Source organism: Anomaloglossus baeobatrachus, chromosome 4, assembly GCF_048569485.1.
Source record: "Anomaloglossus baeobatrachus isolate aAnoBae1 chromosome 4, aAnoBae1.hap1, whole genome shotgun sequence".
Taxonomy (NCBI): domain Eukaryota; kingdom Metazoa; phylum Chordata; class Amphibia; order Anura; family Aromobatidae; genus Anomaloglossus; species Anomaloglossus baeobatrachus.
In genome coordinates, this window is record NC_134356.1 from 405,793,599 (window position 1) to 405,865,687 (window position 72,089).

Sequence of the window (72,089 nt, forward strand, 5' to 3'; positions counted from 1 at the left end):
TTCCATTTCATAGCACACCTTAGGGTTTGTGTGTTATCCAGCCCATGTCTACTCACTTGTTATTTAAGACCGTCACTTCTGTCCAGCTGATTGGATGTGCTCTTTAGTGAGATCTAGCGGTTCAGGCAGTTTGTGCATGCGCGCGCTTGCCAACCAGCCGGTTCTACATGTTGCCAACCAGGATCGTTACTTCTGACTTGCGGACCGGAAGTGACGTTCCGCTATGAATCATGTGTTAATTAAGCGGTCTATTTAAACCTGGTTATTGGGCTGTCAAATCACACACATCGCAGACCCGGAAGGGCAGCTTTTTCCTTTCTCCCAGGATTTCCACAAGTTGTACTACAGCCTTTTTGGTTACTGTACAGGATTGTACATCTGCTTTTGTTGCATGATTATACCATTGAGACTAGCTTATTATTTTCATCTTTTTTTCTCATCCCTCTTTTTCTATGTAATCTCTTAGTGAATTAGCATGGCACAATATTTGGTTCCCTGTTTTCTGTTTTTTTCCAGTATTTATTTATATACTATATCTCCTTTCCTTATTCTTAGGAGGACATTGCATCTGCTAGTGAAGTGGCTCAACTGACAGATCATTTATTTTGATTTTTCTTCTTTTTTATGCTTTGACATTTTATATGTCATTTTCATGGTCAATGCATTATTGCTAATTGATGAAATTATTCTGCCTTTCTTTGACACCATGATTGTATTATGCCATTATATATGTCTTTATCTAAATATTTTTTCTGTTATAGTGTTATCTGATGAAGGTCAGAAGACCGAAACGTCATTGATAAAAAGTGACACAAAATTGCATTTTTTTGACAAAATACAAATAAAAAAAAATTTCATTTCATGCTTTTGAGTGCTGGATTTTTTGATATTTTTGATACGGGGTGGGACCCTATCCAAGCACCAGCGTATAAGGAGTGCCACACTTCTATATTTATAGAGTGCTGATTTACAACAGAAAAGTGACAAAATATTACAGAGCTGTACAGGGTTACTGGAGAACATTTCTGATGTAATTTATGCCACTGTTGTCAAAAAATTAGGATTCTTCTGGCTGTGCTCCATGATCGTCACACCTCGCCCCACAAAGCTCCGCCAACTTTTGATGACTAATGGTGATTACCGGGACTTGTGTACATAAAGGAAAAGTCAAATGAAATCAAAACTGAATAAATGTGTAACTTTGATATAATGAAAAGCAATCCTAAAAATACAAATTTTATTGCATTCAAATTCACAACATGGCCCATTTTTCTCCTGCTTACCCTTTTTAAGACTGCCATGGAAAATGCCAGTATTCATGAATCGGGGCTCTAATCTTAACTATCTACGCAGAAATAATTAAATTCTGTACAGCAACTCCATGTTCCGTAACTGTCTCACTAGAGATGAACAGATCAGAGTTCCTGCACAGAGGTTCATGATTTCTGGGCGCACAGTACTGTCTATAAGGCCGTCTGTACAGCAACTCCATTCTAGATGTCTCACTACAGAGATGGCTAAATCAGAGTTGCTTTGCAGAGTTTCAGGATTTCTGCAGACAATAGTCTATAAGGACGTCCTCTGTACAGCAGCTCCATTCTAGATGTCTCACTAGAGATGATTAGATCAGAGTTGCTGCACAGAGGTTCATGATTTCTGAGAGCACAGTAATGTATAGAAGGATGTCCTCCATAGAGTAACTACATTCTAGATGTTTAACTAAAGAAAATAGACAGGAGTTGCTGCACTTATTTATGTTCATGATTTCTGTGCACACAGTACGGTCTATAAGGAAATCACTCAGTGCTCAGAGCACAGCAGCATTTATCTACTGTGCTCTGAACACTAGAGGTGAACAGCAGCGGTCAGCAGCCTGAAGCTGTCCTACTGTCAGGTTACTGCGCTATTCAGGAAGAAGCCTAGGTTGTACGCAGTGATAATCCGCCAAAGTGACTGCTGTCACTGGCAGGGGACAGGTGATTAAGGGAGAATGGCATCTGCAGAGAGGTACACTACTGTGGAGGGCCCACAGGATGGTGACCTATAGTGGAGAACATTTACAGCACCTGGAACAGACAGAAAAGGAAAATGAGAAGAAAAACTGTCTCTCCATAGATTCCATGCTGAAGAGGGTATAGCCCACCAGGCAGCGATAACATTTTTTACTCTCCTAACCCCAAGGCTCCTAGTAGTCGGGTATTTACCCATGGTTCTGTCCCAAAGTCTATTAACATATAAGAAAAAAAGATATTCCCTTTAACATACAGTGTCATATAATAAAACATGAATGTAACCGTAACTTGCAATATTTTATAACTAAGCAATACCAAAACACACGGAAAGTCCCGTGCCATAGTTGAAATATTGAAGAAGCCATATACAGAGATTACGTAGAGGAAAAAGGAAAAATCTGTACAACGACTTAGTTGCAAAAGATGTATAAATTTTATTGATATAATCACAATAGAAATAGTTTAAAATCGCAAAGCTAGAAAGTGAGTGCCAGCAGGTGGCGCCCTTACATCACATAAGCACATAGGAGCACACTATCAAAAAGTCAGCCAAAGAACCCAGCTGGGCTACACCTGTGAGCAAACGCAGATGGCCCAGATAAAAGGCATGTTCTTGAATAAATCTCTTAGTTTTGGGCCGACCTCGATTGAGGAAAGATGAATATCCAACTGTGCATCTGATCTCATTTTTCAAGCATGCACTCGATCCACATCAATTAGAATCAGGCAGTAGGCAGCACGAGTGAACCCTGGTTAAGTGTTCACCCTAACACTAAGGCTACTTACACACATCAGTTTTTTGCCATCAGGTTCAATCCGGAAAAAAACGTGTAAAACGGATCCGGTACCGCATCCGTTTTTTCCCCATAGACTTGCATTGTTACCGGATTGTACCGGATGGCTTTGCGTTGCATCCGTTTTTTTCCGGATGCGGCAAAATTAGTTAAAGCGGCGGCCGGAGGCAACGTAGCTTGCAACGTTTTTTTGTCCGGCAAAAAAAACGCTTCGCGCCGGATCCGGCGCGATACGGCGTGTTTTACAATAGAAGCCTATGGACGCCGGATCCGGCGTAATGCGGTAAAAAACGGATGCGGCCGCCGGATCCGTTTTTCTAAACTGAGCATGCTCCAATGTAATTAACAAAACGGATCCAGCCAAAAAACGGACGAAAAGGATGCAAAAACGGATGCAAACCGTATCCACCGGATCCGTTTTTTAACGGATCCGGCATAACGGATCCGTTAAAAAACGGATCCGGTGGATACGGTTTGCACTTTTTTTTCAGGATCCGTTGGATCAGGAAAAAAAAGGACTGTGCCTGAATACAGAAAACTGATGTGTGAAAGTAGCCTAAAGTAACATGGGCGCGGTCATGGACGCCAGTAAAACTCATCATCGTTTATGCCACTAAAATGGCATAACTTACATTAGAAATGTATGCCAGCCCCCGGCGACAGTGCCTCTTAGTGAATGGGTCAGTGTTCGCCAGCGTGCACTATGCCAGTCTTAATACATAGGATTTGTGATATATACTAAGTGCAAGCAGCAGACGATTCCCTATGCAAGATCCCAACTAGTAGCATCAACAACTGCAGCAAGACCAAAGACATGCATCACCCCTAGTTATATAGCTCTCCAACCTGCAACATCACATCCAGGTGTAAACCCACCCCCCAACAAGCAGCCCTGTGCAAGAAGCTCCAGCAGATTCCCTACAAGTCCAAGGACAGCAGCCCCACGAAAGAAACATGAGCCACTTTGTTGTGCCCTCAAAATACTGCGTCACATCACTCCCACGTAGCGATAGAGATAGATAGATATATATATATATATATATATATATATATAAATAAAACACACAAGATATAATTCCTATTTCCACACATCTCCACTCTGCAGCCCTAGGATCACGTGCACAGGAGCCGCATCACTAGCAGCCGCAGCACAATGTAGCTTCCGGGCGGGTATCGGCCACGTCCCTTCCGGTGACAGCACAGGAGCAGTGCGCAGCACGCTGCTTCCTGGTAACTGCGCTGCTGAGCAGGCCCCGCCTCTTCCGGGACATCACATGCTGCAGCCCTGAGCCCTCAGTCTTCTCAGGATCAGAGCCTCAGCACAGTGCTGCTTCCTGTTAGCCGATCTGCTGATGAGGCCCCGCCCCTTCCAGTGACATCACAGGTACATTCCATGCAGCACAGTCCTCTCAGGACGCGTCACTAGTAGCTGCTTCCTAGTGTGTCCGCTCTGCTGGAGGCCCCGCCCCTTTCGGTGACATCACCGGAGCAGGCCCACTCTGCAGTCCTCTCAGGCACGTCACTGGCAGTCGCTGCACAGTGCTGCTTCCGGGTGTCCGCTCTACTGAGGATGCCCCGCCCCTCCCGGTGACATCACAGGAGCAGCTCCGCTCTAGACGGAACATCGCACACACGGTAGTGCGCAGGCGCAGTGGTGCTTCACATCTGCCACTGGTGTGTAATACACGGTGCTGGTGGACTCTGTGGCTCTCCATGGCTCCAGAGCCATCTCAGTACCTTCACCATGTCACTGGAACAGCAGGAGAAGCAGATCCTGAAAATGATTCAGGAAGGCAAATTTCATCTCTGCCAGGAGGAGCTTCAGAGGAGCAGCAGGTTACTGACTGACCTCCCTAGCAGACACTTTGGCAGATCTGGTGACACAGTATTGCATTATGCAGCGCGCCATGGACATCTCCCTGCAGTCTCCTACCTGCTGGAGGTGGTGGGTATGGATGTGGAGGTGCGGAATAATGATTACAAGACGGCGCTCCACGAAGCGGCCTCCATGGGCCACAGAGACTGTGTGCTGCACCTACTCAGCCAGGGGGCACGGGTGGACTGCCTGAAAAAGGCGGACTGGTAAGACAGGCCCTGGTGCTGGTAAGGCTACTTTCACACTTGCGTTCAGCGGAGTCCGTCACTATGGAGAATAGCGCAGTCCGTTAACGCACTGCGCTATTCTCCATAGACTTGTATGGACAACGCACTGTAACGCAAGTGTCAGCGTTGCATCCGCTGGACGACGCAGCGTCGTTTTTTTGACGCTGCGTCGGGCGGAAGAAACGCAGCGTGTAACTTTTTTTGAGCAGCGCAATCCGCTTTATTTTATTTTATTTTGTCTTTCGGTGGCCGAACGTTCAGCTGAGCGCCCTCCCGCTGACATGTGAGAGCGCGCAGCTGAGCACCCGGCCGCCGGCATGTGAGAGCGCTCAGCTGAGCACCCGGCCGCCGGCATGTGAGAGCGCTCAGCTGAGCACCCGGCCGCCGGCATGTGAGAGCGCTCAGCTGAGCACCCGGCCGCCGGCATGGGAGAGCGCTCAGCTGAGCACCCGGCCGCCGGCATGGGAGAGCGCTCAGCTGAGCACCCGGCCGCCGGCATGTGAGAGCGCTCAGCTGAGCACCCGGCCGCCGGCATGTGAGAGCGCTCAGCTGAGCACCCGGCCGCCGGCATGTGAGAGCGCTCAGCTGAGCACCCGGCCGCCGGCATGTGAGAGCGCTCAGCTGAGCACCCGGCCGCCGGCATGGGAGAGCGCTCAGCTGAGCACCCGGCCGCCGGCATGGGAGAGCGCTCAGCTGAGCACCCGGCCGCCGGCATGTGAGAGCGCTCAGCTGATCGTTCACAATAGTCGGCTGCCGGTAAAACTGTAAAGAAGAAAAAAAATAATAAAAAAAAAGCTTTCCGTTGTTTTGTAAGATCCATAGCATCTGGTGTGCCACTATATGCAACGCATCCGTCACACAACGCAATGCTGCGTAAGCCATCCAACGCAAGTGTGAAAGTAGCCTAACACTGCTTACGGTCCGCTCCATGCAGCGCTGACCAGTGTGACGGCGCCGCCTATTGTAGTGGGATCACACTGTTGGAAGCTGTCAGCGTGCCACACAATGAAGAGGGAATTCTATCCACAAAGGAGAAATATCTGATCTGTGGCGGTTCGTCCTCTAGAATCACTAATGTATTGGTCTCTTACTGCCCAGAAGAGGAACACAATTGCAGGCGAGCACAGGACTATGCCAGGGGTGCACAACCTTGGGGTGGTACGGGATTTGTACTGCGCCTAAGGGCCATACTAAAACTTAAAGGGGTACCCCATCCCAGGTACAGTGTATGGAGAAAACTAGTGCATCATCTTAATTTATTCCAGATGTTTATGCAGTCCCATTACCGCATATAAACTCTTATCTCCTCGCCGTGCAGTCTCCAGTACTGACATTTGTGACAGAATGGCTCATTGTAAGGAGCTCACTGATACCAGCGCAGTCCTGTAGTAGGAGCCATCGGTGTTAAGTTAGTTCATGACATTTCTTCCATCTGACATTTTCCCCTCTCTGCTGTGATATTATAAAGCATTTAGGAACCACAGCAGCTCGGCTGTGAAGTGGAGTGACTGAGTGCTCAGGCCCATAGTGAGTAAAGCCAGCTTTACACCTTACAATTAGGTGTGCGATCTCGTATGCGATGTGACACGCCCAGGTCGCATATGCGATTGAATGAGATTGCATGTAGGTCGTTCATTTGCTGTCACACGAGCGTTAGTAGTCTATGTTAAATTGATCAATTTTGTGTGCGATCCTTTGGATCATGTGTTCTGTGACGTATGCATTGGGCACCTTTTTTTTTTTATTTATTGACTTGCCAAGCGTGTGTAATGTAGAGATGCGTTTTTACTATGTCATCTGCCATTCAGCTCTGCTACATGGCCGCTGACAGCAGACACAGACAGCCATGTAGCAGAGCTGAATGGCAGATGACAGCAGACACAGACAGAGCCGCACTGTCAGAATGAACTCGGGTGAACCTCACCCGACTTCATTGTCATGCTGCGGCTCTGTCTGTGTCGCGTCCCGATTAGCGGTCACCTGTGAAGGACTCACCGGTGACCGCTAATCTCCTGAGTAACTGAATTGAGCAGCCCTCTCTCATACTCACCGATCCCCGGCGCTGCACGGCATTCACACTGCTCCGGCGGCTTTTACTATTTTGAAAAAGCCGGCCGCCCATTAAACAATCTCATATTCCCTGCTTTCCCCGCCCACCGGCGCCTATGATTGGTGTGAGGTAGCACGGTCGGCTGCGCAGCAGAAGACACGGGATCCAGGCATGAAGGTTCACAGCACACGGTTTTAATGTCCAAACAAAAGTCCATAACACAATACATGTGCCTCTCCAGCAGAAAGCTCAGGAAGTTCTGTTCACTCCCTCACACCCGGCACACCTGCCCTTGTTCCTGATTCTATTTAACCCTTCCTTCAGCCTGTAGGGAAACAGCATTAACCCTAGAGTGGATCTACTTTCCATCATGGAGTGAGCACAACCGGGGCGAGACATACCGGCCGTCATAGATAACCCCGGTCACAGTCTCACATACCCCCCCCCTCAGTTCAAGCGTGCGGGGTTGAACTCCAGCCATCAAACACGGGCCGCGGGACAAGGCATCAGCGTTGCCCTGCAACCTACCGGCCAGGTGTTCAACCGTAAACCGGAAGTTCTGCAGAGAAAGGAACCACCGGGTAACCCGGGCATTCCGTTCCTTGGCGGACCTCATCCAGACCAGCGGAGAGTGATCCGTCACCAAGCGAAACTGCCGTCCCAGCAGGTAATAGCGTAGGTACTCCAAGGCCCACTTGATCGCCAGGCACTCCTTCTCCACTACGCTATAATTCCGCTCGGGAGGGGTGAGCTTCCTACTTAAAAAGGTGACGGGATGTTCCTCCCCCTGAACCACCTGAGACAGCACTGCACCCAGGCCGACCTCCGAGGCGTCAGTCTGTACTATGAACTCCCTCCGGAAATCAGGGTGTACCAGAACGGGCTGTCCGCACAGGACCTCCTTCAGGGCCCGGAAGGAGTCCTCGGCCTGCGGAGTCCAGCGCACCATGACGGACTTCTTGCCTTTGAGAAGGTCCGTCAAGGGGGCTGATAGTCCCGCAAAGTCCTTTACAAACCTCCTGTAGTACCCCACGATACCCAGGAAGGCCCTAACCTGCTTTGTGGTCAGGGGTCTAGGCCACTTCTGGATCGCCTCAACCTTGTTAATTTGGGGCTTAATCACTCCTTGGCCTATCACGTAGCCCAAGTAGCGGGCTTCCGTGAGTCCCAATGCACATTTCTTGGGATTGGCTGTCAATCCGGCTGTTCGAAGCGCGTCCACCACCGCTTGTACCTGTTCCAAGTGGGTCTGCCAATCGGAGCTGTAAATAATGATGTCATCCAGGTACGCTGATGCATACGCCTGGTGGGGTTCCAGCACTAAGTCCATCAACCTCTGGAACGTGGCCGGAGCGCCATGTAACCCAAAAGGCAAGACAACATAGTGGAAGAGACCCTCCGGCGTAACAAAAGCGGTTTTCTCCTTGGCGGACTCCGTTAGTGGCACCTGCCAGTACCCTTTGGTCAGGTCGAGCGTGGTAAAATATCGCACCTGTCCCAGCCTATCAATCAGCTCATCCACCCGGGGCATGGGGTAGAGATCGAACTTGGATATTTCGTTCAATCTCCTAAAGTCATTGCAGAACCTTAAGGAGCCATCGGGTTTTGGTATTAGGACAATTGGACTAGCCCATTCACTCCGGGATTTTTCGATGACCCCCAGGCGTAACATTGTCTTTACTTCCTCCGATATGGCTTGTCGTCGAGCCTCCGGTACCCGGTATGACTTCAGGCGTACCTTCAGGTGGGGCTCGGTGACAATATCATGTCGTATCAGACTGGTCCTACCGGGCAGCTCGGAGAAGACATCGGGGTTCTGCTGAACCAACCGTCTGGCCTCTCGCCTCTGTTGCTTGGTGAGGGCTTCTCCAATCCTTACTTCCGGTTCGTCCTCTCCGGAGGTCGCTGGAGCCGGATGTGAACCACCCGAAGAGGAGGGAGGTGGGGAAAAAACAGCCATCAGGCTTTCCCGTTCCTGCCAAGGTTTTAATAGGTTGACATGGTATATTTGTTCAGGTTTCCGCCTACCGGGCTGCAATACTTTATAGTTAACCACCCCTACTCTTTCCTTTATCTCGTAGGGGCCTTGCCACTGAGCCAGGAATTTGCTCTCCGCCGTGGGGATCAATACCAACACCCGATCCCCGGGTTTAAAGGTCCGCACGGTGGCTTGTCTATTGTAGCGGCCGCTTTGCGCGGCCTGAGCCTCCTGTAAATGCTCCTTCACAATTGGCATGACCGCGCTTATGCGGTTCTGCATACCCAAAATGTGTTCAATCACACTTTTATGGGGGGTGGGCTCTTGTTCCCATGTTTCCTTTGCCAGGTCCAACAATCCCCGGGGATGTCGCCCGTATAACAATTCAAAAGGCGAAAACCCCGTGGATGCCTGTGGCACCTCTCGTATGGCAAACATCAAATAGGGAAGCATCATATCCCAGTCTTTCCCGTCTTTTGAAATCACCCGTCTTAGCATGGTTTTCAGGGTTTTATTGAAACGCTCGACTAAACCGTCCGATTGAGGATGATACACAGACGTACGCAACTGCTTGATCTGGAGTAGCCGGCATAGCTCTTTGGTCACTTTAGACATGAATGGGGTCCCCTGATCCGTAAGGATCTCCTTGGGCAACCCCACCCGGCAGAACACAGCAAACAACTCCCGAGCTATAAGCTTTGCTGCAGTATGTCTGAGAGGTATCGCCTCGGGATACCGGGTGGCATAGTCAACGATCACTAGGATGTGTTGGTGCCCTCGAGCGGACTTTACGAGGGGCCCCACCAGATCCATCCCTATCCGTTCAAAAGGGACTTCTATAATGGGTAACGGTACCAACGGACTGCGAAAATGGGTCAGGGGTGCAGTAAGCTGACACTCCGGGCAGGTTTCGCAGAACCGTTTTACCTCCCCAAAGACCCCGGGCCAATAGAACCTTTGCAATATTCGCTCCTGCGTTTTCTTGACCCCTAGGTGGCCACTCATCAGGTGTTTATGAGCCAAGTCGAGGACCCGCCGGCGATGCGGCTGGGGCACCACCAACTGTTCTACCCCTACGCCCCGTATTTCATCTACCCGGTAGAGTAAATCCTGCTTAAGAGCGAAATGGGGGTACCTTACCTGGGCACCGGGCAGCTGTGCCACCCCGTCAACTACTGTCACCCGACTCCGGGCATGTATTAACGTAGGGTCCTGGAGTTGGGCTGTCCCAAACGTATCCGGGGACGCCTCCAACTCCGGGATGGGCTCGACCGTCTCAGCCTCTCCTGCCAATACCTCTAGGGGCGACCTATCGGGTTCACATTCTGTCCCTATCATGGTGACCCCTACGGCAGGTGTCCCGGATTCAGGATTGTAGGGCTCAGGTCCCGGACCGACCAATATCTGAGGGGACTTAGGGGGTCCCCTCCATAAAGTCCAAAAATAGGGCAGATCCCTTCCTAGGATCACGTCATAAGGAAGAGTGTTAAGAAGTCCCACCTCATGTTGCACCTGACCGCAAGGTGCTGTGATGGTGACAATCCCCGTGGGATAGTCGCGGCAGTCCCCATGTATGCAAACCACCCCCACGGTGCGTCCTGTGGCCTTTACTTTAGCTCTCAAGGTGGATCGCACAAGGGTCACTAAGCTTCCGGAATCCAACAATCCTGTAACCGGACATCCATTCACCTGTATTTGGCACAAGTGGGGCTCCGTCTCTGGGGAGACCAGGTCAGCGGTACACACCACCTGAGCATACATTGAACCCCGCCGGGTAACCCCACAATCCATGGGCTCCGTGGTGAGTGGACACTGGGCTTCCATATGTCCCACCCGCTGGCACCGCCAACATCTAATGGGGACGGAAACCCCCTTGACGGGTTGTCGTTTAGGGTACAGAACCTTCCGGACCTCAGGAATGGCGGCCGCGGCCTCAGACTTGACGGTAGGGGACTCCTGTACCGTTGTCAGCGGTGGGTCCTTGGCCCTAGGCTTGGAGGGGCCGGACCGACGGGCGGTACGCAAAGTCTCAGTGTCCCGTATCAAGTCCTGCGTAGCCACATGCCGCTCTACCAGGGACACTAATTGGTCCAGGGTACTCGGGTCACCCTGTCCGACCCACCGTTGAACGGTGACGGGTAAAGTGCGCACAAAACGATCCACTACTACCCTTTCCACCATTTGCGCCGGGCTCAGAGTGTCAGGCTGCAACCACTTTTTTACAAGATGCAACAAGTCATAGGCCTGGGAGCGTACGGGTTTGGCTTCCTCATAGAACCACTGATTTACCCGCTGAGCCCGTACATAGGTATTCACCCCCAACCGAGCCAGTATTTCGGCTTTCAGGGTCACATAGTCAATGGCGTCCTCGGCACAAAGGTCCAGGTACGCTTTTTGGGGTTCCCCCGTCAGATAGGGCGACAACACCTCAGCCCACTGGGGGGTCGGCAGCTTTTCCCGCTCGGCCACCCGCTCAAACACCGCCAGGAACGCTTCCACATCATCACCTGGGGTAATCTTTTGCAACGCTTGTCTCACCGCTTTCCGGACGCTGCCGTCATCACCCGGTCCCGGGGTTGTTGCTGCCAGTCCGGCACGGATCGACTTGGCCAGGAGAACCATCTGTTCTTGGTGCCTTTTTTCCTGCAATTGCAAGGCTTGCTGCTGACGTGCATTGGCCTGCTCCATCTGTTCTTGGTGCCTTTTGTCCTGCACTTGCAAGGATTGCTGCTGACGTGCATTGGCCTGATCCATCTGTTCTTGGAGTTTTTTTTCCTGTACTTGCAAGGATTGGAGCAGGTGTGCATTGGTCTGTTGCTGCTGTGCATTAGCCTGTTGCTGCTGTGCATTAGCCTGAACCAAATGCTTTAGTATGTCCTCCATGGCGTCGCCGGGTTTGGGCTGTAGTATAGCCGCTCGAATCCAGGACATGCGCAGCTGGGTCACCAGGGATGGATGCTACACCTCACCGGCTGTCATGCCCGCCGATTCTCCACCATATGTGAGGTAGCACGGTCGGCTGCGCAGCAGAAGACACGGGATCCAGGCATGAAGGTTCACAGCACACGGTTTTAATGTCCAAACAAAAGTCCATAACACAATACATGTGCCTCTCCAGCAGAAAGCTCAGGAAGTTCTGTTCACTCCCTCACACCCGGCACACCTGCCCTTGTTCCTGATTCTATTTAACTCTTCCTTCAGCCTGTAGGGAAACAGCATTAACCCTAGAGTGGATCTACTTTCCATCATGGAGTGAGCACAACCGGGGCGAGACATACCGGCCGTCATAGATAACCCCGGTCACAGTCTCACATTGGTTACAGTGAGACACGCCCCCACGCTGAGTGACAGGTGTCTCACTGCACCCAATCACAGCAGCCGGTGGGCGTGTCTATACTGTGTAGTAAAATAAATAATTAAAACAAACGGCGTGCGGTCCCCCCCAATTTTAAAACCAGCCAGATAAAGCCATACGGCTGAAGGCTGGTATTCTCAGGATGGGGAGCTCCACGTTATGGGGAGCCCCCCACCCTAACAATATCAGCCAACAGCCGCCCAGAATTGCCGCATACATTATATGCGACAGTTCTGGGACTGTACCCGGCTCTTCCCGATTTGCCCTGGTGCGTTGGCAAATCGGGGTAATAAGGAGTTATTGGCAGCCCATAGCTGCCAATAAGTCCTAGATTAATCATGTCAGGCGTCTATGAGACACCTTCCATGATTAATCTGTAAATTACAGTAAATAAACACACACACCCGAAAAATCCTTTATTAGAAATAAAAAACACAAACACATTCCCTGGTTCACCACTTTAATCAGCCCCAAAAAGCCCTCCATGTCCGGCGTACTCCAGGATGATGCAGCGTCGCTTCCAGCGCTGCTGCATGGAGGTGACCGGAGCTGCAGCAGACACAGCCGCTCCGGTCACCTCCACACAGCAAATGAAGACAGCCGTGCGATCAGCTGAGCTGTCAGTGAGGTTACCCGCTGTCACTGGATCCAGCGGTGGATGCAGCGGTGGCCGCAGGTAACCACAGTGACAGCTCAGCTGATCGCGCTACTCACCGCTGCTCCTCTCACCTCCACGCAGCAACTGAGGTGAGTAGCGCAATCAGCTGAGCTGTCACTGTGGTTACCCGCGGCCACCGCTGCATCCACCGCTGGATCCAGTGACAGCGGGTAACCTCACTGACAGCTCAGCTGATCGCACGGCTGCCTTCATTAGCTGCGTGGAGGTGACCGGAGCGGCTGTGTCTGCTGCAGCTCCGGTCACCTCCATGCAGCAGCGCTGGATGCGACGCTGGACCATCCTGGAGTACGCCAGACATGGAGGGCTTTTTGGGGCTGATTAAATTGGTGAACCAGGGTATATGTGTGTGTTTTTTATTTCTAATAAATGATTTTTCGGGTGTGTGAGTTTATTTACTGTAATTTACAGATTAATCATGGAAGGTGTCTCATAGACGCCTGACATGATTAATCTAGGACTTATTGGCAGCTATGGGCTGCCAATAACTCCTTATTACCCCGATTTGCCAACGCACCAGGGCAAATCGGGAAGAGCCGGGTACAGTCCCAGAACTGTCGCATATAATGTATGCGGCAATTCTGGGCGGCTGCTGACTGATATTGTTAGGCTGGGGGGCTCCCCATAACGTGGAGCTCCCCATCCTGAGAATACCAGCCTTCAGCCGTATGGCTTTATCTGGCTGGTTTTAAAATTGGGGGGGACCGCACGCCGTTTTTTTTAATTATTTAATTATTTATTTCACTGCACAGTATAGACACGCCCACCGGCTGCTGTGATTGGGTGCAGTGTGACACCTGTCACTCAGCGTGGGGGCGTGTCTCACTGTAACCAATCATAGGCGCCGGTGGGCGGGGAAAGCAGGGAATATGAGATTGTTTAATGGGCGGCCGGCTTTTTCAAAACAGTAAAAGCCGCCGGAGCAGTGTGAATGCCGTGCAGAGCCGCGCCGGGGATCGGTGAGTATATGAGAGAGGGGGTAAGAGGGATAGACTGACATGGACAGAGAGAGAGGGACAGAGATAGTGACGGACTGACAGAGATTAGTGAATGACAGACATTGTGAGGCGCTTCAGAACGCAGCTTTTCAGCTGCGCTCTGAAGCAGACCTTTTTTAAGCTGCGGTGCAGAGCGCACACCTGCGCACATAGCATCAGACACCGAAATCGTATGAGGGATGTCACACGTTACAATTGACTAGGTTCATACAACAAAACGTCCAATGTATGAGGAATAAACGACGTGTATGCGATCACCGTATTTTCGTTCAATCTTGATCGCATGTAGGTTTCACACGCAAATACGTCACGAACGATGCAGGATGTGCGTCACTTACAACTTGACCCCAACGACGGATTGAAAGATTTATTGAAGTGTGTAAAGCAGGCTTTAGAGTCCTCAACACTCTGTACTGAAACTGCGGAGTCCAATCCTCTGTCAGTAACATCAGCACAAAACTGTCCTGGGCGCTTCAAGGCGGGGGTCCCCACAGCTGAACTGCGAGATACGAGCCTTATATCACCAAGCACAAAGGCAAGTGTTAAAGTTGTCCGGTCTAAACCCACAGATCTGCAGTCACTGTATGATCTGCAGTCAGACTATGTGACTGCAGACTTGTGGATCCTCACATCACACGTACTGTTTGCTAGGGGGATTTGCCGGTTTCAGAGCCGGGAACGGCGGTAACATGGGTGCAAGTATACAATATCCCTCTCTACATTCCGACCAGATGGGCACAGCTTCACTCAGTGCTGGTGTATTCAGTAAGTCTGCACCCTAGTAGTCGGAATGTGTCTGTGAATATGCATATCATATACTTGAGGTCACGTTACCTTTGTTCCCAACTGACACCGTAGAATCCCCACAGTGCGTGTGATGCGAGGATTCACAAGTCTGCAGTCACAGAATGACACAGAGTGATTACAGACATGTCATTTTTCACCAGACAACCCTTTAACTCCTTCACGACACATGATGTATATTTATGTCATCGCTCGTGTCCCTTGCTTTGAGCAAGACCACCTCTTTCCCTGCACGTGTCGACTGATTTAATCAGCCATCAAGTCCCTTGGATCAGAAATCTGCCCTTGGCTGTTAACCAGTTAAATCACGCTGTGAATCTCTTGACAGCTGGATTTAACAAGCTGGGGAAGACCGCATCATTTTCTGCCCCCCATCAATGCTTCCGTGATATGATCGTGGGGCACCGATGGGTTGAAATGACTGTTTGGGGTCAACTGATGACCCTTGTGTCTGTCATCATGGTCTTCCTGTGAATGCCAGCTGCGAGATGGCATTCACAGGAGAGCAGCATGTCTGCTGTACAGAGCAGGGATGATGTATTGCTATGTATAGCCAATGCAATCACACGATCTCCGCTTCAATTCCCCTAAGAGGCCTTGTAAAAACAGTAAACGAACAAAAGTTTTTAAAAATCTAAAAAAAAACCCCAAAAAGATAAAATTTGGTCGCTGCTTTCAGAAATGTCCTTTCTATCAAAATCTAAAATAAATTAATCCGATCGGTAAACAGCGTAATGGGAAAAATGTAATCACTTCAGGGGTTTTTTTGCCACCGCAACGTTGCAGTTTAATACAATATGAGGCAATCAGAACATCGCATTTACCCAGATATGGAATCAGTAAAAAATGTCAGCTTGTGGCATAAAAAAATAATCCCTAACACAGCTCCAGATCCCGAAAAATAAAAACTTTACAGTTCTCAGAAAGTGGCGTCAAAAACAACTTTTTTTTTTTTTTTTTTTACATATATTTTAATTTTTTTACACTACTTAAATAAAAAAAAATAATACTATACAGGTTTGGTGTCTACAAACTCGTACTGACCTGGGGAATCGAATCATACCACAAGGTCGGTTTTACTAAATAGTGAATACGTTAAATAAAAAATAAACTAACATTGTGAAATTGCAGTTTTTGCAATATCTCCGCACTCTGAATTTTTTTCCCATTTTCCTGTACACTATGTTGAAAATGAGTGGTGTCTTTCAAAAGTACACCTCGTCCTGCAACAAATAAGCCCTCCTATGGCTATATTTACAGAAAAATTAAAGTTATGGTTCTTAGGGGCACGATTTTTATCTTAGTCTATTAGTATTTGCTGCCAAGAGTAAAGGCCCCGTTACACGCTACGATATATCTAACGATATGTCGTCGGGGTCACGTCGTTCGTGACGCACATCCGGCATTGTTTGACATATCGTAGCGTGTGACAGCTACGTGCGACTGTGAACGAGCAAAAATACCTTATCGTTGCTCGTTGACACGTCGCTCATTTTCAAACAATCGATCGTCCTTCTGCGCGCTGGTTGTTCATTGTTCCCGAGGCAGCACACATTGCTATGTGTGACACCCCGGGAACGATGAACTGCGGCCGCCGGCAATGTGGAAGGAAGGAGGTGGGCGGGATGTTTACGCCCCGCTCATCTCCGCCCCTCCGCTTCTACTGGGCGGCCGCTGTGTGACGTCGCTGTGACGCCGAACATCCCTCCCCCTTCAGGAAGTGGATGTTCACCGCCCACAGGGAGGTCGTTCGGGAGGTAAGTACGTGTGACGGGGGTTACCGACTTTGTGCGACACGGGCAACAAATTGCCCATAACACACAAACGATGGGGGCGGGTGCGATCGCATATGGGAACGCACAATAAATCGACGCGTGTAACGGGCCCTTTAGATCAATAGATTGTTTTGTCTTTTTTTTTCTTTCTGGTTTGTCATGTTTTCTTATGTAATGGAAGCACCTCTCAATTTTAGGACCCCCCTGATGATGGCTTGCACAAGGAAAAATGTAGATATCATCAAAGATCTCATAGAGCACAAGGCCGACCCCAAGCTGAAGAATAAGGATGGCTGGAACAGTTTTCATATTGCAGCTAGAGAAGGTGACCCGGCTGTCGTCACCTATCTGCTTGATATCTTTCCTGATACTTGGAATACGGAAAGCAAGATAAAGAGAACACCGCTGCACACAGCAGGTAGCGGCATTTGTAGCATGCAGAATTGTATATTAATGTTTACTACTTAAATATTATAACAGCAGCAAAAAAGCATTCTAAGACTTATCATGTGCATGATCATATTTTCCCATACAACCTCTAAGACTGTAACCTCTAAAGCGGGCTTTACATGCTACAACATATCTAACGATGTGTCGGCGGGGTCACGTCGTTAATGACGCACATCCAGCATCGTAAGTTATATTGTAGCATGTGACAGCTACGTGCGATTGCGATTGACCGTAAAACCGTTCATCGCATACATGTCGTTCATATCATAAAAATTGCATGTCGGGTTGTGCAATGTTCTCGAGGCAGCATACATCGCAGTGTGTGACACCCCGGGAACGATGAACAGATCTTACCTGCGTCCTGCTGGCTATGCGGAAGGAAGGAGGTGGGCGGGATGTTTACGTCCCGCTCATCTATGCCCCTCCGCTTCTGTTGGCCGGCTGCTGCGTGACGCCGAACGTCCCTCCCACTCCAGGAAGTGGATGTTCGCCGCCCACATCGAGGTCGTATGGAAGGTAAGTACGTGTGACAGCTTTTAATCGATTGTGCGACACGGTCAACAAATTGAACATGTCGCACATACGATGGGGGCGGGTCACATCACATACGATATCGTATGCTTAATTGAAAGGTGTCTCATTACTTCTCTAAAATAGTATTATACTGAGCATCCCATGGTGTCTACAGCTCCTAAGCACAGAGACTCATCATACCACCTCTCTACAGTCTACGATAGTGCTGGGCAGTGTCAGACTGGCCCACCAGATGATCCTTCAATGGTTCCTAGATAGAGCTGGGCGGACTCACAAAAAAAACGGGACCGGTGGGGTCCCTGCTCACTTTAAAAAAAAAACAAAACAGATCCGCTCCGGATTCTGGCCCCTATTTAAGTCTATGGGGAAAAGAATCCGGAGATTAAAAACGGTGGTAGAAAGGATAGCGATATGGGAGTGCGCGTGCTGTACTTACCAAGGCTCCGGCATAGCTGTACTCTGCTCCCGGGCCTCGCATTCACTTCCTGCGCTGCTAAGCACAGTCAGACACGTAGTCGTCACACACGTCCCTCACCCTAAATGTTAGCTGACTGCATCGAATCACAGGCGCCAGGATGGCCTGTGGGCGGGGAAAGCAGTGTAACTAAAGGAGCCCATACACTCTAGCATCTACTGTGAGGTTAGAATGTATAGGCTCATTCCAGGTTAGTAGGCGTGACTGGTTTGGTTGGTGTGCATGGTGATGTTTCCTCTTGTCCACCATAATCATGCAAGGGGGGCTTATCACCCCCCTGCACTCCCCGTATTTGGGGGGGCTCAACCCCAGACCCTTGTTTCTATTATAACCACCTCCATGCCCACATGGACTTGGAACAATAAAGTAAATTCTGGCTGGAAACATCGGACGGCATTTTGAACAAGCCCCTATCATGTGATAGGAGAGTGTTGAAATGACGTCGTTCCTGGAGGGAGCCGGTACATTGTAGCATCTACCATCAGTATCATGGTATAAAAATAAATAAAACAATTGTACCAGGGCCCCCCCGGTATTCTGATACACAGCATAGATAAAGCCCACGGCTACAGGCTGCAGGCTGCGCTTATCTTGGCTGGGTATCAAGAGAAGAGGAACCGCATGCGGCTCTTTTTTATTATTTAAATAAATAATTTAAAAAAAAAAAACGGCGTGTGGTCCCCCCAATTTTGATACCCAGCCAAGATAAAGGCAGCTGGGGGCTGGTATTCTCAGGCTGGAGAGAATATCAGCCTCCAGACTCCCGAAATTGCCGCATCCATTAGATGTGACAAGCCCGGAGCTTTACCTGCTCTTCCTGATTGCTCCTTCCTCTGCCATTTCGCCTCTGCGGCTTGGCGCAGCAGGTACAATAGCATTACTAGATTGTGTCTGCTGTGCGGAGCTTCAGACCACACGCTGCAGAGGCTAGAGTAGCATATTTTAAAAACGTGGTGAGGGTTTTTTTTACATTATTATTTTATCAGTCATTATTTGTGTTGTCTTCATAATGTGTATAAGAAGCTGTGGTGGCCTCATACTCTATATATGGAGCTGTGGGACCATCATACCAAATATATGGAGGAGTTGTATGAGCATCATACTGTATAGAGGGGTGCTGTGGGGGCCATCATACTGGATATCGAGTAGCTGTGGGGCCATCGTACTGTATATTGAGGAGCTGTGGGGTCATCATACTGTATATATGGCGCTGTGGGGTCATCATACTGTATATATGGAGCTGTGGGGCCATCATACTCTATATAGAGTGCTGTGGAGGCCGTCATCTATATATATAATTGCCTTATTCTGTCTGTCTGTCTGTCTGTCTGTCTGTCTATCTGTCTGTCTGTCATGCTCCGAAATTGTGTCCTTACGGTGACACAAAGCTGATTGGCCGCTGGGCTCGCCATGGCCCCGCCCCCCCACACGGATTGGCCTCTCGCCCCGGCTCTCTGCAGGCCCCGCCCCCCTCACGCAATCCACGCTCGCTCTTGCCCAACTGACACGGACCCCGACTCCCAGGTGAGTACACACACACACACATCAGATCACACTCACTCTCACACACACCTCACACATCACAACATGCTGGGATATCGCTTGCTTCTACACCGGCTCCGTCAGGATCCCAGCAGCGCCAGACATAACCTTGCGATGCTGGGATCTTAACGGAGGCCGTGAAAGCTGGTAACCATTATACACATCGGGTAACTAAGGTCCCTTAGTTACCCGATGTGTATCATAGTTACCAGTGTACACCGGCTCACACTCACTCTCACACACACCTCACACACACATCACATCGCATCCACACATCAAGGTCCTGCAGCGCCGGAAAATACAGACACATAACAGCACACACACACACACACACAAATCAGATCACACTCACTCACACACACACATCACATCGCATCCACATACTCACAACATCCTGGGATATCGCTTGCTTCTCGGCCTCGATACTGTGCTGTTGTGATCTTCCAGGACCTGCCGGAGGATCACATGGCCAGAAGCATGTGATATCCCCGGATGTTGTGAGTATAAGCGCGTATGTGCGATATCGTCAGTGTCTGTGTGTGTGAGTGGATGCGATCGGGTGTGTGTGAGTGTATGCGATCGGGTGTGTGTGAGTGTATGCGATCGGGTGTGTGTGAGTGGATGCGATCGGGTGTGTGTGAGTGGATGTGATCGGGTGTGTGTGAGTGGATGCGATCGGGTGTGTGTGAGTGGATGCGATCGGGTGTGTGTGAGTGGATGCGATCGGGTGTGTGTGAGTGGATGCGATCGGGTGTGTGTGAGTGGATGCGATCGGGTGTGTGAGTGTCGGCAGAGGAGCACGGCGTGCTGGAGGAGGCTGGGAGCAGAGAGGCTGATCATGGGGAAGGCTGGGAGGAGAGAGGCTGATGGTGGGGGAGGCTGGGAGGGGGAGGCTGGGACGAGGGAGGCTGATGCTGGTGGAGGCTGATGCTTGGGGAGGCTGGGAGCGGAAGGCTGATGCTGAGGGAGGCTGGGAGAGGGAGGCTGGGAGGAAGGAGGCTGGGAGGAGAGAGGCTGATCCTGGGGAAGGCTGGGAAGGGGAGGCTGATGCTGGGGGAGGCTGGAAGGAGAGAGGCTGGAAGGAGAGAGGCTGATGCATGGGGAGGCTGATGCTGGGGGAGGCTGGAAGGAGAGAGGCTAATGCTGGTGGAGGCTGATGCTTGGGGAGGCTGATGCTGGGGGAGACTGGGAGGGGAAGGCTGATGCTGAGGGAGGCTGGGAGGAAGGAGGCTGGGAGGAGAGAGGCTGATCCTGGGGAAGACTGGGAACGGGAGGCTGATGCTGAGGGAGGCTGGAAGGAGAGAGGCTGATGCTGGGGGAGGCTGGAAGGAGAGAGGCTGATGCTGGTGGAGGCTGATGCTTGGGGAGGCTGATGCTGGGGGAGACTGGGAGCGGAAGGCTGATGCTGAGGGAGGCTGGGAGAGGGAGGCTGGGAGGAAGGAGGCTGGGAGGAGAGAGGCTGATCCTGGGGAAGGCTGGGAAGGGGAGGCTGATGCTGGGGGAGGCTGGAAGGAGAGAGGCTGATGCTGGTGGAGGCTGATGCATGGGGAGGCTGATGCTGGGGGAGACTGGGAGCAGAAGGCTGATGCTGAGGGAGGCTGGGAGGAAGGAGGCTGGGAGGAGAGAGGCTGATCCTGGGGAAGGCTGGGAAGGGGAGGCTGATGCTGAGGGAAGCTGGAAGGAGAGAGGCTGATGCTGGGGGGAGGCTGGAAGGAGAGAGGCTGAGGCTGGGAGGAGAGAGGCTGATGCTGGGGAAGGCTGATGCTGAGGGAGGCTGGGAGGGGAAAGCTGATGCTGGGGAAGGCTGGGAGGACGGAGGCTGGGAGGAGAGAGGCTGATCCTGGGGAAGGCTGGGAGAGGGAGGCTGATGCTGGAGGAGGCTGGAAGGAGAGAGGCTGATGCTGGCGGAGGCTGATGCTGGGGAGGCTGGGAGAGGGAGGCTGATGCTGAGGGAGGCTGGGAGGAGGGAGGCTGGGAGAGGTAGGCTGAGAGAAGAGAGGCTGATGCACACACACACACACACACACACACACACACACACACACACACGCGCGCGCGCACTGCACAACACACCACACACACACACACACACTGGGAACCACAAACAACTGCCCTACACAGACACCCACACACACAGACAACGCTGCACACACACAACACCCAACACACAAACACCGCGGCACACACAAATATACGCACATACCGCACAACACACACATTGCTCAAAACATACCTCCCCCCAAAACACACCACACACACATAAACCGCGCAACACACACACAACGCTACAGACACACAGCGCTCCACAAACAACGCAACACACGCAACACACATACAACACCGCTCTCACCCCCCGTCACACCCAGACAACACCCAGAACATGTACAGCGCCTACACAAACACTTGGTAACTACAGACAACAACATCTATATATATATATATATATATATATAACAAAAATCATACATGAACTACACAATACGTAAATTCTAGAATACCCGATGCGTAGAATCGGGCCACCTTCTAGTCTATATATATAATTGCCTTATTCTGTCTGTCTGTCTGTCTTGCTCCAAAATGACGTCATTACAGTGACAACCGTCGCATTGGCCGCTCGGCCTAGCCCTGCCCCCCGCACAGATTGGCCGCTCGGCCCCCGCCCCCCGCACACGTTGGCCGCTCGGCCCCGACCCCACACACGTTGGCTACTCGGCCCCGCCCCCCACACACGTTGGCTACTCGGCCCCGCCCCCGCACACATTGGCCGCTCGGCCCCGCCCCCTGCACACGTTGGCCGCTCGACCTCGCCCCCCCACACATTGGCCACTCGGCCCCGCCACCACACAAATTGGGCACTTATACACCTCCCCCCCAGGACTACTCCACCTATTAGACACCTTTCCCCCAGGACTACTCATCCTATTATACTCCTCTCCCCCCAGGACTACTCCTATTATACTCCTCTCCCCCAGGACTACTCCTCCTATTATACTCCTCACTCCCCAGGACTACTCCTCCTATTATACTCCTCACTCCCCAGGACTACTCCTCCTATTATACTCCTCTCTCCCAGGACTACTCCTCCTATTATACTCCTCACTCCCTAGGACTACTCCTCCTATTATACTCCTCACCACCCAGGACTCTTCCTCCTATTATACTCCTCTCCCCCCAGGACTACTCCTCCTATTATACTCCTCTCACCTCAGGACTACTCCTCCTATTATACTCCTTTCCCCCCCCCCCCCGGACTACTCCTCCTGTTATACTCCTCTCCCCCCAGGACTCCTCCTCCTATTATACTCCTCTCCCCCCAGGACTACTCCTCCTATTATACTCCTCTCACTCCAGGGCTCCTCCTCCTATTATACTCCTCTCCCCCAGGACTACTCCTCCTATTATACTCCTCTCACCTCAGGACTACTCCTCCTATTATACTCCTCTCCCCTCCCCCCCAGGACTCCTCCTCCTATTATACTCCTCTCCCCCCAGGACTACTCCTCCTATTATACTCCTCTCACCTCAGGACTACTCCTCCTATTATGCTCCTCTCTCCCCAGGACTACTCCTCCTATTATACTCCTCACCCCCCAGGACTACTCCTCCTATTATACTCCTCACCCCCCAGGACTACTCCTCCTATTATACTCCTCTCCCCCCAGGACTACTCCTCCTATTATACTCCTCACCCCCCAGGACTACTCCTCCTATTATACTCCTCTCTCCCCAGGACTACTACTCCTATTATACTCCTCTCCCCCCAGGACTACTCCTCCTATTATACTCCTCACCCCCCATGACTACTCCTCCTATTATACTCCTCTCCCCCCCAGGACTACTCCTATTATACTCCTCACCCCCCATGACTACTTCTCCTATTATACTCCTCTCTCCCCAGGACTACTCCTCCTCTTATACTCCTCTCCCCCCAGGACTACTGTACTCCTCCTATTATACTCCTCTCTCCCCAGGACTACTACTCCTATTATACTCCTCTCCCCCCAGGACTACTCCTATTATACTCCTCTCTCCACAGGACTACTCCTCCTATTATACTCCTCTCCTCCTATTATCCTCCTCTCCCCCCAGGACTACTCCCCCTATTATCCTCCTCTCTCCCCAGGACTACTCCTCCTACTATACTCCTCTCTCACCAGGACTATTCCTCCTATTATACTCCTCTCCCCCCAGGACTACTACTCCTATTATACTCCTCTCCCCCCCAGGACTACTCCTCCTATTATACTCCTCTCTCCCCAAGACTACTCCACCTATTATACTCCTCTCTCCCCAGGACTCTTCCTCCTATTATACTCCTCTTCCCCCCCAGGACTACTCCTCCTATTATACTCCTCTCCCTCCAGGACTCCTCCCCCTATTACACTTTTCTCCCCCAGGACTACTCTTCCTATTATACTCCTCTCCCCCCAGGACTACTCTTCCTATTATACTCCTCTCCCCCCAGGACTACTACTCCTATTATACTCCTCTCTCCCCAGGACTACTCCTATTATACTCCTCTCTCCCCAGGACTCCTCCTCCTATTATGCTCCTCTCTCCCCAGGACTACTACTCCTATTATATTTTTCTCTCCCCAGGACTACTCCTCCTATTATACTCCTCTCTCCCCAGGACTACTCCTATTATACTCCTCTCTCCCCAGGACTACTTTTCCTATTATACTCCTCTCTCCCCAGGACTACTCCTCCTATTATAGTCCTCCTATTATACTCCTCTCTGAGGGGTGCGCAGCATGGGGGATGGAGCACAATGGGGGGGCGCAGCATGGGGGGATGAAGCACGATAGGGGTGTGCAGCATGGGGATGGAGCATGATGGGGGTGCGCAGCATGGGAGATGGAGCACAATGGGGGGTGCGCAGTATGGGGGGATGAAGCACTATAGGGGTGTGCAACATGGGGGATGGAGCATGATGGGGGTGCACAGCATGGTGGATGGAGCACGATGGGGGTGCGCAGAATGGGAGATGGAGCAAGAAGGGGTGTGTAGCATGGGGGATGGGGCACGATGGGGGGTGCGCAGCATGGGGGATGGAGCACGATGGGGGGTGCGCAGCATGGGGGATGGAGCACGATGGGGGGTGCGCAGCATGGGGGATGGAGCACAATGGGGGTGCACACCTTCTCCCAAAACACACACACACGCACCGCACAACACACCACACACACACACTGGGAACCACAGACACCCACACACACAGACAACGCCGCACACACACAATACCCAACACATAAAACACCATGCACACACAAACAAATATACACACACACCGCGCAACACACACACTGAACAAAACATACCTCACCCCACACTCAAACCGCGCAACACACAGCACCACACACACACACAACTCTGCAGACACACAGCGCTCCACAAACAACGCAACACACAAACAACACCGCTCTCACACCCAGACAACACCCAGAACATTTACAGTACCTACACAAGCACTTGGCAACTACACACAACATTTATAGATATATATATATATATATACTAGAAGGTGGTCCGATTCTACGCATCGGGTATTCTAGAATTTACGTATTGTGTAGTTAATGTATGATTTTTGTTATATATATAGATGTTGTTGTGTGTAGTTACCAAGTGTTTGTGTAGGGCGCTGTACATGTTCTGGGTGTGGCGGGGGGTGAGAGCGGTGTTGTTTGTGTGTTGCGTTGTGTGTGTTGCGTTGTTTGTGGAGCGCTGTGTATGTGTGTTGCGCGGTTTGTGTGGGTGTGGGGTGTGTGTGTGTGTGTTTTGGTGGGAGGTATGTTTTGTGCAATGTGTGTGTTGTGCGGCATGTGCGTATATTTGTGTGTGCCGCGCTGTTTGTGTGTTGGGTGTCTGTGTAGGGCAGTGTTTGTGGTTCCCAGTGTGTGTGGTGTTGTGCAGTGGGGGGAGGTGTGCACCCCCCATCGTGCTCCATCCCCCATGCTGCGCACTCCCCATCGTGCTCCATCCCCTATGCTGCTCACCCCCCATCGTGCTCCATCCCCCATGCTGCGCACCCCCCATCAAGCTCCATCCCCCATGCTGCAAACCCCCCATCGTGCTCCATCCCCCATGCTGCGCACTCCCCATCGTGCTCCATCCCCCATGCTGCGCACTCCCCATCGTGCTCCATCCCCCATGCTGCGCACCCCCCATCGTGCTCCATCCCCCATGCTGCGCACTCCCCCATCGTGCTCCATCCCCCATGCTGCGCACCCCCCCATGGTGCTCCATCCCCCATGCTGCGCACCCCCCATGGTGCTCCATCCCCCATGCTGCGCACCCCCCATGGTGCTCCATCCCCCATGCTGCGCACTCCCCATCGTGCTCCATCCCCCATGCTGCTGCACACTCCCCATCGTGCTCCATCCCCCATGCTGCGCACTCCCCATCGTGCTCCATCCCCCATGCTGCGCACCCCCCATCGTGCTACATCCCCCCCCCCCATGCTGCGCACCCCCCATCGTGCTACATCCCCCATGCTGCGCACCCCATCGTGCTCCATCCCCCATGCTGCGCACTCCCCATCCTGCTCCATCCCCCATGCTATAATAGTTCTCCTATTATACTCAGAGAGGAGTATAATAGGAGGACTATAATAGGAGGAGTAGTCCTGGGGGGAGAGGAGTATAATGCCGGCTCCCTGCACATGTGTACCGGGAGCCGGTGTACGCTGGTAACTATGATACACATCGGGTAACTAAGGGACCTTAGTTACCCGATGTGTATAATGGTTACCAGCGTTCACCGGCTCCGTCACGATCCCAGCAGCGCAAGGTTATGTCTGGCAATGCGTGCGGAGGGCCGGGCCGAGCGGCCAATCCGTGCGGGGGGGCGGGGCCAGGCCAAGGCGAGCTACCAATCCGTGGGGGGGCGGGGCCAGGCCGAGGCAGCGGCCAATCAGACGCTTGTCACCACAATTTTGGAGCAAGACAGGCAGACAGAATAAGGCAATTAGATATATATATATATATATATATATATATATATATATATATATAAAAAAACAAAAATCATACATTAACTACACAATAAATTCTAGAATACCCGATGCGTTAGAATTGGGCCACCATCTAGTACTGTATATCAGGGAGCTGCATTAGCCATCACAATGTATATAGGGAGCTGTGGGTCATAATAGTCTATATATGGAGCTGTGGGGGGCCATAATACTGTGTATTGGACTGTGGAGGATATTATACTGGATATAGGGAGCTGTAAGGACCTTTTATACTGTATATAAAGAGCAGTGGGAGTCTCAGTTTCTGCAGTATATATGCAACATCTGTGCTTTGTTCCGGTCTCTTCTTTGCTTCCGCTATGGTGGTGCTGTGCCTTTGTTGTGGGTGTTACGTGACAGCATTAGTGCTGTTTTATTCCTGGGACCTTTGATGCCGCTAGATTAGGGAGTTACAGGGTTAATTGTCTGATTTTGGTTACTCCCTTCTGAAAGCCCTGGGCAGTGCCACCTGCTCTTTAAACCCCTGGGTCTGTGACTGCCACTGGCGATCAATTAGTTTTGCTGCCTGACTTGTCCTTGTTGGAGTTGTCTTCCTGATTTCTCCTGTTTTCTGACCTCAGTTTGAATTTAACCATCCTTTTGTTGTATGATTTTGTGCCTGATGTGACCTTTTGGTTTTTACCCAACTTGTCGACCCTTCCTCCCTCTAGTTCGCTCTTTCAGACGGCAGCTCGTCTGTGGAAGCAATCCAGTGGATCCCTTTGTAAGATGAGATACCTGTACAATGGTTAAGGGCAATGGTTGGGGTTCCTCTGGAATTTGTCAGACAGAGTGGCTTGTGCCAAGTGTGTCCGAAGTAGCCTTTTTGAGCCTGTGACCTCTGACAGAAGTGACAATATATGATTAAACTTTTAATGTGTTGTGTGATGTATGCTGATTACAGACATGTGGGCAGTGAGGTCTTAAGCCCGCTTTACACACTACAATATATCTTACAATGTGTCAGCGGGGTCACGTCGTAAGTGACGCACATCCGGCATCGTAAGTTACATTGTAGTGTGTAACAGCTACGTGCGATTGCGAATGAACGGTAAAACGTTCATCGCACGCACATCATTCATCCTCATAAATTGAACGTCAGGTTGTTCATCGTACCCGGGGTAGCACACATGGCAGTGTGTGACACCACGGGAACGATGAACAGATCTTACCTGCGTCCTGCGGCTCCCAGCCAGCAATGCGGAAGGAAGGAGGTGGGTGGGATGTTTACGTCCCGCTCATCTCCGCCCCTCCGCTTCTATTGGCCGGCTGCAGCGTGACGTCGATGTGACGCCGAACGTCCCTCCCACTCCAGGAAGTGGACGTTCACTGCCCACATCAAGGTCGTATGGACGGGTAAGTACGTGTGACGGGGGTTAATCGTTTGTGCAGCACATTCAACAAAATTGAACAAGCCGCACATACGATGGGGGCGGTTACGATCCCATACGATATCGTATGCGAAATCGTAACATGTAAAGCAGGCTTTAGAATAAGTTATTGCCATATGCCTACACCCAGAACTTATTTTTATGAATTTATGGTTGGAACTGTACGAGGGCTAGTTGTTTTGTGGGAGAAGGTGACATTTTTATGGGTACCAATTTAGAGTACAGTACACACAACTTTTTATTTATTTTTATTTTATTTTTTTTAAAGAGGCAAATGACTTGGATGTCCTACCTCTCGAATAGGCCCTCAATATGGGATCGGTGGAGTTCCGACACCCAGCACCCCTGTCTATCAGCAGTAGTAGTCTCTGGCAGCATCTGGATGTAAACATTTATGGACCTACACTGCACAGCTCTCTGTTATGTGTCATTTTGCAATATAATGAAATGGGTTTTCCCCGCCAGTGCTAATCTTACTAAGGCCTGCGACACACATCCGTGCCGCCGGTACGTGTTTGCCATTTTTTGCACGTACCGGCAGCACGGAGACACGTTCAGCAATGCTACCCTATTGTAGCAGGCACACACACGTAAAACCACACGGAACGTGTGTCCGTGTGCGTTTGTACGTGTGTGCGTTTTTCTACCCGCTGACATGTCAGTGTTTTCTCCGGCAGCACGGGTGTCACACGGCCCGCACCCGTACCACACGGGTATAGTGTGGATGCGGTCCCGTGTGACACGCGCCGGAGAAAACACACGTGTCAGAGGAAAAAAACAAACCTTAACTCACCTTCTCCAGCCCTCCTGTCTCTGCCGCTGCTGTCACTTGCTGCCGACCGCCGCTCATTATTCTCATTTAATATTCACTTCACTGCGGCCGGAAGCAGCAGCGGGGAGACGGGAGGGCTGGAGACCAAAGATCAGCACCACAGACAACAGAAAGGACCACGTGAGTATGTAAATAACCTGCAGGGTGGATAAAAATCTTGATTTTTTTAAAAAAATCAAAAAAATCAGATTTTTTTGATTTAAATCAGATTTTTTTGATTTAAATCATTTGATTTAAATCAGATTTTTTAATCAAGTTGTACACAAGCAAAACTTTGTCTTTTTGCAAATCTAATTGTTTTACACAAATAAAAATATTAAAACAGTTGATAATGAAACCTAATAATTTTTATTTGCACTATTAAACACTCAGAATTGAACTACAGCTCTCTTACCTCCGATGTCAGCGCTGCGGGGATCCGTGGCTTCGTTCTGCCCGTCCGCGAGCGCGCCTCCATTCATTTCAATGGAGCGTGCGGCCCGCTGACGTCACGCCGCTGGATCACTGCGAGTAGGCCGCAACCGGAGGACGGGAGGCGGACGGTCAAAACGAAGCCACGGATCTCAGCGCTGCGGGGATCGGAGGTAAGAGCGCTGCGGGGGGGGGGACATGTGCACCTTAAAAAAATAAAGGTGCACATGTCGTTTAGCGTTAATTTTCTGTGAAATATTGCCTTAACATAAATTTAAATTCTATACTCCAGAACTACCAGTGCTAGAAATTTTTCTTTTCATAGACTTTAACCATCCCAGTAAAATGTCTGTTAAAAAAATAGGTTGTAAATTAATTGCCAGACTTACCACTAGTACTAGGCTCCTGGTGCATAAGAAGCTGTGGGGGTTCATGGACATTAGTTGTATCACTATCAACATCTTCATTTCCCTTCTGGTTGCAGTTTTCATAATGTGATTTCAAACGGCAAACAAGTCCTTGGATATCCTTTTGACAGTATTTGCACTTTGCTCTTGCACCTTTCTTTCCAAGATCTGCTGCTGGCATCTCAACAAAATGAACCCAAATAGGGTCTCTCTTACGACCTGCTGCCATGGCTCACACAGATCACTTATGAAGTTTGATTGTTACTACAGCCTGAGCCAAGCACTGCTGATGTTACTACAGCCTGAGCCAAGTACTGCTGACTATCCAACAAGTTTGGGCATGTCAACTGAATGCAGGGAAAAAGAAACTAAACCAAAACTGAAACCAAGCTAGTAGTGTGGAATTAAAGGGGCAGTATGAACAAAATGTGGAGGCTATTAATAGTTTATACAATTAAGACATGCTGCTTTTAAACACCTACCTATTGCCATATAGTAAAACAAAAAAAGATTTTTACTTACTTTGGGGTCCCCCCCTCACCCTGGCGTTAGATCGTTGCCCCTAGTTTCGTCCGTGTAACTATGGGCGCACATGCACACTGCTCTCACTTCTCATTTTAATCGTGATTTATATTAAAAAAAAACCTTTTGATTTAAATCAGTGATTTAAATCATGATTAAAATCATGATTTAAATCGATCCGATTTAAATAGAAAAAAAATCTTTTGATTTAAATCGTGATTTAAATCATGATTTAAATCGGCGTGATTTAAATCAATCCACCCTGATAACCTGTACTCCGTATGTTATCACGGATAGCATGCGGAGAACAAACGTGGCCCGCACATACCAGAGACACGTACTTACCTGCACGCAACACGCAGGGGAAATACGTGTCTCTCGGCACGTGCGTGATTTTCACGTGAGTGTGTCGGAGGCCTAAGGCAGTGTGTCATGCCGAATCCTAAGTGTGTAGTATAGATGCTGTTAGGATTCCGCTGTTCATGCTGATTCCCTAGGTCATCATGATTTGTACACTTGTGGTCTTATGCCAACTAACTTCTCTCCCTGCTTTCTCCCAACGTTTAACATTAATTCGGAGGAGCAGGAAGATTAGCTAGTCGGCAGATGACTTTAAGTTTGGAAATCGTATACGAGTGATGACCGATTGAACTGGCAAGCAGAGCTGATTGCTAACATTGTGTATCTTATGGCTATGCCTTGAGATACAGCGTCTAATGAAAATTAAACAGCCAATGCATAACATTGAAGAGGTTTTTTTGGACTTGGATACATCAAGGGTGGGCCGCGGATTGAAGATCTTGAGTGGGCCCAATGTTCCCCAGCTTAACACTGCTGCTGTGTATGAGGACTATGAGCTAATGATTTATAGGGCAGGGATGGATATAAATAGTAGAAATATACAACCTGGATATTAATATTATAACCCTTTTTTTATCAGCAATGCATGGATGTTTGGACGTGGTGCAGATTCTTCTAGAAAGGTAATATTTTAAATTCTACTTTGTATTGTTTTTTCATGACACGGTAAAGTTCAGATACACCAGCAACCATTTGTTCCATAGGAAAAAGGAAAGGTATATTTAGGTAACATCTATGTATAAAATAGGATTTGGGTAACACCATGCATTTTGTGTTTCATTCATTGAAGGGTAATTCCTTTAATTACCCTTCAACCCCCCACTCCCCCCAACAACTGTAATAGTCTGGTTTATAAAAATATAAAATTAATTAACCTATACAACAAGGAAAAAAAAAATCAAAATACCACAATTTTGTATCCAGGCATAACTCCTCCTTAAAAAATTCAACTAAAAGTGATGAGAATGTCAGGTCTTTGGAAAATTTCAGTACAAATTCGAACAATTTTTTTTTTTTTTACATTTTTTCTAAAAAAAACCAAACCACCCACAAACCTCCCTTTAATTATACTGACATGGCGAAACCTGTTTCCAGAAGAATGAACACCGTAAGAAACCCCCCTCAAAACATTACAGGATTGCATATTTTTCAACATTGCATCCTACGTGGAATTTTTTCTTTCCCGTTTTTTCTTTATATTGCATGATAAAATGGATTTTCTCATTAAACACTAACTTGTCCAGAAAAAACAAGCGCTCAAATGAAAAACAAAAAAGTTATGGCTATTGAAAGAAGGGTAGGGAAACATTTATATGGAAAAAATGGAAAATTGCAGATCCTTAAGGAGTTAAACATGAAATAAGAATCTTTTTTTTTTTTCTAAGGTGCTGCTATGATCCAGATTGTAAGGACACCTGTGGAGTAACTCCGTTCATGGATGCAGTGCAGAATGGACACCTCCACATTGCTGAACTGCTGATACAAAAGAAAAAGGTACGTAGCTAAAAAGTAGTGTGATCATAGTAATAAACTAAAAATGGCAAGAATTTAAAAAAAATATATACCATATTTTTAGTTTTATAAGACGCACCCCAGATTTGGAGAAAAAAAAAGGTTGAAAAAAAAATATATACTTGGTCCATTTTATAATCCGGTGGTGTTTTATCAGGGAGAGGGGGCAGCAGTGGAGCAGGGTTCACAGGAGGCAGGGGCGGTACTGGAGTACTGCAATGCTGCCAGTGGTACAGAGAGGGGCCCTGATACTCACTGCAGACACTGCTCTGACCGGGGCTCTGCTGTGCAGGGCTGGTGATGCGGCTCTACTGTGGGGTCATTCCATGTCAAGTGAACCAATGATTTTTACCTTTTATATTTTTAATTCTTTTGAGATTTTGTTGTTTGGTAATAGTGTGTCAGAGAATGCAAAATGTGAAGAAGAAAAAAAATTCTAGATTTTTTTTTTATTGATTTTCAAAGTTTGGAAAAAGTGTGAATTTCGGTGTTGCCTGCCTTTTCATCTCTCCTCATAACTCAGGCTAGAAAAAAGATAGAGAAACAAAATAAACACCATTCTACTCAGATATGTCACAAGAGTATCTTTGTTAATATTTTACCCATGCGAACGCAAAATTTTAAAAAGAATTTCCGAAAAAAAAAAGTTTAATTTCAAAATTTCAAAAAATGCACATGTTCCTAGCCACATCTGTACCAAATTTCAAGTTGGGAACGCGATGGGATCATATTAAAAAATATACCTATTACAGTGTCAATTGAAAAATCTTGAATTCAGATCATCAAATCATGTGAAGTGTCTACCCACCGCAGAGTCAGGAAGTAAGACAGAGCTTCAGGGCTTTCATGTGGTGTGGACACCATGCCTGGACATGGTCACTTTTGCACAAATCGTTCTGTACACAGGCATCAAGGGAGTTGGTGTGCTACAATATTGGTGAGCGTGTTTAAAGTTTGAGTAAATTTATATTAATAGTTTAATGCTTTTTCTTATTAAGGGCTAATACACACACAAACAGCGTTAATCTGAGTGACCATCGTTCAGAAAAACACCCCCCATTTATTTCAATGGGGTTAAACACTGTTTTTTTTAAACATTCAGAGTGAGGAAATCACTTCTTGCACTACTTTTTGATTGCTGCAATAAACACAGCATTTATCAATATTTATCGGAAAAAAGCTGCCATCCTTTTCACTAGCGATTAATAAAACTAATGCAGATATAGTGAAAATTGGGCAGAAAAATGCTGCCAAAACCGTGTTTATCTGCAGACAGAAAAAGCTGTGTGTGCGCTAGCCCTAATACTCACTTTATAGTAACACAGGTATATCTCAAGTGTACTGTAAATTATTTTTATAAACCATCTTCCTTACTTAATATTATCTGTATTTTTCTCACACAGCAATGGCTGCTACTTTTCAAGGAACAGCATTTTACAATATATGCTGTTGCAATCCTTTTGAAAAAACTGGACATTCAACAAGAAAAAAATCTTAGGCCTGTACAAGATTGGATATTTCATATAAATCCATCAAGCAATGCAGGCATGAAAATTTATGACAGTTGTAGAAAGCAACTTGCAAAAGAGAAAAATACTTTTCAGGCAGAACATTTCAAAGAACCTGTTACTTCCAACACAAAGGATTTTTATAAATCCTGATTTAACAATAGAGTGTTTGAATAAATCACTTTCTAACATCGAAAAATCGCCCATTGCAAAAAAAAAACCCATTGCAAACAAAAAAAGAATCCTTTATCCAGGATATTACCAAAAAAATTAGAAAAAGTCTCAAAAAAAAGATCCTTAATCTTAAAGTAGGTGAAACAGTAGAAGGTGAAGGAAAAAATGTCACTGATTCAGAGATGATTCTGCAGCTTAAAGCTAAATTTAAATCCACCCATAGCAGAAGTGAACAGTTCATGATACTGACTATACTACCGAAGAGTTGGACATGCAAAAGAATAGAAAATGAATTTAATGTTAGCAATAGAATGGCTAGAAAAGCCAAAGCTCTAGTTGAACAAAAAGGTTTCATGTCTTGTCCTGATCCTAAACCGGGAAAAACATTAGATAAACCTATAGTGGGTAAAGTGAAAGATTTTTACAATAGTGATGAAGTAAGCCGAATTATGCATGGCAAGAAAGATTGTGTGTCTGTGAAAGTGAACGGTAAGAAAACTCATGTCCAGAAGAGGCTGGTTTTTACCAATTTGAAAGAAACCTATGAACTTTTTAAAGAAAAAAATTCCACTTCTGACAAAAAAGGGTTTTCAAAATTTGCTGAACTGCGACCGAAGAATTGTGTCCTGGCTGGTGGTAGTGGTACACACTCACTATGCGTATGTATAACACACCAGAACACTAAGCTCATGATTGGAGGGGGTAAGCTGAAAAATATTCAGATTGGCAATTCCAACCTTGGCAATTGCAAAGTATGTCTGTCTCAAATATTGTGTCCAGAAAAGAGTTGGCGTTGTTACCTCAATATTTGCACAAAATATCCTTCAGTATTCGTTCTCAAAGAAAAAATATCAAATAATTTTGAAGAGGCTATGTTAGATAATATAACTTTATAAACAGTGGCTATCTGTTGACAGATGTACATTTGACACTGTTTTTAAAAGTGCAGAAGATTTTGTAGAATGTTTTTGTGAACAGCTGATAGTCCTTAAGAAACATTCATGTATAGCTCGCAAACAGTCTAAGGCTATGTGCACACGCTGCGTTTTTTTGACGCTGCGTTTTTGGCCGCTAAAAACGCACAAAAATGCACCTGCGTCGAAAGAAGGGAATTTTGTTACTTACCGTAAATTCCTTTTCTTCTAGCTCTTATTGGGAGACCCAGACGATTGGGGTATAGCTACTGCCCTCCGGAGGCCACACAAAGCACTACACTAAAAAGTGCAAGGCCCCTCCCCTTCTGGCTATACCCCCCCGTGGTATCACGGGTTCTCCAGTTTTAGTGCCAAAGCAAGAAGGAGGAAGCCAATAACTGGTTTAAACAAATTAACTCCGAATAACGTCGGAGAACTGAAAAACCGTTCAACATGAACAACATGTGTACCCGCAAACAACAAAACAATCCCGAAGGACAACAGGGCGGGTGCTGGGTCTCCCAATAAGAGCTAGAAGAAAAGGAATTTACGGTAAGTAACAAAATTCCCTTCTTCTTCAGCGCTCTATTGGGAGACCCAGACGATTGGGACGTCCAAAAGCTGTCCCTGGGTGGGTAAAGAGATACCTCATGTTAGAGCTGCAAAACAGCCCTCCCCTACGGGGGTGTCACTGCCGCCTGCAGGACTCTTCTACCTAAGCTGGCATCCGCCGAAGCATAGGTATGCACCTGATAATGCTTGGTGAAAGTGTGCAGACTCGACCAGGTAGCTGCCTGGCACACTTGTTGAGCCGAAGCCTGGTGTCGTAATGCCCAGGACGCACCCACGGCTCTGGTTGAGTGGGCTTTTAACCCTGAAGGAACCGGAAGCCCCGCAGAACGGTAGACCTCTAGAATTGGTTCTTTGATCCATCGAGCCAGGGTGGCTTTAGAAGCCTGCAACCCCTTGCGCGGACCAGCGACAAGGACAAAAAATGCAACGGAACGGCGCATGGGCGCCGTGCGGGAAATGTAGATTCTGAGTGCTCTCACCAGATCTAGCAAACGTAAGTCCTTTTCATACCGGTGAACCGGATGAGGACAAAAGGAAGGCAAGGATATATCCTGATTAAGATGAAACGAGGATACGACCTTAGGGAGAAACTCCGGAATGGGGCGCAGCACTACCTTGTCCTGGTGGAACACCAGGAAGGGAGCCTTGGATGACAGAGCTGCCAGCTCCGACACTCGCCGAAGCGATGTGATCGCAACAAGAAACGCCACTTTCTGTGACAGGCGAGAAAAGGAAACTTCCTTCAGAGGCTCGAAAGGCGGCTTCTGGAGAGCAACTAGTACCCTGTTCAGATCCCATGGATCTAACGGCCGCCTGTACGGGGGCACAATATGACAGACCCCCTGCAGGAACGTGCGCACCTTAGGAAGACGTGCTAGACGCTTCTGAAAAAACACGGATAGTGCCGAGACTTGCCCTTTAAGGGAGCTGAGCGACAAGCCCTTTTCCAACCCCGATTGCAGGAAGGAAAGAAAGGTGGGCAATGCAAATGGCCAAGGGGATACTCTCTGTGCAGAGCACCAGGATAAGAAAATCTTCCACGTTCTGTGGTAGATCTTAGCAGACGTTGACTTCCTAGCTTGTCTCATTGTGGCTACGACTCCTTGAGATAATCCTGCGGACGCTAGGATCCAGGACTCAATGGCCACACAGTCAGGTTCAGGGCCGCAGAATTCTGATGGAAAAACGGCCCTTGGGACAGTAAGTCTGGTCGGTCTGGCAGTGACCACGGTCGACCGACCGTGAGATGCCACAGATCCGGATACCACGATCTCCTCGGCCAGTCCGGGGCGACGAGTATGACGCGGCTGCAATCGGATCTGATTTTTGCGCAGTCCTCTGGGCAAGAGTGCCAGAGGTGGAAACACATATGTGAGCCGGAACTGCGACCAATCTTGCACTAAGGCGTCTGCCGCCAGAGCTCTGTGATCGCGCGATCGTGCCAGAAATGCCGGGACCTTGTTGGTGTGCCGAGACGCCATTAGGTCGACGTCCGGCACCCCCCAGCGGCAACAGATTTCCTGAAACACGTCCGGGTGAAGGGACCATTCCCCCGCGTCCATACCCTGGCGACTGAGGAAGTCTGCTTCCCAGTTTTCTACGCCCGGGATGTGAACTGCGGATATGGTGGATGCTGTGTCCTCCACCCACATGAGGATTCGCCGGACTTCCTGGAAGGCTTGCTGACTGCGCGTCCCTTCTTGGTGGTTGATGTATGCCACCGCTGTGGAGATGTCCGACTGGATTCGGATCTGCTCTCTTTCTAGCCACTTCTGGAAAGCTAGTAGGGTAAGATACCCTGCCCCGATTTCCAGAACATTGATCTGAAGGGTGGACTCCTGCTGAGTCCACGTCCCCTGAGCCATGTGGCGGAGACAAACTGCTCCCCACCCTGACAGACTCGTATCTGTCGTGACCACTATGAGGTGGGAATAAGCCACTATTGCAGATAGTCCTCGGCCGTCTGGGAAAGGGAGACTTTCCTGTCCAGGGAGGTTGACTGCCCGTTCCATTGGCGGAGAATGTCCCATTGCAGTTGGCGCAGATGAAAATGCGCAAGGGAACTGCCTCGATGGCTGCCACCATCTTCCTTAGGAAGTGTATGAGACGCCTTAAGGGGTGCGACTGGCCTTGAAGGAGAGACTGCACCTCTGTCTGCAGTGAACGCTGCTTGTTCAGCGGAAGCTTCACTATTGCTGATAGAGTATGAAACTCCATGCCGAGATACGTTAGTGATTGAGTCGGAGACAGATTTGACCTTGCCAAATTGATGATCCACCCGAAAGTCTGGAGAGTCTCCAGCGTAACATTCAGGCTGCGTTGGCATGCCTCGAGGGAGGGTGCTTTGACGAGTAGATCGTCCAAGTACGGGATCACCGGGTGTCCCTGAGAGTGCAAGACTGCTACCACTGCTGCCATGACCTTGGTGAACACCCGTAGGGCTGTCGCCAGACTGAATGGCAGAGCTACGAACTGAAGATGTTCGTCTCCTATCACAAAACGTAGAAAACGTTGGTGTTCCGTAGCAATTGGCACGTGGAGATAGTCATCTTTGATGTCTGTTGAGGCAAGGAAGTCTCCTCGAGACATTGAGGCAATGACGGATCGGAGGGATCCCATCCGGAACCGCCTGGCGTTCGCATGCTCGTTGAGCAGTTTCAGGACCAGAACAGGACGGAAGGAACCGTCCTTTTTTGGAGCCACAAAGAGATTGGAGTACAAACCCTCGCCCTCGTTCCTGAGGGGGGACAGGGATCACCACTCCTTCTGCTCTTAGAGCGTCCACCGCCTGCAGCAGGGCATCTGCTCGGTGGGGGGTGGGGCCGTTCTGAAGAATGGAGTCGGAGGACGAGAACAGAACACTGTCCTGTGCACGTGAGCACAATGTCCGTCACCCACCGGTCTGTGACCTGTGGCAGCTAAACGTCGCCAAAGGCGGGGGAGTCTGCCATCAACCGCGGATGCGGAGAGAGAGAGAGAGAGCTGAGAGTCCTGAGGAGGCCGCCTTGGTAGCGGTTCCTCCGACTGCCTTCCTTGGGCGTGATTGAGCCCGGCCGGAATCTGAGCCCGTCTGAGGTTTTGTAGCCCTTTTGCACGAGGACAATTGGGACCTGCCGGAGCTTGGGAAGGACCGAAACCTCGACTGTACTTTTAGGACAGTATAAACAGGGTAAGTCGCAGTGCAGACATTGCGGGGTTACGGACGCCTCTGCGGTACAGATGTCCCTGTGCACAAGGCCAGCTGCGCAAGAACAGCTGAAAAGGTTAGGTTGCCTATACGGCTGTGGATGCCGGAGCAACCGACACGCCGATAGCTTCCTAGACAGATTTCAACCAGAGTCCATCTGTCTGTGAATGGCATCTGTAAGTGAAGCCCCATCTCCAGTGCAACTATGGCTCTAGACGCAAGCCTGGAGATTGGAGAATCCACCTTTGGACCCTGGGTCCAGCGCTGACCACGTCAGGGGAAAAGGGATAACGTGTATCCTAAAAAACGTTTGGAGAAGACGCTTATCTGGTAAGCGTGGTGTTCCTGGACTGCTTCTCTGAAGTCAGCGTGGCCAGAAAAATACTCAATATCTGTGTGAGATACTGAAAAAAGAACTTCTCCTGTTCGTCTCCTATCTCCACTGGGGGAGCTGAGGGAGAAAGATCCAACCTTCCATTGATGGACGGTATAGGATCATTCCGTATGGCGTTACCACCCGGTGTATCCGGATTGAGAGCGATGTCAGGATCAAAGCCCTGAAGAGCTGCCTTTTGGTCAAGTAGATTGCCCATGGCCTGTCTGGACTGCAAGTCTCTATATTATGACTACTCCGTCCCTGTCCATGGACAGGGTTGACAGGTGGTTTCTTTGGCCACGACTAGTAGAGACCCCGGCAGACGAAGTGCTAGAGACCCCGGCAGACGACGTGCTACAGGGGAGCAGGCACACAATGGGACGGTGTCATGAACAGCATCCCATGTAGTAAAAACAGCACTGAAAATCTGTGTTGCTTTTTTGCCGCTGCCGACTAGCTATCTAAAAGTATATAGCCAAGATTGGTGACCGTACAGTGTAATGTATAGCATACAGGCATAAAGTACAAATGACCACTGCAGCACAAGCAATACAAGCAGCATAGAAGCCTGTGCCCTGGCACCCCTGCTCTTCTGCTGCTGTATACTAGTCATCTAGGGGAATATAGCCCAGAAGAGTGACCCTACAGTGCAATGTATAGCATACAAGCACAAGTACAAAAGAACACTGCAGCACATGCAATACAAGCAGCATAGAAGCCTGTGCCCTGGCACCCCAGCTCTTCTGCTGCTGTAGACTGGTCATCCAGGGGAATATAGCCCAGAAGAGTGACCATACAGTGCAATGTATAGCATACAAGCACAAGTACAAATGCACACTGCAGCCCATGCAATACAAGCAGCATAGAAAAAAACCTGTGCCCCAGCACCCTTGGTTTTCTGCTGCTGTAGTCTAGCCATTCCAGGAGAATATAGCTAAGACTAGCGACTGTACAGTGCAATGTATAGCATATAAGCATAAACACAAATGAACACCTCAGTCGTGCAATACAAGCAGCCTAGAAAGCCTGTGCCTTAGCACACCTGCTTTCCTGCTGCTGATGTGTCGCTCCCCAAGCTGGCATATAGCGACCTATGCAGTTAAAAACAACACATGTACACACTGCATATATATTGTGGTCAGCACTATGTGTGCCGCTTACCGCCCGCCTATAAGCGGGTGTATGGTCGCCACCGTCCTGCCTGGTTGCCGAAAGTCCGAGCTCGGACTGCAGTAATGGCTGCCGGCTTCTTCCCCAGCTCGTGTGAGGAGGGGCGGGCCGTGGGCGTGCCCCAAGGCAGAGCGGGAATCCGGCGTCCGACAGTGTGCAGTGAGAGGGCTGGAGCATGTAAATAAGGCTCCAGCCCTCGGTGCTGCTGATTGCTCAGCGCCTGTCCCCTTCCCTGAGTGACAGGGAGGGGGCGGGAACGAAGCGGCACTAGGCCGCAGAAGCCGGGGACTGGATTTATAAGCGCCGCCGCCGTAAAAGCGCGGTCGGCGCCCAGTCCCCGGCGAACTACAAGTCCCAGCCGCGCCGCCGCTCCCGGAGCGTCCGGCGCGGTAGTTCCCAAAACACAAAGTCACTCAGCAAAGCTGCAGTGACTGTAACCCATTACTGTCCCCGGCGCACTAGCACACCCAGCAAGTCTGGAGTGTGCTGTGTCCGTGTGACCGAGGACACAGAGTACCTGTAATGGTGCAGGGCCATGTCCCTGAACGGTACTCCAGCTCCGTATCCAGCAGGTTCAAATGGGTCTGTGGATGGAGCCCGGCGTCAGAGCTTTGAGGCCGGTAGGATCCCACTTCCTCAGAGCCCCCCAGGGGGATGTGGAAGGAAAGCAGCATGTGGGCTCCAGCCTCCGTACCAGCAATAGGTACCTCAACCTTACAACACCATCAACGGGTGAGAAGGGAGCATGCTGGGGGCCCTATATGGGCCCTCTTTTCTTCCATCCGAAATAGTCAGCAGCTACTGCTGACTAAAATCTGTGGAGCTATGCGTGGATGTCTGACCTCCTTCGCACAAAGCTTGAAAACTGGAGAACCCGTGATACCACGGGGGGGTATAGCCAGAAGGGGAGGGGCCTTGCACTTTTTAGTGTAGTGCTTTGTGTGGCCTCCGGAGGGCAGTAGCTATACCCCAATCGTCTGGGTCTCCCAATAGAGCGCTGAAGAAAAACGCATAAACAAACGCATGCGTTTTTACCGCGATTTGGTGCGTTTTTGGCTGCGTTTTGCAGCGTTTTTGATCTCTGCGTTTTGCTGCGTTTTTCCAATGCATTGCATGGGCGGAAAGCGCAGAAAAACGCAGGAAAGAATTGACATGTCCATTTTTTTTCAAACTCAAAAATGCAGCTTAAAAAAAGTTGTGTGCGGACAGCAAAAATGAAAACTCATAGATTTTGCTGGGGAAGCAAAGTCCTGCAGTTTTGAGGCCAAAAACGCACCCGAAAAACGCGCAAAAACGCCGCGAAAAACGCACTGTGCGCACACAGCCTTACTACTACAATCACCTCAAAGAAAGCATCAAACAGAATGAGGCAGTAATAAGCTTAGCCTTTTCAGAGAACTATTTCTTTGTTGCTTAGGATGAAGCACAGTCATTTCACTGGAACAATGAACAAGCAACTGAGCACCCTTTTGCGATCTATTACAATGAGAAAGGGAGAAATAAAGTACAAAAGTATAGTTATGATATCTGAGTGCTTACTTCATGATTCAATAGCTGTTCATTTGTTCCAAAAAAAATTGATTTCAGTGATAAAAACGGACATCCTACCAAGTTTGTGCAAGGTCTACTACTTCTTGGCTCTTCTGCACAGTATAAAAACAGGAAAAACTTTATAAACGTATGCCACCACAAGAAAGATTTTGGTATGGAAGCTGAATGGCACTTTTTTTGCCACTGCTCATGGCAAAGGTGTATGTGATGGTTTAGGAGGCACCGTGAAACGCCTTGCAGCTCGAGCTAGCCTCCAGAGGCCATATTCAGATCAAATCTTAACACCTATGCAAGTTTTCAAATGGAGTGCGAAAAATATTCTTAGCATCCAGTTCATGTATTGTACAAACCAGGACTATAAAAAGGAGGAGAGTTTGTTAAAACATCGGTTACAAGAAGCAGAATCCATCAAAAGGACTCAGGAATACCACACTTTCATTCCATGTAGTGAAACAGAAATAAAAACAAGGATTTTTTCATTCAGCAATGACCGTGAAGTCCATGAAGTGGTAGAAGGCGGCACAAGATTGACAATGGATGACATAACTGGTTATGTGACCTGTGAATATAATCGGCGCTGGTAGATAGCTAATGTACTGTCCAAAGATTGTGAAAATGAAGTAGAATTGACGTTTTTGCATCCTTCTGGTCCAGCGCCATCCTTTGTGTATCCAAGAAAGCCAGACATTTTAAAAGTTAACAAAAATCAGATATTAACTCAGGTGGAGCCAAGCACCATGACAGGCCATACATACTCTGACACAAAAGGAAATGGCCATTGCTAGTTACCGCTTATGGACAAGATCACATTTCACCCACTAAAAGGGACAAATTGTTGATAAAAGGCTAGTTTAAAAACGTAATTGTTGGATTAGTTCATGTTTTATAGAATGAGGATGTAACTACTGTACTATTCTTCTTAAACAATTCATAAATGACATGTTTAGTGATATAATAATAAAAAAATTGTTACATGTATAAATAGATGTTAAAAATATTGGTTCTTTTAATCTTGTTGTTAACATATAAGGTACAGTAAGGGTACCTTCACACTTTAGCGATGCAGCAGCGATCCGACCAGCGATCTGACCTGGTCAGGATCGCTGCTGCATCGCTACATGGTCGCTGGTGAGCTATCAAACAGGCAGATCTCACCAGCGACCAGTGACCAGCCCCCAGCCAGCAGCGACGTGCAAGCGACGCTGCGCTTGCACGGAGCCGGCGTCTGGAAGCTGCGGACACTGGTAACTAAGGTAAACATCGGGTATGGTTACCCGATGTTTACCTTAGTTACCAGCTCACACCACTTAACTTAGCGTGTGCAGGGAGCAGGAGCCGGCACTGGCAGCGTGAGAGCTTCGGAGGCTGGTAACGAAGGTAAATATCGGGTAACCACCTTGGTTACCCGATGTTTACCTTAGTTACAGCTTACCGCAGGCAGTCAGACGCCGGCTCCTGCTCCCTGCACATTCAGGATTGTTGCTCTCTCGCTGTCACACACAGCGATGTGCGCTTATCAGCGGGAGAGCAACAATAAAAAAACGAACCAGGGCTGTGTGTAACGAGCAGCGATCTCACATCAGGGGCCAGATCGCTGCTCAGTGTCACACACAGCGAGATCGCTAATGAGGTCACAAAAAACGTGACTCAGCAGCGATCTCAGTAGCAATCTCGCTATGTGTGAAGTACCCCTAATTAGGATGAGACTGTTAGAAAATCCCCCTTAAAGATATCACCACCTTTTTTCTTTTGGTTTGTTCAATGCATTCAAGTTGAAAATGTTGACCAAGTTGTGTTATGATAATTAAGATGTATTTATTCTGGCACTTACGGTATTTGTTTTTTTGTGTTTCTTTATTGTTGCATTTAAATGTTCTATTCCGTAAGTTGTAATTTGGAAAGAAAAAGGAAGAAACTCACAGAAACATAAAATCAGAGGATTCAAGGCTTAAAAAAAAAAATAAAATTTGATAGGTCCCAAGTTGAATCCCTGCACAAATATAACCAAGAACACAAATAACACACATGCAATTTTTCACAATTTTAAAACATACGTTTTTTCACATTTGCGCATCAAAATTTTTTAATTTGATTTCTCCAAAACAAAAAAAGCATAGTCTTGTGACATATCTAATGAAAGCAGGTACCATTCTGAGAAAAATTATGCCTCTCCCACCTCTTTATCTTACTTCTAGCCCGAGATATGATAAAAAATGTAAAGCCATACCAGGCCAAAATTTGCGCTTTTTCAAAACTTTAAAAGTTTGTAAAAAATTAATTAATGAAGAAAAAAATTCAAAACTTTTAATTTGTAATTAACTAAAGTTGTACTTAAAAAAAAAAAAATCAAAAAAAATCTAAAGAAGTCAGGTAAATAAAGTATTCATATTTCTTTATCGTTCCTTTGGGAGACCCAGACCTTGGGTGTATAGCTTCTGCCTCCGGAGGACACACAAAGTACTACACCTAAAAGGTGTAGCTCCTCCCTCTGAGCCTATACACCCCCTGGTGAACCAGTCACAACCAGTTTTTCGCTTTGTGTTCAGGAGGCATACATCCACACATGCGTTCTCATATGATTTTTTCCTTTTTTTTCCTTTTTTTGGAAGAAGATTGAAGAAATGCGGGTCCACGTCTGGACTCCCGGCATGTCCCTTCTCACCCCACTGTGTCGGTGGTGTTGTAAGGTTGATTTCCAAGGCTGGAGCCTTACATGCCGTGCTCCTTCACCATCCCTCCTAGGCTCTGGATTGAAGTGGGAGCCAGCACGGTCTCCATGCCTGGCAGGAGACCGGTCTCCGGCCACAGCCCCTTGAGGACCCTGCTGGACCGGAGCACTCACCCCCGGGGACCTGGCCCTGCGTCTCAGCAGGTAAGTACCTTGAGACGTTCATATGTTGGGGGTCCCTGTCATTTATTGTGGGGGGAGAGTGTGTTTACTGTGTGTTTTTTAGCATTTCCGGTCGGTCCTCTGGCTTTTTGCTCGAGAACCGCGCCGATGGTGCATGCGCGTCGGCCTCGCTGCTTAAATTTAGGCCCCGGCTTCGCCGGAGGCCTAGTTTCTGTTACCTGCCTCGCATGTCACTCATGCTGAGGGACAGGCATGGCCCCTCCCGGTGGCCGTCCTGCACAGGGGAGGGACCCTCCTCACTGCTTGTGTGCGACTCCCCCCCCCCCTGCAGGCCTCTATGGCCCTCCAGATTCCGCCCTTCCTACAGGGACGCCCTAGGTTCCGCCCCCTCTCTTCGCTCCGGCGGCCATTTTTTTGGGCATGTTTCACTCTGTTCTGGCCCGTTTTGCACTCTGCATCCCTGCTGAGGTGCTGTGCATTGGGGGTCCGGCCTTCGGGATCTGGAGGGCACACAACACCGCTTCCAGCGGTCTGGTAAGCCACAGCCGGTCTCCGGTTGTGGACCTCTGCTATATTCTCCCTGGGATTCATTCCCTTTATAGAAGCTGTTTCCCCCCACTCAGGCAGCATGTCTCACACAAGGAGCAAGGCTCCAAAGCTTTATGCTGTATGTGCTGCATGTAAGCTTCCGCTGCCTGAAGCGAGCACCTATCCACATTGTGAGGTGCAACGGCCTGGGGTCTCGGCCCCAGTGGTCTCTCAGGCTGCTCCTGCAAATGTGGCTGAACCCCCGGCCTGGGTAGAGTCCTTTTTCTAGGTCTATCTCCCAGTCATTTGCTGAGTCCATGGGACTTCTGTCCAGGACTTTGATGAATATGCATCAGCCACCTTCACAGGGTGCCTCTAATGCTCTTGGTAAGGGGCCTTTAGGACTGGAGCTCACAGAGGATTCATCATCAGGGCACAGACCCCGTCCGTCTAAGAGGCTCCGCACGGTTCCCTCTCCCTCCTCATCCCGTGGCTCTGATTCAAGGGCTGAGGACTCGCAGGATGAGGAGGATGCCTATACAGGGGGCTCGGAGGCTAACTCCATGTGCCCCATTGCTCCTTCCGAGGGTGACTCAGAATTTAGTGACTTGATTGCTTCCATTAATTCTGTATTGGATCTCAATCCGCCAGTATCAGAGGAGCAACCCTCTCTGGCAGAAAAGCACCAGTTTACCTCGCCTAAGAGAGTAAAGAGTGTGTTCTTTAACCACTCCAGTTTTCAGGCCGCTGTGACCAAACCCAGGGCCTGTCCTGACAAACGCTTCCCAAAGCGTGGTTCTGATGACCGTTTTCCCTTTCCACCTGAGGTGGTCAAGGAGTGGGCTCACTCCCCAAAGGTAGACCCTCCGGTGTCTAGGCTCTCAGCCCGGACCGTTGTATCGGTGGCTGATGGCACTTCCCTTAAGGATGCCACTGACCGTCAGATTGACCTTCTGGCCAAATCCTTGTATGAAGCGGTGGGGGCCGCGTTTTCTCCAACTTTTGCAGCAGTGTGGGCCCTCAAAGCCATCTCTGCTAGTCTGGAGGAGATGCATTCCCTCACCAGGGAATCTATGCCCGAGATGGTTGCCTTAACTTCTCAAGCTTCAGCTTTTTCTTCTTATGCCATGTCTGCCATGCTGGAGGCTTCTCACCGCGCTGCGGTGGCTTCGGCTAATTCCCTCGTTATCCGCAGGACCTTGTGGCTTCGAGAGTGGAAGGCAGATGCTTCTTCAAAGAAGTACCTTGCTGGGCTCCCTTTTGCTGGTTCCCGGCTGTTCGGTGAACAGCTGGATGAAATTATTAAAGAGGCTACTGGCGGGAAGAGTACTTCCATGCCACAAACCAAGACCAGGAAACCTGCCCAGGGTAGGATTCAGTCGAGGTTTCGCTCCTTTCGTTCCTCCAACTGGTCGTCCTCTAAGCCCTCCGCCTCGTCCGCTAACTCAGCCAAGGACCATAAATCCAGCTGGCGCTCCAGAGCGCGTCCGCAGAGGACCGCAGGAGGTTCTTCCACTAAGGCAGCCTCCTCGTGACTCTCTGTCCGATCAAGCCACGTCCTTAGTCGGTGGCAGGCTCTCCCACTTTGGCGACGCTTGGGTTCAACAAGTCTCTGATCAGTGGGTGAGAGATATCATCTCTCACGGCTACAGGATAGAATTTTCTTCCAGCCCGCCAAACAGATTTTTTCTCTCAACTGCCCCCTGCTCCAGGGCCGCCGCCTTTTCACAGGCTGTGGCAGCCTTGCAGGCCAACGGAGTAATTGTACCAGTTCCCGCCCGGGAACGGTTCAGAGGTTTCTACTCAAACCTCTTCCTAGTTCCAAAAAGAACGGTACCTTCAGGCCCATCCTGGATCTCAAGCTTCTCAACAAGCATTTTCGGGTGCGGCACTTTCGCATGGAGTCCCTGCGATCGGTCATTGCCTCAATAACCCAAGGGGATTTCCTGGCGTCCATCGACATCAGAGATGCCTATCTGCATGTGCCCATTGCGGTTTCACACCAGCGTTGGCTACGCTTTGCAATAGGAGACGATCATTTCCAATTCGTGGCTCTCCCCTTTGGGTTAGCCACGGCCCCTCGGGTTTTCACCAAGGTCATGGCAGCCGTGATTGCGGTTCTGCACCTTCAGGGGTTGGCAGTGCTCCCCTACCTGGACGACCTTCTAGTCAAAGCGCCATCCAGCGCAGACTGTCAGCGGAGTGTCTCGCTCACTCTCAGCACTCTAGCCCAATTCGGGTGGCTTGTCAATCTTCCCAAATCCACTCTGACTCCGACCCAGAGTCTCACATACCTAGGGATGCAGTTCGAGACTCTGCCGGCACTTGTGAAGTTGCCCTTAGACAAACAGCTTTTACTCCAGTTGGCGGTGCGCTCTCTCCTGAGGCCCCGCCGTTATACCCTCAGGCGTCTGATGCAGGTGCTGGGTCAAATGGTGGCGGCCATGGAGGCTGTTCCCTTTGCCCAGTTCCATCTGCGCCCCCTGCAGCTGGACATTCTCCGCTGTTGGGACAAGCGGCCTTCCTCCTTACACAAGTTAGTGGCTCTGTCGCCACGGACCAGGAGCTCTCTTCAGTGGTGGCTTCGGCCCCTCTCCCTGTCCCAAGGGCGCTCCTTCCTGGCCCCGTCCTGGGTGATTCTCACCACGGATGCCAGTCTATCCGGCTGGGGAGCGGTATGTCTCCACCACAGAGCACAGGGCACTTGGACTCCGTCCGAGTCAGTCCTTTCAATCAATGTGCTGGAAATCAGAGCTGTACTTCTAGCTCTCCTAGCATTTCACCATCTGCTGGCGGGCAGGCACATTCGAGTCCAGTCAGACAACGCGACAGCGGTTGCCTACATCAACCATCAAGGCAGGACACGCAGCCGCCTGGCAATGATGGAGGTACAACGCATTCTTCAATGGGCGGAGGACTCCAGGTCCACCATATCCGCAGTCCACATCCCAGGCGTGGACAACTGGGAGGCAGATTATCTAAGCCGTCAAAGCGTGGACGGTGGCGAGTGGTCCCTGCACCCGGCAGTATTTCAGTCGATCTTCCGCAAATGGGGCACTCCGGACGTGGACCTAATGGCATCCCGTCACAACAACAAAGTTCCTGTCTACGTGGCTCGCTCCGACGATCCTCAGGCCTTCGCCGCGGACGCTCTGGTTCAGGACTGGTCCCAGTTTCGTCTGTCTTACGTGTTTTCCCCCTCTAGCCCTCTTGCCCAGAGTCCTGCGCAAGATCAGAATGGAGGGTCGTCGAGTCATCCTCATTGCACCGAACTGGCCCAGGCGAGCTTGGTATCCGGACCTGCTCCAACTGTCCGTAGAGATGCCGTGGCCTCTCCCGGACCGTCCAGACCTACTCTCGCAAGGTCCGTTCTTCCGCCCGAATTCTGCGGCCCTCAAATTGACGGCGTGGCTCTTGAGTCCTGGATTTTGACGGCTTCTAGTATTCCCCCTGAAGTCATCTCCACTATGACTCGGGCCCGTAAGTCTTCGTCCGCTAAGATCTATCACAGGACTTGGAAAATTTTCCTGTCCTGGTGTCGCTCTACCGGCCATTCTCCTTGGCCATTCTCCTTGGCCATTCTCCTTGCCGACCCTTCTGTCTTTTCTACAGTCCAGTCTGCAGCTAGGTCTGTCCCTCATCTCTCTCAAGGGACAGGTTTCGGCCCTGTCAGTCCTGTTCCAGCGGCGTCTCGCTCGGCTGGCTCAGGTCCGCACCTTCATGCAGGGCGCGTCTCACATCATCCCACCTTACCGGCGGCCCTTGGACCCCTGGGACCTTAACTTGGTTCTCACGGTCTTGCAGAAACCCCCCTTTGAGCCCCTTAGGGAGGTTTCTTTGTATCGTCTCTCACAGAAAGTGGCCTTTCTGGTTGCTATAACTTCTCTCAGGAGAGTTTCTGATTTGGCTGCGCTCTCCTCGGAGTCACCCTTTTTAGTCTTTCATCAAGACAAGGTGGTTCTCTGTCCGACTCCGGACTTCCTTCCTAAGGTGGTCTCTCCTTTCCACCTTAACCAGGACATTACCTTACCTTCCTTCTGTCCGGCCCCTGTTCATCGCTTTGAAAAAGCTCTACATACTCTAGATCTGGTGCGTGCTCTCCGGATCTATGTGTCTCGCACCGCTGCGCTTAGGCGGTGTACCTCTCTTTTTGTGCTAACCACAGGTCGGCGCAAGGGCCTCCCTGCTTCTAAGCCGACCTTAGCCCGTTGGATTAAGTCGACCATTTCGGACGCCTACCAAAGTTCGCAGTCTCCTCCCCCGCCGGGGATCAAAGCGCACTCGACCAGGGCTGTCGGTGCCTCTTGGGCTTTTCGGCACCAGGCTACGGCTCAGCAAGTCTGTCAGGCTGCCACTTGGGCTAGCTTGCATACCTTCTCGAAGCACTACCAAGTGCATGCTCATGCTTCGGCAGATGCGAGCTTGGGCAGACGCATCCTTCAGGCGGCGGTCGCCTATTTGTGAAGTTAGGTTTCTGCCTACTTCTTAATTTTTTTGTTTATTTCCCACCCAGGGACTGCTTTGGAACGTCCCAAGGTCTGGGCCTCCCAAAGGAACGATAAAGAAAGAGAATTTTGTTTACTTACCGTAAATTCTTTTTCTTATAGTTCCGTCTTGGGAGACCCAGCACCCTCCCTGTTGCCTGTTGGCAATTTCCTTGTTCCGTGTGTTTTCACATGCTGTTGTCGTGAACAGAGTCTCCGGTTGTTCCGGCTCTTGCTCTGTTCTACTTGTGGGTGGCTATTCTCCTTCAGCTTTTGCACTAAACTGGTTGTGACTGGTTAACCAGGGGGTGTATAGGCTCAGAGGGAGGAGCTACACCTTTTAGGTGTAGTACTTTGTGTGTCCTCCGGAGGCAGAAGCTATACACCCAAGGTCTGGGTCTCCCAAGACGGAACTATAAGAAAAAGAATTTACGGTAAGTAAACAAAATTCTCTTTTTGGATCACTTGACATGGAATGATGCGTGGTTGGTGACATGGGAGGCGGTGAGTCACCGACCATTCTGAAGATGTCGGTCGGTGGTGAGGGCTTAAAAAAAATGGCGGCCGGAGTAGGCACGTGCGCAGATGAGAGCGTGGGGTGAGAGCTCCATCTGAACACGCGCTGACTCTAGGCGCCATTATTTCAAGCCCAGACCGCCGACATCTTCAGAATGACCGCCCGCCGCACAGAGCAGCTCCGCACGGAGCAGAACGGAGCAGAGCAGCCCCGCACGGAGCAGAGCAACCCCGCACGGAGCAGAGCCACATCATCAGCTCCACACAGAGCAGAGCCGCGCCGCCCAATGCACATACCAACGTGGGCAGCACACCGCATGCCCCTGCCTTCTTTAAACCCTCTTCACCACCATCTGGTATACTACATTCGGATTTTAAGACGCACCCCTCATTTTCCTCCCAAATTTTTGCTTATAACCACAGGAAAATTTTCATCAAGTCTGTCCCATGTGAATAAGCCCTAACAGGGGGAAAGCGGTCCGTCAGCACTGATTGGATGAGTCTGCATATCCGGATTATTCAGTACTCAAGGCCACATGCTATGCAAGCTGCAACTATTCAAGTGAAGGTTTACCGAAATGAAAAACTTTTCAGTAAAAACTCTCGGAGAGTGTAGTATGAACCATGTGACAGACTTCCTCAGGGAGGGGAACAATGTACTTTTGTAATTCCTTCCTTGTGATCCATGTCACTAATAAACAGTGATCAAAGCTTTCCAGCTACTGGGACCGTCTCCACTTGTGAGAACAGGCTGGCTCTGCTCCTGCAATCCTTAGATACGGGGCATGGTTTATTATTACTAATAGAAATGCATTTAATTCCATTTTTTAATAAATATTATATCCATATCTTCTTAATAACTTATTTGCTTAGTGATGAGATATAATTGTTTCCTACTTTGTATATCCCCAGGTCTGCTATACTGCTGTGGATATCATGGGAGCCCAGGCCCTGCACCGGGCGGCCGTTACAGGACAGGACAAATCACTTCAGTACTTGGTCTCCCATCTCGGTGTCAACGTGAATGAAACAGCAACGTCTATGCAGCTGAGCGCACTTCACTATGCTGCTAAGGTCAGTTCCTGTTCATGAGGCTGAACCAGCCACTTTATTGGTGGCCTGCCATGTTAGTGTCTCGCTACCACTAAGCCACTGCCTGTTTCCAAAATGACCTCTGACAATAGTCTTTAAAATGTGATACCACCGTCTTAAAAGTGCCAGGTAAATATAAATGAACAGCACAGTGTTCAGTGCCTCACTACTTAAACGTCTTTGACTCAGGGTGCCGTTTGCTCTTTTGCTTAATCGCAGATACTGATCCCATCTCTTGAGCTTTCTGTCGCGGCCACCATCCTTCTCTTCCAGAATCTGAGATGGCAATTAACCAGTTAATCAGACATCGATTCCTATTATAATGCTATACTTTGGGGATAAATGATGCTTTTAGACAATACTGATCCACTAATTCCACTACAATGGTCTTTCAGACCTACCAACTCTTGTGGCTCTACCCCTTTTTATCGGTGAAACTTCGGATGGCCTACAGTCCTGGAACCTGTTTCTTTCTCCCTCTCATTGTCCTCACATGGCAGTTAGACACTCCTCAGACTTTAGTCACCCCAATTTCATTTTTGCTCCACATACTGTTTTTCTCCTCAGTCACTGACTAGGTCCTGAGACCTTTGCGCAGTCTCAAGGCAGGTTTCACTGTCTCTTATATGTTTCATGCTTCAATTTTTGTTGGCCATTGCCAAGAACGGCATCCTTTCTCATATTCATTTGAATATATGCTGAGCGTCAGTTCTTGGAAATCACTGTTAGGCCGGTGTCCCACTTGCGATTACCGCGCTTATATCTCGCGCGAGTTTCACAATGCATCACCCGTCACGAACTCACACTCTGCTCACAGGAGCGGGTTGGTTGTATGCATCTCTATGCAGCCGACCCGCTCCTGTGAGCAGCGTGTGAGTCCCTGTCGGGTGATGCATCGTGAAACTCGCGCGAGATATACATGCGGTAATCGCAAGTGGGACACCGGCCTTAAACAGTATTTGGAGCTGTGCTGTTCCTCCAGAGCTGAGAACAGCTGATCAGTGCAGGTGCCTGCTGACAGACCCCACCTATCTCATGCCGATGACATGTCCCAGTGATTTGACTATGTTTTTTTACTATTTTTGTTGTTGTTGTAGTTGTACACTTACATTTCTCTCTATCTGACTAAGCACTTTAGTCAGTGTTTATTGGTAACAAATTTAAAAAATCTCCAACAAGTCCTATACTTATTCTGATTGATGGAATGATTTCCCATAGGCAAGAACTACTCAAATTAGTACAGTAGACATAACGGGTAGAGATGAGCAAACCCAAACTATAAAGGTCGGGGTTCATATTGAACTCTGTGTGTCCTGTGCTTGAACCCAGACAGTCTTTTTTAAAAAAAAAAAGTCTGTGTCTTAGTTCGGGTCTTGTTCATCTGCTAACCACTTGATCAAGCATCTGGGTGCTCTGGTGTGCTCGGCCCCGTGAGAGCCGCCTGCAGTCTCAGAATGGCTCTCACTGGGGGTCAAAACAACGCATTCGGATGCAGTGTGTCCAAACAAAACCCTCTCTCTCCTGGAAATGCACAGTTTCTGGCTGCCTGTATGTGGGCGGAGAGCTGAGCTGCCAATCATTGACTTCCATTATACTCCTTACTCGAGTTGCGCCCATTTGTTCAGGTCCCCGTTGACTTATATGGGGTTTGGGAACAAGTTCAGGTCAAGTCTGCTTCACGAAACTAACTTTTTACTAAAGTCCGACTGAAATCGGCGAGCCCGAACATACACTTGTCCGCTCATCTCTAATAAAGATTATCTTTATTTTTTTAAATATGGCAATATAGTTAATAATTATAAAAGTTATTATTAAAGTTCAGATAATTATCATTACCTCCACAGCCACCTACACTTATTGATTGTGTTCCCTTATTGCAGGAAGGACATGTTCAATCTTTGTCAACCCTATTATCCCTTGGTGCAGATCTCAACAGCCAAGATATAAAGGGAAGATCAGGTGAGATTTGGATGACATTTTGCTGTAAAAATGTAACTTATGAAGCACTTTAATGCCATGTGCACACATTGAGTATTCAATGTTTTTTTACCCTCATTGAATCAGAGGGAAAGTATAAGGCCGGCTTATCACTTGCGAGTTTCTCGCAGTAGTGCAATGCGAGAAAATCTCGCATTGGAATCGGACACATGTTAGTCAATGATTCAGCTCTCATCTGCGATTTTTTTTTTTTTTTTTTCTCCTCAGTCCAAATCGGACTGAGAAAACAATCGCAGCATGCCGCTTTTTTGCGAGTTTCTCACACCATTTTTCACAATGATTTCCTACGGAAGCGTGTTTAAAGAAGGATCACACACGCACATCAGCGTTCCAATTTGTGAGTGTGGCAGTAACTTCGCTCATTCATTATTCAACAGATGTGAATGTGACATCACATTTCCAAAAGGTTAATTATCTGACACATGTGTAATCGAATTAAATTTAAGATGTTGCAGGAAACATGCATCTCAATCGCATCACACACGCGAGTCAAATCATTAAATTATTCAAAACAAGCATCGCACTTGCGTTGCACTCGGACCTAACGTGAACAAAAATCAGCCGAGTTTTTTCCAGCCCAGTCGGGCCAAATTTACACGCATAGGTGTGTTTCCACCCTAATAGAAACACGAGCACCACTTCTGCATTTCTCATCCACTCCTGGTTTTGGCTACAAATACTGATGTAAAATACTCACCAAATAATCAGCATGTGCACATGACCTAAAGAAGATCTGTTTTGCATTAAAACAACTTGTAAAAATCACTGAGCTCCCCTGATCTTGCTAATATATATATATATATGTGTGTATATATATATATATGTGTGTATATATATATATATATATATCACACATATATACACACACACACACACTCTCTATATATTTATAAATACATATATATATATATATATATATATACTCTCTCTCTCTCTCTCTCTCTATATATATATATATATATATATATATATATATATATATATATATATATATATATATAATTTTTTATGTATTTTTTTTTTCATTTTGTGCTGCGTCGCTCCATTGCAGAAACATTTACATTTGTTGCTTTTGGAGCGCAGTATGTGAAATCTCTGCTCGCAGTCCAGCTGGGCGTTTCTTCAGAGTCTTCTCTGGGGGAATGCACGTTCACCCCACCTTCCCAGACAATGGCAATAAAACTTTAGAAGTATCTGAGACTGCTAGATTAGCATGCAAGCTGTGATCGGCAGCATTTAAAATGGTGGGGTGAAGCGAAAACGTAGTGCTGTGGTGTAGATCAGTTAATAATGTCTTTTATTCTTACAGTTTAGATTATTGTACTATTTTTTTTACATGCTTACATTTGAGGCAGTGGCCACATTTATGTCCTTGTTCTTTCTCTTGCAGCTCTTCACACGGCTTGCTCCGCTCAGCATGCAGGGTGTGTTGACTTTCTCTTGAAATCTGGACTTAAAGACACAGCGGATTTCAATGGGACATTTGCTAATCAGCTTGCCAAAAAAGATGAAGTCAAGAAAGTTTTTGAACTCTTTCAAGAACAAGATATAAAGGAAACAATTATCTTTACTGTCTGTAAATAGAGAATTGTGCACAGGCTTACGCACTGACATATAGACATGTGCAAGTGTATTATAACTATAGATTGCTAATGAAAATTAAAGTATCCTCATATATGGTAGTGTGGCACCCGGGAGGGAGTAAAGGGCTAAAATGTTCTGAGTGTATCAACATGGCCCCCATTGCACCTTCAGGCTAATGTTAGGCTAATTTTCTAAGACCTTATAAAGCCATTCCACTGTTGTCATTAGTAAAATATTGCTGATAGGTTCCTCCTCAGGATTTAAAGAAATCTTCCCATAAATACCTGTTTTAAAATTAAATGTACTGTGAGTGTATTAATTTACTTACCGCCACTCTCTTGGGGATCCAGCTCCATTACGTTCCTGTTCTCATGTCATCACCACTCTGCAGACTCTCCAGGTCACACTGCGCTCCGCATGACCCAGTAGTGGCTTTTACAGTGGGGTGTCAGAATGAGGCTTATATTGTAAGGCTGGGGCCACACGAGCATTATTGCGAGTGCATCACATAACACTCGGCTCACGCTCTGCTGCAAATGTAAGCTGAGTGTCATGCCACTGTGATGCGATCCTGCGGTTGGATCACAGCTGCGGAGGAGAGGGAAAGACTAATCTCCCTATCTCCTCCATTATCAGCTAATGCGTATATTGCACGGCACTCTGATGTCATGCGAGTGCAATTTGATGTTTCTCTCGCCCCCATAGACTTGTATGGCTGCGAGTGAAAACTAATCGGATTCCACCAGAATGTTGCGTTTCTTTTCTTGGTCCGATTAGGGCTGAGAAAAAAAGTGCACATGAGACCGGCCCCATAGAGTTACATTGGTCTACGTGTAATGCGATTTTTTTTTTTATCGCATTCCACTTGCGTCATTTTACTCGCCGAGTGTTCTTAGCCTAAAAGAGATTTCCAGCTCACGCATAGAGCGAGCCAGTCCCAAAAAATAAAAATTAATATAAAACTGCCTTTATTGTGAGACGGAATAGTGAAATCAAGTCACTTTAGTGTTGCTGGAGCTGAAGAAAGTTCAGAGAAATATAGTAAATTGGTGGCTGAAGCTGAGGAGACTAACTGGAAAAAGCAGTGGAGACATCCAAGTGCCCTTTAGAAAAGAGGAGAAATTCCTATGTGAAAGGCTGCTGGGAGCAAACTGGGAAATATTGGGCAGCCAGGAGAGTCCGGAGGCTCACTGCAGTTGGAGAAAGCCACTCTGTGCAGTGTGGAGGACTTGTGAGAAGCGTTAGCTTTGCCCCTCTCTGTTGACGGACCATGCTTGGATGGGAATACCTGGCCCACCCGACAGCTCTCATGACCTGAGCTGACTTAAGGGTACTTTACATGCTGCGACATTGCTAGCGATCTCATTAGCGATGTGAAATTCTAGATCGCAAGTGCGATCTTTCGGGATCGCACATAGGTCATTTTACGCATGTGCGATCCGAAAGATCGCACTTGCGATCTAGAATTTCACATCGCTAATGAGATCGCTAGCGATGTCGCAGCGTGTAAAGTACCCTTTACTGTCTGATACGTGCCTATAAGCGGATCATACAGTTATCTCAGGTCAGGAGAGCAGGTAGTAACACCAGATATTCCCAGCCAAGCATGTTCTTTGATTACCAACTGTGAATCCGCACTAAGGCTTCCCAAGCAGGGACACCGGGGACGAGGCTGCTGAGTACCAACTTTATCCATTTGTGTAACTAAAGTAGAAATTGTCAAATGTCAGTTGTACCATGTTTGAAATTGTTAATAAAACGAAGTTAAAAAAAAAAAAAAAAAGTAGAAATTGTATGTCATCAACCTCCGCCTGAAATGCTTAAGTTCTTGCCTCTGTCTGTAGACATACATATACATCTCATTCAAAAATAGCAAAAAAAAAAAAGTGATGACTGAAAAAAAGACAGAATTATTCTGGTCTTCAAGAAGTTATATTGAGCCGATTTTTATCTAAATATGTATAGTTTCACAATCTCGGTTTTCTTCACAAAGCCATGCAGATAAAGGCATTCTCAAAGCAAACATGACATGACGTATTCTGGTCCGTTTTGTAGAAAATTGCCTCTTAAAGGGGTTCGTGAGTGAATAAAAAATGGACAAATCACTGATCCGTGTGCTGTCTTTCACTAACTGATTCCTAGGAGGAGCTGGGAAAATCTACATTTGATTTTTTTTTACTGTATTTGAGAAAAACTGACGGATACAGATAGTAAAAAAGGACACAGGAAATTCAAACAAAAGGATAAACTTTTTTTTGGGGGGTGGATGCAATATGGACACAAATGTGTTGGATGTTGTGAACAAAATTGTATGAATAAACAAGAATCATTATTATATATCACTGTGGACATTGTGTGGGCAGTGTTAGGGGAAATTCACATATGGCAGATTTGTTGGCCTAATGGCAGCTGAAGTTGCCTCCCTGTATACAGCCGTTATGTGAGCGCACTGCAAGGATGAGTCCCTATGCGAGCGCACTATAAGTAGAAAGCCCTGTTGTGCACCAAAAAGAGAGAGCCCTTCTGTGAGTGCACTACAAGGACTGAGCCCGTACGTGGGAGCACTACAAGGACTGAGCCCATATGTGGGAGCACTACAAGGACTGAGCCCGTACATGGGAGCACTACAAGGACTGAGCCCGTACGTGGGAGCACTACAAGGACTGAGCCCGTACGTGGGAGCACTACAAGGACTGAGCCCGTACGTGGGAGCACTACAAGGACTGAGCCCGTACGTGGGAGCACTACAAGGACTGAGCCCGTACGTGGGAGCACTACAAGGACTGGGCCCGTACGTGGGAGCACTACAAGGACTGAGCCCGTACGTGGGAGCACTACAAGGACTGAGCCCGTACGTGGGAGCACTACAAGGACTGAGCCTGTACGTAGGAGCACTACAAGGACTGAGCCCACATGTGGGAGCACTACAAGGACTGAGCCCGTACGTGGGAGCACTACAAGGACTGAGCCCATATGTGGGAGCGCTACAACGACTGAGCCCATATGTAAGCGCACTACAATGAGTGAGCCCGTATATGGGAGCACTACAAAGACTGAGCCTGTATGTGAACACACTGCAAAGAGTAAACCTGTATGTGAGTGCACTACAAGGAGAGAGTCCATATGTGAATAATAATAATTTTTATATATATTGCGCCAACATATTACACAGCGCTTTACAATTCAGAGGGGACATGTACAGACAATATGAGACAATACAAAATTCAGATACCAAGAGGAGTGAGGGCCCTGCTCGTAAGCTTACAGTCTATGAGGAAATAGAGGAGGCACAAAAAGTGAATGGTGACTCACTACAAGGAGTGAACCCGTAGATGAGTGCATTTGAAGGAGCAAGCATCTATGTGAGTGCACTACCAGATTAAGGCCCATATTTCAGTGCACTACTAGGAGTGAACCCGCATGTGAGCATACTATGAGGAGAGCCCATATGTGAGCACACTACAAGAATCGATCCCATATGTGAGCGGACTAAAGGACTGAGCTTTTATATAAGTTCACTACAAGGAGATAGCCCATATATGTGTGTGCTACAAGGAGCAAACGAGTATGTGAGCACACTTGAGAGCCCATGTATGAGCACGCTACAAGAAGCGAGCCCGTATGTGATTGCACTACAAGGAGCAAACCCATATGTGAGCTCACTACAAGGAGAGAATCCATATGTAAGCATACTACAAGGAACAAATCCGTATGAAAGTGCACTACAAAGTGAGAATCAGTATATAAGCGCACTACAAGAAGTGAGCCCGTATGTGAAAGCATTACAAGGACTGAGCCCATATACGAGCGCACTACAAGGAGCGAACCCATGTTAGGGTATGTGCGCACGTGTGCATATTACATGCAGTTACGCTGCGTTCTGCACCGCAGCGTAACTGCATGCGTCCTGCGTCCCCTGCACAATCTATGGAGATTGTGCAGGGGCCGTGCGCACGTGGCATGTTAGAACGCAGCGATTCGGCTGCTTGCCGAATCGCTGCGTTCTAAGAAGTGACATGTCACTTCTTTCGTGCGTTCTGCATGCTGTCTATAGGGAGAGGCAGCATGCAGAGCGCACGAATCTGCCGGCACCATGCGCTTCAGAACGCAGCTTTTCAGCTGCGCTCTGAAGCGCACCTTTTCGGTGCGGTGCAGAGCGCACACGTGCACACATAGCCTAAGTGCACTACGAGGAGTGAGCCCGTATGTGAGAGCACTACAAGTTGAGAATCTTTGTGAGGGCACAAGGAGAGAATCCAGCACACAGACAGATCCCTTATGTGAGTGTGCAACAAAGAGAGCCCATATGTGAGCGCACGACAAGGAGCAAACCCGAATGAGCATGCATATAAGGATTGAGCCCGTATATTTTACTCAGCACTATTAATTCCACTTCACAACAAGGCACGAGCCCTTATCTGCGGTTTTCTTTATATCTTGCACCTCAAGAACATCTCTAGAATGCGCCCCTTTCTCACAATGGAAACGACAAAAACCCTCAGCGTGGCCCTGATCCACTCTCGCCTTGACTACTGTAACTCTCTATTAATTGGTCTCCCCCTAACTAGACTCTCCCCTCTACAGTCCATCCTTAAGGCTATGTGCGCACTAGAGCTTTTTACCTGCGGATTTACCCGCGGATTTGCCCCGGAAATTTCTTGAGAAATGTCTGCAATCTTTGTGCAGACATTTCCCATGAAATTCAATGAGAAAAAAAAATCGTTGTGCGCACTGTGCGGATTTTTATCAAGAAAATTTCTTGAGAAAATTTTCTCGAGAAACTTTCTTGAGAAAATGTGCATGTCCATTAATTTCCGCAGGTACCTGCGGTATTCCGGGGGTATTCCGCAGGTAGCAATGATGTGCGGTATACCAACGGAATAGCCGCGAATTACCTGCGGGAATGCTCATCGCTGCCTGCGGTTTTGCAGGAAGCGATGTCATTATGCCAGGAAGAGGAGGCGGAGCAGAGTAAACACAGACGTCGCACTCCCTGGACGCCGCACAGAAGCACTTCCGTGCGACCTCCAGGTGCCCGTGCAGTCTGTGTCCTGCTCCGGCCTCGCGGCTGCCAGCACTGCAGGGTGTCAGTGTCTGCCCGCAGTGTCAGCAGCCCGTCACGCGGCAGCACAGGCAGACACTGACACCCTGCAGTGCTGGGAGCCGCGGGGATGACGATCGCTGCTGTCAGGAGGTGAGATCATTACCTGCTGTGACGATCTCCTGCCTCCTGACGTCACCGCGGTCACTGCTGTCTATGCCCGTCTCGCGAGCGGCCCGAGATTGTCACTAGCGGTGACGTCACGGGCTCTCGCGATACGTCTGACAACGCGGCGGGCATAGGAGTCAGTGACAGCGCTGACGTCAGCAGTACAGGAGATGATCACAGAAGGTAATGATCTCATCTATGCTCCTGATGGCAGGGCTCGTCATCCCCTGCAGTGACCTGGGCTGACCTATTTATGTTAGCTCAGGTCACTGCATTGCTCTCCCAGCCAATGGGGAACATTCTGTTCTTCATTGACTGGGACAGCGACTATGGTATGGATCGCCGTGCCCCCCCCCCCCTTATTGGATTACGCCGGACGTGGAATTGATTGTGCTCTTTTCAATAAATTGGTTAAAGAGGGAATGTTTTGGGGAGTGTTTTTTCAAATAAAACTTTTTTTGTTGTCTATTTTTTAATTATTACTGACTGGGTTGGTGATGTCGGGTATCTGATAGACGCCTGACCTCACCAACCCCAGGGCTTGATGCCAGGTGACATTACACATCTGGCATCAACCCCATATATTACCCCGTTTGCCAACGCACCAGGGCGCGGGATGAGCTGGGGCAAAGCGCCAGGATTGGCACGTCTAATGGATGCGCCACTTCTGGGGCGGCTGCGGCCTGCTATTTTTAGGCTGGGGAGTGTCCAATAACAGTGGACCTCCCTAGTCTGAGAATATCAGACCCCAGCTGTCCGCTTTACCTTGGCTGGTGATCCAATATGGGGGGGACCGCACGTTTTTTGTTTTAAATTATATAATTTAAAATAATAGCGTGGGGTGCGCACTGTTTTGGATTATCAGCCAAGGTGAAGCTGCCAGCGGTGGTCTGCAGGCTGCAGCCGTCTGCTTTACCCTAGCTGGCTACAAAAAATGGGGGGACCTCACGTCGTTTTTTTTAATTATTTATTTATTTTATGGCTAAATACAAGGCTAAGCACCCTTTAGTGCCACATGAAAGTCACTAAAGGGTGCCAGCTTAGAAAATGCAGGGAGGTGGAACATTATATAGGTTTTTCTCATCTATCTATCTATCTATCCCTCTATCTATCTATCTATCTATCCATCTATCCCTCTATCTATCTATCCATCTATCCCTCTATCTATCTATCTATTCATCTATTCATCTATCTATCCCTCTATCTATCCATCTATCTATTCATCTATTCATCTATCCATCTTTCCCTCTATCCATTATCTGTCTATCGATTATCTTTATTATTTATTGCAGGGACAAACCTGCGGTAAATCCGCGGCAAATCCGCGGCAAATGCGCGGCAAAACCGCATGCGGATTTGGTGCGGATTTTTTCCGCAGGTCCGGAAATCTTTCACTGGCAGAAGTTTCTCAAGAAATTTTCTTGAGAAACTTCACATTTCTAGTGCGCACATAGCCTAATGCAGCAGCCAGGGTCACCTATCTGGCTAACCGCTATGCAGATGCCTCTGCTCTGTGCCAGTCATTGCACTGGCTGCCCATATATCACAGGATCCAATTCAAACTGCTTGTTCTCACCCACAAAGCTCTCCACCGCGCGGCACCCCCTACATCTCCACCCTCCTCTCTGTCTATCACCCCACCCGTTCTCTACGCTGTGCAAATGACTTTCAACTAACATCCACACTAATGCGAACCTCCCACTCCCGAATCCAAGACTTCTCCCGAGCTGCACCAACCCTCTGGAACGCTCTACCCCAAGAAGCTAGGACAAATTACTCAGCTTCAGACGCTCCCTAAAAACACATCTTTTTATGGTGGCCTATCACACTCCCTAGCCGAACTAAATTCATATAGTCCCTCCACAACTTCTCACAACATAACCCCATGTCACACTCCATGCACCCAAATGCATCTCAAGCTTCTGGCCAACTGGTCCAGGCAGCCATTATCTAGTCCTCATTTCCTTGAGATGGCTGGATTGTCATTGTAAATAAGCACCTGCACCTTGTCCCCCCCATCTCATAGTAGATTGTAAGCTCTCGGGAGCAGGGTTGTCTTTTTTCCCTCTAATTATTGTATTTTCTATAACTGTTGTTTATATATGATCCTCCTGAATTGTAAAACGCTGCGGAATATGTTGCGCTATAGAAATAAAGAGATTATATAAATATTTGTATATATTCTTTTACACCTTTGTGGTAGGCTTGGTGCGGTAACGCAGCGTGCTGTACATGTGCTGTTATTTTCTGGGTGTTTTTCACAGTACAATAAACAGTAGGTGTGAAGCAGGTCAGGCACAGTGCATGGATCAATGGCGGGTGTTTCCTCGCTGTATATCTAGGGCAGCACGGCTGGTCTCGGCACGGGCGCTGCTTTACGGCTGCATGTGGCAGGATTCTCTTTCCTTGGCCTTGTGCTGTGTGGATCACTCCGCGCTCTCAGCGTGCTATCACCGGCCGCACGCGCAGCCCAGAGACCTGTCACCTCTGGAAAGTGCACGGCTCTGGTCTGGGGAAGCCCCGCCCTAATCCATTCATTGTCCAATCCACTCATTAGCTAGATGACGTTTCTGGAAGTGAGAGGTCTGTAGCGAGAGACTATGAGGCCGCCCAAGACTCCCCTCTTTCCTCCTTTCTGATTGGCTAATTAGTGACGTTCGAGAACGTAGGGAGTGGTCGTCCGTGCGCGCTCTCGCGTTCCCCTTTGCCTGCGCTTCCGCATCCGCCATAAGCGCAGTGTGTGAGCGCGCTCCCGACTTTTCTTCGCTGACAGACGCCCGAGTCACCCGCAGCCCATCACCATGAATGAGGAGTACGACGTTATCGTGCTGGGGACCGGCCTGACGGTGAGCATGTGGCCACTGCGCTCTGTGTCCGCCTGCACGAGCCACACCCCCGCCTGGTGGCCTCCAACTTCCTGGGGAGAGTTCCCTCACAGGGCCTGGAGTCCAGCAGTGCCCGCCCGTGAGGGGCAGGACAAGTGCCCGGTCTGTGCAACATAACGTGCACCTGAGTATATAGGACCACAAGTAGGGAGCTCGGGTACAGCAGCACACTGGCATGGAGGGTGGGGGTGTATGGGTGAGGGAAGGTGCCCGTGGGTGGGGGTGCACCAGAGAGGGAGGGTACACTGGTGAGGGAGGGCGCCCGTGGGTGGGGGAGCACCGGTGAGGGAGGGTGCCCGTGGGTGGGGGCGCACCGGTGAGGGAGGGCGCCTGTGGGCGGGGGCGCACCGGTGAGGGAGGGTGCCCGTGGGCGGGGGCGCACCGGTGAGGGAGGGTGCCCGTGGGCGGGGGCGCACCGGTGAGGGAGGGTGCCCGTGGGTGGGGGCGCACCGGTGAGGGAGGGCGCCTGTGGGCGGGGGGCGCACCGGTGAGGGAGGGTGCCCGTGGGCGGGGGCGCACCGGTGAGGGAGGGTGCCCGTGGGCGGGGGCGCACCGGTGGGGTGGGGGCGCCCGTGGGTGGGGGCTCACCGGTGAGGGAGGGCGCCCGTGGGCGGGGGCGCATCGGTGAGGGAGGGCGCCCGTGGGCGGGGGCGCACCGGTGAGGGAGGGCGCCCGTGGGCGGGGGCGCACCGGTGAGGGAGGGCGCCCGTGGGCGGGGGCGCACCGGTGAGGGAGGGCGCCCGTGGGCGGGGGCGCACCGGTGAGGGAGGGCGCCCGTGGGCGGGGGCGCTCCGGTGAGGGAGGGCGCCCGTGGGTGGGGGCGCACCGGTGAGGGAGGGTGCCCGTGGGTGGGGGCGCACCGGTGAGGGAGGGCGCCTGTGGGCGGGGGCGCACCGGTGAGGGAGGGTGCCCGTGGGCGGGGGCGCACCGGTGAGGGAGGGTGCCCGTGGGCGGGGGCGCACCGGTGGGGTGGGGGCGCCCGTGGGTGGGGGCTCACCGGTGAGGGAGGGCGCCCGTGGGCGGGGGCGCATCGGTGAGGGAGGGCGCCCGTGGGCGGGGGCGCACCGGTGAGGGAGGGCGCCCGTGGGCGGGGGCGCACCGGTGAGGGAGGGCGCCCGTGGGCGGGGGCGCACCGGTGAGGGAGGGCGCCCGTGGGCGGGGGCGCTCCGGTGAGGGAGGGCGCCCGTGGGCGGGGGCGCACCGGTGAGGGAGGGCGCCCGTGGGCGGGGGTGCACCGGTGAGGGAGGGCGCCCGTGGGCGGGGGCGCACCGGTGAGGGAGGGCGCCCGTGGGCGGGGGTGCACCGGTGAGGGAGGGCGCCCGTGGGCGGGGGCGCACCGGTGAGGGAGGGCGCCCGTGGGCGGGGGCGCACCGGTGAGGGAGGGCGCCTGTGGGCGGGGGCGCACCGGTGGGTGGGAGTGCATTAGTAGGTGGCCTGTTTCCTTTCCCCTACTCCATATCCAGTGAACTCGGCCAGCCATGTAACCTGCATGTGGCAGAGCAGGGTGATGTACGTCTCTGTTCGTGTCATTACTATTTTTCTTCAGCATATGATGAGACAAATAATGGCGTGTTGAATACTTTGACATTGCGCACAATAGCAGTGCCCAGAGACCCCACTGACTTATAATAAGGGCTATCACGTTTCAGACGTCTGCATCCTCCATTGTATGGCTGGGCGGGTCTGCTTCTCCTGCACTATAGTGTGGGGACAGCTTCATTTAGCAGATATGTTACTTTCTTATTGATATAATGAATGGGATCTCCAGGCAACAGGTGTCATCTGTCTCTGGTCACCGGAAGATGGCGTAGTCTTCTTGAAATGTGGTGTTCTGAGTGATAGACTTAGTACATGGCCGTGGGAGCCCCAGATTAACGTGCACATTGACTGAATGTGGAGCACTGGGTTTCACACTGATAGACTATGGCCCTGATTTATGAAAACTGTGGAATTTTACCAGTCTTGAGTGAATGTGCTGGAGTCAGATGTCTGATTCATTAAGAGGCACATCTAACACTAGAAGTCCCAGAGAGGGGTCATTTAAAATTTCTACCTTTTGACCTGAAGGATTTTAGCTAACATCCTATAATCAGTCTTTTGTTCTGTAATTAAGGCCATTACTGTCGCACCACAGGAGGTTGTTGTTTTCCATTGAGTTTAGCCCTTTAGTTTCTAGTTAGTTCTATTCAGTTTATTGTATGTCATTTGACCCTCTTTCGGGACTTCAGGGGGGAGCTTGAAATTTCTGGGACTTCTAGTGTTAATGAATCAGGATTGTCCTCTGAGTGGTGGGCACATCTCCACACACATAACTGCAGCAGGTTTACTAGTCCTTTAGTGATAACCTCCTGCTGATAAAGTGCTTTTGTCAAAACTACTGCAAGCAGCCCAGTAAGTGACACATCAGAATCAGGGTCTCTGTGTCCACATTTATGCTGCAGATTAGGTGACAAAAACATGGTGACAGATTCCCTTTAAGTTGGCTTTATGCATGGGATGTCTTCTCAATGAAAGTGCGGCCAATAGTTAACTATTAGGCTACACTTACATGACCGTTCCGTTTTTGCGGTCCGCAAAAAATGGTCCGTTTTTTCCATGGATGCATCCGTGTGACATCCATTCCGTATATGGTCCGTGTGCCTTCCGTTTTTTTTTGCGGACCGCAAAAAACAAGCAGCAAGAAAGATAAATAGATGAGTAGAGATGGAGAGAGGGATGATGAATGAATGGAGCGATAGATGGATAGATGAGAAAGACCCACCCCCCCTGCATATTCTAAGCTGGCACCCTTTAGTGACTTTCATGTGGCACTAAAGGGTGCCTAGCCTTGTATTTAGCAAAAAAAAAAATTAAAAAAAAAAATGACGTGGGGTCCCCCCTATCTTTCGTAGCCAGCTAGGGTAAAGCAGACGGCTGCAGCCTGCAAACCACAGCTAGCAGCTTCACCTTGGCTGGTAATCCAAAACAGAGGGCACCCCACGCTGTTATTTTACATTAAATAAATAATTTAAAACAAAAAAAGATGGGGTCCCCCCGAGTTGGATCACCAGCCAAGGTAAAGCGGACAGCTGTAATCTGGTATTCTCAGACTAGGGAGGTCCACTGTTATTGGACACTCCTCAGCCTAAACATAGCAGGCTACAGCCGCCCCAGAAGTGGCGCATCCATTAATGTGCCAATCCTGGTGCTTTGCCCCAATTCATCTCGTTGCACTGGTGCGGTGGCAAACGGGGTAATATATGGGGTTGATGCCAGATGTGTAATGTCACCTGGCATAAAGCCCTGGGGTTAGTTATGTCACGACGTCTATCAGATACCCGACATCACCAACCCAGTCAGTAATAAAAAAAAAAAAAATTGACGACAAGAAAAGTTTTATTTGAAAAAACACTCCCCAAAACATTCCCTCTTTCACCAATTTATTGAAAAGAACAATCAAATCCGGGTCCGGCGTAATCCAATAAGGGGGTCCCACGATGATCCATATCATAGTCACTGTTCCAGTCAATGAAGAACAGAATGTTCCCCAATGGCTGGGAGAGCAGTGCAGTGACCTGAGCTAACCTCAAAAGGTCAGCCCAGGTCACTGCAGGGGATGACAAGCGCTGCTGTCAGGAGGTTAGATGAGATCATTACCTGCTGTGACTATCTCCTGCTCTCCTGACGTCAGCGCTGTCACTGACTTCTATGCCCGCTGCGTTCACAGCGAAGAATCGCGGGAGCCCGTGATGTCACCGCTAGTGACAGTCTTGGGCCGCCCGCGAGACTTGATGTGAGAACGCGGCGGGCATAGAAGGCAGTGACAGCGCTGACGTCAGGAGAGCAGGAGATAGTCACAGCAGGTAATGATCTCATCTAACCTCCTGGCAGCAGCGCTCGTCATCCCCGTGGCTGCCAGCACTGCAGCGTGAGAAGCTGCTGATACTGCAGTGCGGGCAGACACTGACACACTGCTGTGCGGGCAGCTGCGGGGCTGGCGGGGAGCGGGACACGGACTGCACGGGCACCCGACGGAGGTCACACGGAAGTGCTTCTGTGCGGCTTCCAGGTGTTTTGCGGGCCTATTGACTTGTATTGAGTTACGGTCCGTTATTACGGAACAGAATAGGAAGTTCTTCCGTGTGCCATCTGATCCTACACAAAGGACATTGAAAAGATGGTCCTGTCTGTGGGTCCGCAAAAAAACCAGGAACTGACCAGGACAAACGGAACGGTCATATGAATGAGCCCTTTGCCTGTGAAAGTCACCCATCCCGATCTGTCTTCCATCATCCCTCGGGGTAGTGTTGAGGCCCTAGTACACATCAGATGATCTTTGCCTGGTCATGTGTCCCCGGGGGGTGCATGTTCGGCTATACATTTGAATAGCAGGCTTGTCGTGTGGCACTCTACCTCCCATCTGATATGGGTCCACTAAAAGAAATGATTGCTTGTTTCAGGTTTGAAAAATAGGGCCTTGTAGCTTTTTAAAGAGGGGATTTCATCTTGAGGCTGTGTTTATTCTGATGAGAATTCTTCCAAGAATAGCCCACACCGGCCGACATGTTATATGTAGTGCTGCGGCTCCATCCTACACCTTTGTTTGCTGCAATTACAGTAAATCGTCCTTGTTTTTACATTCCGTCCAAATGAGACTACAGCAGCAGTCTGTAAGCTCCAAGAAGTATGCAAACATGGACTATGTGAAATATTAAAGGGAGCCTGTTAGGTCCCCGTGCACCCGGGACCATGAGCAGTTCTGGGTGTATATCTAGAATCCCTCTCTAAGGCTTTGTGCGCACAGCAAGAAACAAACCCTCCAGCAGAAAAACGCAGAAAAAAATGCATGTGTTTTTTATGCGTTTTGCCATGCGTTTTTTTTCTCTACATTCATGGGAAAAGCGCTCAAAAGAAGTGACGCGTTGCTTCTTTTTTCTGTAACCAAAACTGCAAGGAAAAAAGAAGCAACATGCTCAGTCTTTCTGAAATCTCATAGACTTTGCTGGGGAAGCACTGCATGCAGTTCAGGACCACAAACTGCACCAAAAAACGCACCGTGTGCACAAGGCCTAACATTCCCTTCATGTAGTAGCATACGTTAGCAGATCTTTACAAAAAGTACTTCTACAGTTTGATATGCTAATGAGGGCTGTGACTAGTCGCAGGGGCGTTAGTTCACTGGCTAGCCGGCCCACTTACCACGCCTACAGGGGCATGATAACAAGCTAACATGCGTCATGGAACTGCAATACAAAACCATGGCTATGCGCAGCTTTGTACCCGTCAGCTTCTTTGACGCCGAGTGTATGCGTACTCTACTTAAGACACTCACTGCCCATGATCTGAAGTCATGTACACTACTCCTCTCTGAAGCCGGGACACTTAGGCTCTGTGCGCACTAGTGCGTTTTTCCCGCGGATTTGCCGCGGAAATTTCTTGAGAAATGTCTGCAATCTTTGTGCAGACATTTCCCAGCAAATTCTATGGTAAAAAAAAAAAGCTGTGCGCACTGGTGCGGAATTTTCTCAAGAAATTTCCTTGAGAAGAATTTCTCGAGAAACTTTCTTGAGAAAATGAACATGTCCATTATTTCCGCAGGTACCCTGCGGATTTCGGCAGTACAGCCTGCAAAAATCCGCAGGGAACCACCCGCGGGAAAATCGCGGCTATTCCGCGGCAAATCCGCATGCGGATTTGGTGCGGATTTTTTCCGGAGGTCCGGAAATCTTTCACTCCCAGAAGTTTCTCAAGAAATTTTCTTGAGAAACTTCTCATTTCTAGTGCGCACAGAGCCTTACACCTTTCTTCTGAGTAGTTTTCATGACTGGAAGTGCGGGCGACTTCCGATCGTGGGCAGTAAGTGTCTTTGAAGCCAGGGTGCATACACCCAACGACCCGAAGCTCAATGCTGATGGGTATAAAGCCGCGCCAGCTTTCTATCGCAATTCCATGACGCTGGGAATTGTAAAGCAGTTTATCACACATACAGGGGCGTGATAACATGTTACCTGGGCTGGCTAGCCAAGGAATTAATGCCCCTATGACTCGTCACAGCCGTCATTAACCTCTCGAAAACCATGTTTAGATACTTTTTTGTAAAGATCTGTTTGTGTGCTACTACATGAAGGGACAGCTAGGGAGGGATTCCAGATATGCACCTAGAAACTGCTCGTGGTCCTGCGTGCACAATATACTTAGAAAATGAGGGTGCTTTGTGTAAAAATTGTGTGCACACCAGCCACGATATGGCGTGCCTTTTTTTTGATGTGACCCTAAACCTAATACCTATCAAACATGCCTCTGCTAAAAGCCTACAAATTTAAAGGATGAATAGCATCCATCACTAATTAAACATATGTTTATGCCCCCTTCACATGTCCGTTTTAAAAAAAAAAAAATACCCACGTGTGGCACTTTCCATTTTGGCTATTTGTGTCATCTGTGTGCTGTCCGTGTTACCTGTACCAAGAAAAACACATGGCACGGAAATTGTTTGTTGAAAATTTGCAAACATAGGTAGATGATGGATAGATTTTACTGCTATTAACCAAATAAATAATTGAAAAGAAAAAAAGGCGTGAGTCCCCCCCCCATTTTTGATGACCAGCAAAGGTAAAGTAGACAGCTGTGGGCTGATATTATCAGGCTGGGAAGATTCATATTTGATAAATATTAGGTTTTGGGTCCCAGCAAAGAAATTCTTTGTTGTGGCTGTTGGGCTGTCATGAATTGGACAATTTGTGCTCCAAGTACCCTCATTTTATAAGTAAATTCTGTATAGCGATAATGCAGTTTCTGTTATAGGCTGGAGTCACACTTGCGTCTGAGTATGGGATCGTACTGGCTGGACCGGCCGCGGCTCTCCTGACAGGAGCGGGTCAGCATCACAGAAATACATACAGCGGAGCCGCTCCTGGCAGAAGTGAAGCCAGCCGGTCCGGGCAGTGCGATCCCATACTCTCGTGAGTCACATGCAAGTGTGACTCCAGCCGTATAGTCAGTGTGCACACATCTTGGCGTATGTCTGCTTATTCTAGTCATTGAAGCTTGCACCTGTTCACACTTGATTCATTGTTAGGAGGTGCTGGTCAGTTTATTTTCAAATTGACTAACATAATTAGGTGTATTGCCATCTTGGCCTTTTACAATCCATAGTTTAGGGAATAATATGTATATGTATGCGGCAGCTACAAGAAACAAAAAATGATCTCCCATATATGTGAATAGGAGTTATATAAACAATGAAGATCCGTCCATGTAATGTCCTCTGGAGAGAGGAGGCAGTCGTCCTATTCCATTATAAGCATGTGGCAACAATAAATCTACCCCGTAAACACCTATGGCGTCCTCCATAACCCCAGTGGTATATTGGATTACGTGTCAGGTGTAGAGCTCTACAATACAGCATAATTGTTTACTTACACAAGTCATGATAATCTGAATCACGTGAGCATAATCTGTTTATCTTGTATCTTATTTATCTTGCAGGGTTGGAGGTTTTCCATTTTCACACAATGGTGTCCAAGTGACTGCATTACTGTAAAATGAGCACAGATAGTACTCTCCCTCACTGGTCCAGCTCCATGCCACTGCTTCCGCCTTTGCATTTTGGCAGCAGCGTGGAATCCAGCTCCCATCACCGCTGCAGCCAGTCATTGAGCTCAGTCATTGGCTGGAGCAATGATAGGTGCTGTATTCGCCAAAAGACGGAAGCAGTGGCTGATATCCAGGGCTGGATGTATGACTTCTGTGTTTTACAACTATGCAATCGTTTAGGAAACCCTTTTATGAAAGCTGTACACTTTTTCAACACCAGGAAGAAGTGGCAGAATTGCGTTTGTTTTTTATTGTACCCCTCAAAAATGAATAACTGTTAATATAAAAGTCCTTGGTCCAAAAAATGGTCCCAAACTCCAAAAACAGCTCCTTGTAGCTTCATTGGGTTGTTAATGACTGACGTTTCTGTAACTTCTCCTGGCCATGGCCTCGGGTGGCACACTGCTCCATTCACTGTGGTGGCCGTTCTCAGGTAATGCAGCCGAGCTCCCATAGCCAATTCCAAATACTCATCACAGAAAAGCAAAACCTAAAAGACTTCCAACCCCCACCAAACAATTGGTTAATTCAATGCCTCTGGTTCATGTAAAAGGCCTCATTTGTGTTTCATATCGCCCCTTTCCCAAACACCAAGCAGATTCCAGCAGCTGGGGGAATAAAACATGCTTGTATCAGTCGCACATAGACCTCTCCAACAATGGGCGAATGCTCCTTGATACTAAAGGCTTTTTGAAAGGCAAATTACATTGTTTTTTTGTGTATAAATACAAACTTGCATTCAGGTCAAATACTGTACAGCTGCTAAAGTGCCCGGATAAAAAAACACGCACTCGCCTCCCAGACAGGTGTCATTCTAGTGCTGTGTGCACCGTGCCCCGATGCGGTCTCCAGACATGTCCGTGTTAGAGACATGGCACCTGTCCGGGAGGTGAGTGTTTTCTTCAGTAGTGGACAACCTCTTTAGCAAAAGTCATCTAAGGCTGCTCTCACACATCTGGTTTTTGCTGTGCGGCACAATCCGGCTCTTTGCAGAAAAAACGCAACCTTTTTTTTTTGCCGCTGGTTGCATTTTTTCTGCATACTTTCATTAGTGCCGGATTGTGTCGCATGGCCTTGCGTTCGGTCCGGTTTTTGCCGGATGCAGCATATTGCATAATGCATCTGTAAGCTAAATGGGCAGCACGGTGGCTCAGTGGTTAGCACTGCAGTCTTGCAGCGCTGGGGTCCTGGGTTCAAATCCCACCAAGGACACTATCTGCATGGAGTTTGTATGTTCTCCCCGTGTTTGCGTGGGTTTCCTCCGGGTTCTCCGGTTTACTCCCACACTCCAAAGACATACAGATAGGGACTCTAGATTGTGAGCCCCAATGGGGACAGTGTTGCCAATGTATGTAAAGTGCTATGGAATTAAAAGCGCTATATAAATGAATAAAAATATTATTATTATTATTATTATTATTATTATTATTTAGCCCATGCGGCGGCCGGATGGAATGTTGCCTGGCACTATTTTTTGTCCGGCAAAATAACCCCGCATCGCGCCGCATCCGGCCGATGCGGCGCTTTTTCCAATGCATGCCTATAGACGCCGGATGCGGCGCAATGCGGCAAAAAAAAACACATCCGGCCGCCGCATGCGTTTTTTTTGCACTGCGCATGCTCAGTAGCGTGACGCAACCAGCAAAAACCGGACTGGACGCATGTAAAAACTTATGCAAAGGATGCGTTTTTTTCGCCGCATCCGTTGCATAGGTTTTAGAGCCGGATTCGGATGCGTGAAAGCAGCCTAAGCCTTTGGGTCTGCTGTTCATGTGCCGTCAGCAGCAGGCACAAGCCATTTACAGCAGCAACCTTCGGGCCACCTCTACTGCAGAACTTTGGTTTTCCTCCTCTTGGATCGCTGACCACACAGAGCTTCATGTGAGCTTACAGGCCATGTGCTCCAGAGATGCTACAATCTT

General features: G+C 49.1%; 2 protein-coding genes across 7 annotated transcripts in view; both read left to right on the top strand.

The window, feature by feature from the left end:
• Window positions 1-4,066: 4,066 nt before the first annotated feature.
• Window positions 4,067-56,835, top strand: ANKRD16 (ankyrin repeat domain 16). Of its 6 annotated transcripts, none has more exons than XM_075345334.1 (7): window positions 4,067-4,190; window positions 16,743-16,963; window positions 31,061-31,103; window positions 31,866-31,974; window positions 50,737-50,898; window positions 52,797-52,875; window positions 54,305-56,835. In XM_075345334.1, exons 2-7 carry the CDS (start codon window positions 16,753-16,755, stop codon window positions 54,496-54,498), a joined length of 798 nt encoding a protein of 265 aa, XP_075201449.1. In that variant the 5' UTR covers window positions 4,067-4,190; window positions 16,743-16,752; the 3' UTR covers window positions 54,499-56,835. The 6 variants fall into 6 exon arrangements, with proteins under 6 accessions (XP_075201449.1, XP_075201451.1, XP_075201450.1 ...); XM_075345336.1 differs by lacking the exon at window positions 4,067-4,190 and adding an exon at window positions 4,252-4,480; XM_075345335.1 differs by lacking the exon at window positions 4,067-4,190 and adding an exon at window positions 4,252-4,441.
• A 5,563-nt stretch (window positions 56,836-62,398) lies between these two features.
• GDI2 (GDP dissociation inhibitor 2) overlaps window positions 62,399-72,089 on the top strand; it is a 64,588-nt gene continuing 54,897 nt past the window's right edge. The window contains exon 1 of the mRNA XM_075345337.1: window positions 62,399-62,553. Coding sequence (XP_075201452.1) covers window positions 62,509-62,553 — 45 coding nt within the window. The 5' untranslated portion in view covers window positions 62,399-62,508. The remainder of the gene's footprint in view (window positions 62,554-72,089) is intronic.

Coding starts and splice junctions, on each gene's coding strand:
- ANKRD16 (XM_075345331.1), top strand. CDS start 4,551: ATGTCACTGGAACAGCAGGAGAAGCAGATCCTGAAAATGATTCAGGAA. Junction 4,889..16,742: donor TGCCTGAAAAAGGCGGACTG/GTAAGACAGGCC, acceptor TCTCAATTTTAG/GACCCCCCTGATGATGGCTT. Junction 16,964..31,060: donor AACACCGCTGCACACAGCAG/GTAGCGGCATTT, acceptor TTTTTTTATCAG/CAATGCATGGATGTTTGGAC.